This window comes from Typopeltis vanoorti, chromosome 26 (genome assembly GCF_054136105.1).
Source record: "Typopeltis vanoorti isolate ZY-2024b chromosome 26, IOZ_Tvanoo_1.0, whole genome shotgun sequence".
Taxonomy (NCBI): Eukaryota; Metazoa; Arthropoda; class Arachnida; order Uropygi; family Thelyphonidae; genus Typopeltis; species Typopeltis vanoorti.
This window is the reverse complement of record NC_143574.1, coordinates 33,667,292-33,739,380: the sequence shown is the minus strand read 5'-3', so window position 1 is coordinate 33,739,380 and position 72,089 is coordinate 33,667,292. Positions and strand designations below refer to the sequence as shown.

Below are 72,089 nucleotides of genomic sequence, written 5' to 3'. Positions count from 1 at the left end.
ATGATGAGCTATGTGAAGTGAGAGTGAGTATGTGATGAAGGATCTCTTGCCACAAGTCGTTGACTCCGGGTGCACATTGCAAAAATGGCTAAATCAGCTCATCAAAACACTTAGAATACTTTGAAGAGCAGAGACAAGCACGTTATTGACCCTCTATTCCGAGCATTGTCAAGACCTCATCTCTCCTACTGTGCCAAGATTTGGTCACTTAGGTTTCTTCTTGATGGGAAGGAGGTGGAAATGATCCAGAGGCAAGAGACCAAGATGATAACAGGTCTGTGGAATGAACCTTATGATAACATGTTGAAGATTTGTGGGTTGCAGAAATTAGTTGATAGGCAGAAAAGGGGAGTTATGATTGAGACATTCAAATTGCTAAATGTCCTCTATAGGATTAATTCAGAGGATATTTTTGAGATCAGGACTGGTGGTCGGAGAATTAGAGGACACCTATGGAAGCTGGGCAAGGGAGTTAGAGCTGGAGGTTCTTTACTTTTAGAGTGGTAAATGTGTGGAATAAGCTGCCAGAGCCTATTGTGGGTGTGGGGGTTATGAGGGTGAATGAGTTCAAGGCAAGGTATGATAGATACTATGAGAATGTCGTATAGTTCAATGGACATGAAGTTTAGGGCCTCCCTCGATGAGCAAGAGAACTCCCTGGAGTTCTTAGGCTCATCGAGGATTAGGCTCATCATAATAAAAACAGGAATTCAAAGAAGCACTCCTACAACTAAAACCAAAGACCACTCCAGGAATAGACAAAATAAGAATGACAGACCGTTTAGCACACTTTGGACAAATAAAACCTATACGTTTGAGACCCGTGAACATAATACTCGACACTGGCAATTTTCACAACAAGTAAAAACTGCAATAATTACGCCAATTTATAAACATGATAAAAAAAACGATACTCAGTGAAACCTGGAGGACTACTTGTTATATTGACGGTCTCTACAAAAGATTTCTTTATTTGTTTATTTATTTTATCATATAAAAATGAATTAAAAGATAAATTTCGATCAAGTCTGTAATCCGTGATGCTACAAAGTGGAGAGAAGTCGGGATTGCACCCAGTTATTGTTATTTTAAATTTAGAAAGATTATTTTTGGTAACGAGTCTGTAAAGAAAGGCAAGAAAAAAGGTACAAAGAAACATTGCAAAGAGCTCCGCTTGCGCATGAGTAATACTGCTTTTCCTTAATTTTCTGGGTGCATGCAACAGGTAGCACAATTTAGTCACCTATTGCACCACTCTCTCTCTCTCTCTCTCTCTCTCTCTCTCCCCTGCATTCATCAGATGAGGGTGTTGTTGATAATACCGTTTACGTTCATCTGATGATCACTTGATTGCTATTTAGTATGCAAAACTGCACGCGTCTAGAAAATATTTGACAAAATATTTATGCAGCCAGAATATTCAAATACATCAGATGTCGCTTTATAATAATAATATACCTACTTCGATTCATGCACAACCGATGTTGGTGTCTTCTCAAGAACAAAGGTTACGTTCACAATGAAATTTGATTGCACTAGTGTTAAGTAAAGGTCAACAAAACAATAGTTTAAGCTCAACACTTTCATTGCCAAGCTGAAAATTGGAATTTCGTGTAGTGGGCATATTTTTTTTATTTTTTTATTTAGTTAGCGACGTCCACGCGGTAACGCGTGATCGGCCGTTTGGTGAGAACTCGCATCGCGTGATCGCGCGATATCATTCATTGCCAAGCTGAAAATTGTAATCTCGTGTGGTGGCCAAATTTTTTATATTTTTTTATTTAGCGACGTCAACGCGATAACGCGTGATCGGCCGTTTGGTGAGAACTCACATTGCGCGATATCGCTTGATTGGCAATGAACGTGTTAAACAGTAATGATTTATTTAACCAAAAAAGAGAGAAAGAAAGAAAGCATAGCCTTTAAAATCAAGCAAATTTTTAACTTCCTTCAAATTTAATTCTTTATCCTTTAAAATTGTAGGCACATTTGAAGTGCCTAGCAGTATACCGCACAATGATCTTTAACCTTCAAAGTCATTCCTGACGCATGTTTGTTTTTGATACTGTCTTTTGTTTCCATTGTTATTTTTCTTCTTCGCCCTACCTCTTCATTTGATCGCAGTAGTGTCGCTCTGTGTTGTTACTTAGTTGAGGTTTACTGCGCGGAGTTAAAAAGATAATAAATTTAAAATAAGTCAGGACAGCGCAAAATAAGCAAGTGAAGGTGGTTAAAGCTATTTTGTGTTAAGTGAGTCAGTGAGATGCATTCGTTTGGCTGATTGGTGGATTATCGTAATTAATGTTGCGATTAGATTTTAGTTCATAATTGAAAAAAAAATCGTAAACCAGCAATCTGTAAAGCGAGAACTACGTGTATATGCATTTTTACGACCTTTCCATAAATATTCGCTGACTGTTTCCTCTTGTGTACATTCGTTGTTTCTTCTCATTAATATCCCTTTATGAGTGACCGTCGATAAATTAATTTATGGACAGGCAGTTGCGATTATCAGATTTTCTTTTCCAGTGACTTGCCATTCTTAACAAGTGATATTAATCTCACTATCAAGGAGTTGGATCCTTTTATCTGATGTTGAATAATATCATTCGATGCCTCGCCAGTTAAGGGTTCTCGTCTAAGAACAGCCTGCAGTTAACACCCAGCGCAGCTTTAGTCGGTAGTCACATTGAAAGCCGCTTTGAATTTCTAGGGAGTATGAAACAAAGTAAAAGCATTACTTCTTTTGCCAAAACAGTTTCTTCGAAGTAATATATTGCCTAAAACTTGCAGATAAATTTCTCCAAATATATAAATAGTAGGTGCCTTCGTAGTCTAGTTGTTTTCGACGAAACCCTTGTTTGAAAACCCTTTCCAGTTACAGGTGAATTATCGGATCTCAGACCGGGATATAAGGTTTACATCCCTCAAACAAGCAAGCCGTCCTCCGTTAACAGCTATCTGCTGCCATAAAATATTTTACGTATTAGAGAATCCAGAAGCATTAATTGCCTAAATTGTCTAATTATGGGACTGAAACCCTCTCGGGAGGAAAAGATATGGCATTAATCGTGACAAGTAGAATCATCACAATATTGCTTTGCACTGTCGTATTTTGAATCTGCTTATCGAGCCATTTTACAGGTAGAATCGTCTGCCTCTTCTTCTAGCGATAATCCAAGCAACGAAATGTGGCGTCTCTTTTTAGAGATGTTTAAACAAGCAGGTTGATACAAGAGGTGACAAGAACTACTAAAGGATTAAATTAAGAAGTGAATCACCTTCTCAGTCACTTGGTTAGAAATTTCTCATGCAGACTGCCATGGACAGTAACGGTATTTTATATAAAAATGGTGTCTCTCACTAGGAACGGTGTTATATAACAAAAAGGCATTTGTTATACAAAGCTTAATAAAAAGATTTCACGGTATATCCTAGGATTTTCTGTGCCAATGCCAGATGATATAATCCCCATGAAGAAATATTTACTCTCTCCCTCCCTTTTGATTAATCCAGTTCTAAAGAAATGAAAAGGAAGAAAATGAAATTTTCTTATCCTCTTAAAATAAAGTATTGTAGCCAGGATGTAATTCTAAAGAAGATAGCAATCAGAATTTTATAAATTCAACTATGCGGGAATATTTAGGTGGTTGTTTCATGTGCTGTGTAGGTGCACATACCCAATGCAAGTCTTCGCATTGTGCTTAACTAAACTGAGCACTTGCGACATTCTCGATCTGTCCATCACGTGTGAGATGTAGTTGTTGATGTTTTAGGCTTCTTATTGTTGGAGAAGGATTGCAGCCGCGTGCTTCAGTTTACTGAAGCATGAAGGGAAAACGTGGCATAATATTTCCTGCAATCGAATCTTCATCAGTTTGCAATCCACGGCAACGCATGACAGCTAATTAACCTTGAGAATGGAACAGTTTAGGATCTGTTTATCGAAATATATTATAATGAAGTCGGCATTGGAAAGGACACTTAGAGCTCGATATAAAACAATAAGTTTTGCAAAATTCTCAAATAACATAACTTGAATATCGCCTGTACATAAAAGGTACAACGAAGCCGTACATATTTCTGAAGGCTCTACAGCAATAAATGTATTAAATACATTTTGGTTTATAATATACTTTAAAGATACCAAGCTATTTTAAATATAAACCTGGGTTTAATCCATTTCCCAAATAAGCAAAGAGACAAGAAAATCAAGTTTGCGCCTGCAAGTAGTGCAAGTCTGGGTGACCCGCACGTTGTTGCAAGTCTTAAGCAACTCGTGGTAAAGGTGGAATAAGCCTGACTCCCACTGATGAGACTTAAATAAGTCGAAACCGGTCTGGGTAGTGGCCCCTTCCTTTTAACACCTAGCATCATACATCTCCTCAAGGAGATGTGTTTAGCATTAAGGTTAAAACTAAGAATAGTGATCAGAGTTTAGTCCACATATACCACGAGTTGCCTGAGATTGCACTATGTGGCGGACACCCAGACTTGCACTACTTGCAGGCGAAACTTGGTTTTCTTGTCTGTTTGAATACTTGGGAAATGGAATAAAACCAGGTTTATATTTAAAATTGCTTGGTATCTTTAACGTATATCGTGTTGTATGGCCGAGTGGTCAGCGTGTCCGCTCTCCAGCCATAATGCTTCGGGTTCGAATCCTGCCGTGGGAATGGATGTTTGTGATTTTCTGTGAAAGTACTAGTGGTGGTATTCGGCAGTAGATGGCTTTGGTGTTAGATGATGAAGGTTGATGGAGTAATGAGACGAAGAGTTGTAGAGTAGATGCCCTCCCACGATGTGTCTTTGGACTCCCTGGAGGTGTGATGTAATATTATTATAATTATTACACCCAAGGTAAAAAACTTTCTACATTTTAATTTATTGGAAATAGATTAGGGATCCACAGAATCCTTTCCTTCGAGGATTTTTTTTAATAACTGAAAACTTTCTGATATTGATAAACGATTATGTTCTTATATAATTAACTCTCAAAACATATTCGCCTTGCTCATAAGTGAAAACAAGGCAAAAAGCGGTGCGTTAACTTCTGGAAAATCTTCGAACTCAAGTAAATTGAATATGGAAGCCATCGATTTAACGAGAATCAGCGAAAGGTGCAAGAAGCAGGGGAATTACAGATACTATTTCGATATAATTTGTGTTAATGAGAGGAATAAGAAAAAAAAGTGAGATAGTTCTAAGTAATAATTGCTAGACGTTATATTCAGGTGACCATCAGAAAGGAAAGTGAAGGAGTATTTGTAATATTCTTCAGTGTACATTAAGTGTTTTCATATTCCAATAATTTCTGCAGCTGTTGCACTGATTCATTCCGAACTTTTCTAGAAAACAAATACATGGAATGAAATGAAATGAAACGGAATGAAATGAAACTCACATGGATTTTTAAAGTTATGCTGTAAATTATAGATAAGATTAGAAGTATAAAGAAGTATTCTTCTAGATATTTAATATATTTAATTTATTCTTAATGAATCTTTTTCCACACGTGGCATCAGATATGGTAGTAAGACGTATCGAGGACATGAAGCAGACGGCATTATTCATTTCATTCGATTGACGCCAATGAATAATAATGGCCATTTGCAATTCAAATAATTTTGACATTTCCTATTGAGTTGAATATTATTAATGAGACACAGGTGTTACAAAATGAAGATTTATTGTTACATAGACCATATATTTACAACGTACTTAAGCTCTTAGATTAAACTCTTAGAATTACATAGACCATATAAATATATGGTCTATGTAAAAATAAATCTTCATTTTGTAATACTTTATGACCAAAACTTTTAATTTAAAGAGACACAGGTGTTTCATTTCAAGCACAAGTAACAAATGAACCAAAGCACAACAGATATTTCTTCTTTTCTTTTCCTTATTTATGCAATGCTTTTCCGTTAAATAATATTTCAATAATATTCCTTTAAATTTTAGGAAAGAAAAAATAAAATAATAAAGCGTTTAAATAATTAAGTTAATAAATCAACTATAAACACATTTAAAGGTAATTTAAATGCCAAGTTTCCTTCCATAAACCTTTCGTTTTTTACTGGTAGAAGCTAACGAATTGCATCGCTCTATTATAACTGCTAACACAGCTGGCAGTTATTACATTTATGACAGAAGGATGCACTGTGGCCTTATAGCAGCCTTTTGCACAGTAATTCAACCAACAACAAACTGCTTCCATTTTTCTATGCTTAGTCTACTGCTGTCATGTATAGTGACCTGACACAGCAGTAGACTAAATATGGAGAAATCGAAGCTGGAGAAATATATCTGTTAAGGCTATAATTCATCCCCATGTTATAAGAGCGCGATGTATTATTTTTTTGCTTTATTTTTACCGAATGAAAATCAATATTGAAATTAGGCTTCTAACGTGAATTTCGATGCATTAAAACGTTTTACATTTTGAGGAAACCGGAAGCACTTTGGAATGCTTTGGTATAAATGGGGAGAAATAAGCTAGCCAGTGGCAGGATAGTTTACCAATGTCGAATAAGGTTTTACGGAGCCATGTTTCCTTTTTTCTTACATAGGGATTAAAATGTATTTGGTATTTTAAGTTTTGCTGTTAATTATAGATAAGCATAGAAGTATAATGAAGTATTCTTCAAGATTTTTAATATATTTAATTTATTCTTAATGAATCTTTTTCCACACGTGGCATCAGACATGATAGGAGAATTATCGAGATTATGAAGCAGATAGCATTATTCGTTTCAGATTCTGATTACTTTTTAAATTGTATTTAAAAAGTAATCAGAATTCTTTTCGCAAATAAGTGCTACTCTATTCAATAATTAATGTTCCAATTACTAAAAATTCTGAAGGAAGTTTTAAAAAACCGATCGGTCTTCTTTATGGATGAGACTGGTTGAGGGCACGAACCCGTTCCAAATGTTTCCATCTTTGTTTCTGTTATAAGTATATCGGATTTTTATAACTACAAATAAATGCATTTAATTATTAAAAATAATTTCATACGTTTTATATTTATTGTAACGCGAATATTAAAACATAAATACCATCAGAATTATTCTTGTTAGAATGAAATGTTATTATGACCGATTCCGAACTGCCTTGGACCAAAATTAGTAACTCCGGCTGCCACTCAGGCAGCCGCAGTTACTAAAATTTATAAAGGGCAGCCCTGCTCCACATTTCAGGAGTTAGCAGTACAGAAGGAGTTACTGATTCACAGAATCCTTCAGAGCTCTTTGAAATGTCTTCGCTCTGTTCTAATTCCGGTAAAGTAGAAGTATTCGAATTTTAATCGCTATTTTCGATGCAAAAACTGCCAAGGCATACGAAGAATGAATCATACCATTTAGGTAGCAAGCATTTCTAATGTGAATCTCACTTTAGAAATTCTGTAAACCTATTTCTTAAACCTAAGAAATAGGTTTACAGCATTAAACTCATTCGCTCATTCTGCGGGTGGACTAATGACAGAAAATCCACAATCTTGTTAAAATGGACAAATATTGAATACTGATAGAATCCATTTCGGGTCTCTAGTAAGTCAAGTGTTGACCTCTCACCGGGCTACGTGAAACGTGTAGGTTTTAATTAACATCGAAAGTCAAGGCATGCGTATTTGAAAACAACACAGTCCGATAAAATCAGAAAATAAATTTGGATTGGATTGTTTGAAATAAATGGCAAATCAGCTGTGGCCATGAGGAAAGTGCATTAATTTTTCTCTTCAGAGCATGCAGCATGTAAGATTAAGTAAAAGGGCAGTATGCTTCATCTCCCCCCCCCCCCATCATATGATTTTCCCATGTGATGGGAACTTGAATCTTCGTGTTCGTTGATATCCCCCGCTGTGCAGCTCAAAGGAAGTCGCGTGTGTTCTTACAGCTCGTTGTTTTATCGTAAAATTTCTCAGAGAATTGAATACGTGTCAGCGATCTCGATGGTAGTGCAGTTGTGAGTCTGGTAGTTATTTCAAGCTTTGAAGTTTAATTGCCAGTAATTCCGTGTACTTGTCTTGCAGTCATACGCGACGTGTTGCTGTCGTGCGTCGAGTAAACAGTTAAGTATGCACTGAAGCTCTCATCTTCTGCCCCTGCAGTCCTTGAGACATTCAGTACATACTTAACAGTTCTTTTCAGTTCATCATAAAAGAGTTATTAGCCTATTCGGAAAATAACGAATTTTTCACTTAATTTTCCTTTACATAAATCACATTCTTTGAAGTCAGTTTTTAAGGAAGTTTTTTATTGTCTCCCATTAATAACGCACTCTTTTACAGTCAAGATGTTGTTGTCTTAATTGCAAGCGCCAACATGTTCACCTTAATTGTCAAGACTTCTGCTCACATCGTGCATCGTTTTGTACACTGTTGAACAAAATGAAACTGTTACTGTGCACATTCTGTTTCAGAATGACAGAAATCTGTAAATGATTGCTTATTTTACAAATTATTATTATATTATATCGTCTGTTAATGAAATTTTTCGTCAAATGGAATGCCGGGGGAGAACACGTGGGCATCCAAGGAAGTTAAGTTTATTCACATTCAAGAACGGAGTAAGAGCTAGCTTTTTTTCTCAGCGAGCAGCGAGTGAGTGGAATAGTATGCTTTTAGGTGGTGAGTGCATGTAGTGGGGATGAATTTAAGGGAAGGTATGAGAGCTTGTTTGGGTGATTTATAGCATCCATCATTGAGTCCTTGACCCCCTGGAGGTCTCAGATAATAATGGTGATTATTTTGTTTATTTATTTTTTACCGAGTTCTGCGATTAGCAGTTAAACTTTCCAATTTCTCGGGAGAGTTGAACTGCCTTGAACAGAATCACAGCTTCCCGTGATATTCATCTCCGATGCATTCTGAGATTTCATGAACATTACTAATATTAATATATTTGAATACAGTAGCGAAATCAATTTGGTAAATTTTTATTATTGTATTATTAACCAAATCTAAGAGCTAAAGGAATTTCAATATTAAAATGAATACATTTTACTCTCGTTTTCAGTGCAGTCTCATTAATAAATTTCTGTAAAGGTGGTTTCCAACTTTGCGAGTTAATACATTCCTAGCGAGCCCTCTGAATGCGAGAATGTCAAGAACAAAGGTTACGTTCACAATGAAATTTGATTGCACTGGTGTTAACTAAAGGTCAACAAAACAATAGTTTATGCTCCAACGGTAATGATTTATTTAACCAAAAAAGATAGAAAGAAAGAAAGAATAGCCTTTAAAATCAAGCAAAATTTTAACTTTCTTAAAATTTAAAAATTAAATGGTGTGCTTAAGGGTCAAAGCTGTATAACTGAGAGGAGACCTCCACATCGCCTTTAAAGGAAAGCGGAGAACCGACCAGGGCTTCTGACCTAATGTCCAATCCTCACCTTCTCGTGGTGCACCCTGTTGGGTATCTACTTTGATACTAAACGAACGAGGATGGGCTGGCAATTTGGGATTTAGCCGACCAAATTGTATTCTTATTGGTTAAACCAAAATAAAAAATGATGGTACAACATGACAAAATTTCATGCCGGCTGGGGCGTCGCCCGGTTAAACAAGGCCCCCGTTATTTTCGCCAGGGAACCAGGGCGAACAGCGAAAAGTCAGCTACTGGAACAAATCTGAAAACAAACCCCAACTCAACATCACCAGAGTTAAAGATCGGTACTATCAACGTAAGAAGCCTGAATGGCAAAGAAATGGAGCTAGCTGAGGAATTAGATAAGTACCAGATCGACATAATAGGGGTGACTGAAACAAAAAAGACCAAAACTGGTGAGATCTTTCTGAGCAATAAATACAAAATGTTATATTCAGGCAATGACAATCAAGGAAAAGAAGGAGTAGCCATAGTATTCAACACAAAATACGAGGCTAATCTTCTTGAATGACAGTCAGTCTCAAGTAGAGTAATGTGGGCAAATATGAGAATGGGGAACTGGACAATGAGACTTATTTGTTCCTATGGTCCCACAGAAGGTTCTACTAATGTAGAAGTGGAGGAATTTTTTGAGGCTTTAGAAAAAGCAACTGACACAATGAAAAAGGAAAAGTTGGTCCTTGTTGGGGATCTAAATAGTAGAGTAGGAAATGATTGTGAGACATACAAAAATATTTTGGGAAAATTTGGAGAAAAGAGCAAAGCTAATAATAATGGCAAATATCTGTTGGATTTCTGCTCAGGACATGGACTGGTTATTACTAACACCATGTTCCAACATAAAAATGTGCACAAATTCACATGGAGAGAAGAGGCTAGGAATAAGAAAAGTCTCATTGACTATGTTATTGTTGATAGCGATGCTTTCTCCCTGGTGCAGGACACCAGAATGTACAGAGGATTTGAAATTGGAAGTGATCACTATTTAGTCTTGAGCAGGATAAAATTGAATTTCATATTGAAAAGAATGACATGTAAGAAAGTTTTAAAGCGAATAAAAGTTGAGCAGCTCTCAGATGTGAACTGTAGACTAAAATACAGAAATATTATTGAAAAGAAAATGAAAGAGCTTGAGAACAGGAATCAAACCTTGGATATTCAGTGGCAAACTCTGAAGGAAACATTGATTGATTCTGCCAGAGAGGCATGTGGTGAGGTTGTGTGCAAGGATAAAAAAATCAGAACTCCCTGGTGGACACAGGAAGTTAAAGAGGCAGTGAAGGAAAAGAAGAAAGCATATCAAAAGTTCCTGTCAAATAAGTCAGCTTTTATTCTTACAGAATACAGAAACAAATGTAAGAAAGCTAAACAGTGTGTAAAACTAGCTAAACAAAAGTCATGGGAGGACTTTGGCAAGAATATAGAAAATAAATATCAAGAAGGTGGCAAAATATTCTGGAGGTTGTTGAAGAAGCTTAGGAATGGAGGAAAGAGTGCTGTAAAAGGTATTAGAGATGAGAAAGATGAAATGAAAACAGGAGAAAAAGATATCCTTGAAGTATGGAGTAATTACTTTGAAAAACTGCTAAATGAAACAAGCAGTGATGACAGCACAGTGATAAAAAACACTGACCAGGCATGCAGTCAGGAATACATATCCATACTTGAAGTAGAAAAAGCCATCAAAGGCTTGAAATGTGGAAAGGCAGCAGGAGTAGATGATATTCGACCAGAAATGCTGAAGTATGGTGGTATAAGAGTCTTACAGTGGCTGCACTGCATAGTTCAGAAAGCCTGGACAGAGGGACGAATTCCCAATGATTGGAGTAGAGCTCTCATAGTACCCATATATAAAAAAGGGAAATAAAACTGAATGTGAGAATTACAAAGGTATTTCCCTACTCAGTGTTCCTGGCAAGATCTATGCAAGTATACTTGAGAAACGGTTGAGAAGAATTGTGGAAGAAAAGCTTGGTGAAGAACAAGCTGGATTCAGGCCAAATAGAGGCTGTCAGGATCAGATCTTCACTTTACGACAAATAATCGAGAAAGCATGGGAATATAACAAAGATCTGTATTTAAGTTTTGTCGATTTGGAAAAGGCAAATGACAAGGTTCCAAGAGAGAAGCTATTCAATACGCTGCAGTTATATGGTGTCAATGGGGCATTATATCAAGCAATACTTAGTCTTTATTTGAGTTGTGAGTCAGCAGTTAGAATTGAAGGAAGTACAGGAAGATGGTTTAATGTTAAATCTGGTGTGAGACAAGGATGTACATTATCCCCTCTGTTATTCATTATCTATATGGATCACATTATGAAGGAAAATGGTATTAAACCTGATATCAAAATTGGAGATGTTAATGTCAGCTCTTTGCTTTATGCGGATGATGTTATACTTCTAAATAAATCCGCTACAAGTCTGCAAGATTCTCTGACTAAATTGAATAGCTGTTGTAATAGATATGGTATGAAGGTCAGCAATAAAAAGACAAAGACAATGAAAATAGGCAGAATCATTGAAAATGTCAACTGTGTTGTGAATGGAGAACCTGTGGAACAAGTAAAACATTTCAGCTACTTAGGCACAATTTTTACTGAAGATGGTAAACTAAATATAGAAATAGACAACAGAATCAGCAAAGCTGGTATCGTGGGAAGTCAATTGAATAAATTCATATGGAATAAGAAAGAAATTAGTCGGAACACTAAATTAGCTGTATACAAGACTGTGTTCAAACCAATTTTAACTTATGGATCTGAGAGCTGGGTCAGAAGTAAAACACTTGACCAAAGACTAGAGAACGCAGATATGAGAGTCCTGAGAAAGATTAGAGGCGTGAACAGATGGCATCAATGGCAATATCATATTAAAAATGAGGATATTAGGAAAGAACTTGACATTGTCAGCATCCAGGAATGCGTTAGCAGAGCTAATCTCAGGTGGCATGGTCACTTAAATAGAATGCGAGAGGAAAGATTAGCAAAACAAGTGTTCTCTGCCAGGTTGGCAGGAAAACGACCCAGAGGAAGACCAAGATATAGGTGGATTGATACGGTACAAAGTGCCTTAGACGATAGAAATATAAGATCTGATAATGTTGGAGTCTTGACAAGTAACAGACTGATTTGGAGGAAAATTGTAGATAGGAAGTTAGTAATGATGTAATTTTTTCATGTAGTACTGTCATATCCTGTACACCCCTTGAGGGTACATGGCAGGAATTTGATGATGATGATGATGATGATGATGATAAAATTTAATTCTTTAATCCTTTAAAATTGTACGCACAGTTGAAGTGCCTAGTAGTATAGCGCACAATGATCTTTAACCTTCAAAGTTATTCCTGACGCATGTTTGCTTTTGATATTGTCTTTTGTTTCCAATGTTATTTTTCTTCTTCTCCCTTTCTCTTCATTTGATCGGTAGTGTCTCTCTGTATTATTACTTTGTTGTGGTTTACTGCGCGGTGTTAATAAGGTAATAAATTTAAAATAAGTCAGGACAGCGCAAATAACCAAGTCAAGGTCGTTGAAGCTATTTTGTGTTATGTGAGTCAGTGAGACGCATTCGTTTGGCTGATTTGTGGATTATCATAATTAATGTTGCGATTAGTTATTTTGTTGAGAATTGAAAATAAATAAAAAATCGTAAACCAGCAATCTGTAAAGCGAGATATATGCATTTTTAAATGACCTTTCCATAAATGTTCGCTAACTGTTTCCTCTTGTGTACATTCGTTCATAACACTTATCTTCATCATTTGTCCGAATATACGGAATAAGGACTCGCGGACCAACAGGTGCATAAGGAGCAATTATCTTGATTGTAAGGGAAGTGTCACTCCCATGTACCCTTAGCTGGATCTATCCTCTTCTTCTTCTACTTTGAGGAAGATCCACTTACTTTTATCTTTCTTATAAAGCCCTTATCAGCCAGCTCTTCTTATTTTATGACCCTTATGCTATTACAGCAGTCGAGGGCAATGGAGATTTTCATTTCTGGCTTTACAACTATGATCTCTCTATAAACTTCACTATAATTCTTCTATAATCTACTCTTTCCCACTTCAATATACCCTATTCCTCCTATTGGTTTAAATTCGAAGAAGGCTAGTTTAGAAGCCTTAAGTTAGCAGCCCTATCACTGAATTATTCCGTCGGTATAGCAGGAATAAGTAGCTTTTTGAGCTAATTTTCGCACAGATAATCTGACCTAGGCGAGGCGCTAGGAGTTCGTCCCCTAGGTTAGACAATTTGATTTTATCAACACCAATTTTAGAAGGATTAGTAAGTCTTCACCTGACCTTGCGGATACGATATTACATTCCACTGTTTGATGGCTGACTCTCACTCAATCTTTGTGACTAATTTTACCAAGGAGGGGAAATGATAGTTTACTCTTGTTGAATTTATCGGCATATTTCTCTGTTTCTTGATAAACTGATATTTTTTATGCATTTAAAAAATCGAATTCTAGTTGTATTTTATTTCCATCTTTTAAGTATATATATATATATATATATATATATATATATATATATATATATATATATATATATATTTTTTTAAGTATATATATATATATATATATATATATATATATATATATATATATATATATATATATATATATATGTGTGTGTGTGTGTGTGTGTGTGTGTGTGTGTGTGTATGTGTGTAAATTTCGCAGGTTATATTTACATAAAATTTACAAGAAAATTGTGTGTGTGCAGAATGTACGTGTAGTACAATTAATACTGTGGATTGTACGAAACTCAGGAGAAAGAAGACACGTAGTTATTCTTTATTGTCTTTTTCTATCTTTTTTTTTTTGAAATCTTAGAAATTAACTCTGTTTCAAATCGCTGTAATAATCAAAGGAATCGGCATCTTTACCTGCTTGTCTGTGCAGGTGGAAAAGGAAAGCCAAACTTGTAGTTGTGGTTGTGACGACGTCTCTATTAGAAATGGTAGACTTCAGAAGAACTTTTAAAGAAAGGAAGTGAAAAAAAAAAAAGAATTGTTCGTTTCATTTTGAATGCGACAGAAAAATGAATCTGACAGAATAACACTTAAAATTTTTTAACTTAAGAATTCAAAAATCCCAGTTGGTTATACGCAGCTTGTTGTTGCGACGCACTTGGCCATCTTATCCTCGGTATTCCTCTATTCCTACTCTCTTTTGTATCCAGTTGTTTAATTTCTTAGGCCACCTGTTATCTTGCACTCATCTCGATTGTTAGTTCTTAAAGAAGGATTAGATTTACGTGATTTCTAGCTCTGAACTTGATATGATTTTCCAAATCATGGATATCAGATAAAATAATTCTCCTTATCTCTGTTGAACCCAGATCTATTGTTTAGTTTCTATAGCAAGTAAATATAGGTCTTGTAGCTGTGATTCATCCTCTTATACGGTTCTCAAACCTGTACAAGAAGCACCAAAAAACTACAGATCTTAACTCCTGTGGAACTACATGTCTCAGACTGATTCTTGGATACACCTGGATGGACCCAGTCACTAACTCTGCTGTGCTAAATCTGGCTAAGCCAGAATCACTTGTCAGTATATTTAAAAAACTAAAAATTAGATCGCTTGTTCATCAACTTAGGCATCGTGAAGTATCGCCCTTTTGGGATCCCTCATCCTGTACAAACCAGAAGATGTCAAACGCAGTAGAGGAAGACCATGTAAACAATTTTGGCGATACCTGTGTGAAACCATCAGTGGGCTGAACTGCAAAATTCCATCTAACATATACAAGTAAGCTCATGATAGAGAGACTTGGAAGTCCATAATTTGCAATATTTAATTTTTAATATAAATCTCTTTTCCCTTTTCATATTGTATCACATTATGAATAAACTGTGTATGTATGTAGCTGTGATATGAATATGAGGTCTATGCAGTGAATTTCACGGCTATTTATAATTTACGAAAGAAACTTCGTATTTCCTACAGAAAAGATTAAAAGAAAAGATGTGTTTGGTGATAAGGTGTTAAGTCAAATTGATAGTCAATGTTCATTTTGGTTAAAAGTGTCAGTCCCGTCTTTTTATTTGTCTTTCATTTGTATTGGCTTTGAATTTTGTGACTTCCTTATGTGAATCTTGGCGTCTCTGATCCATAAAAATCGGTATTTTTTTTACTGATTTTTCTTCTCCAGCTTGGTGCAATAGAGTTTGGTAGAATGGCGTAGATGCTTGGGAAATAAGATTGAGTGTTATCTTGGGATGTATTCAGATATTTTGCCACTTGGCCTCTTTAGTCTGCAAGCTCTTATTAGACAGTCTCAAGTGGACGTACTTGTTAGATGAGCTATGAGAGAGAATCGAAGCAAGCCGTGTTTTTTGCTCTTTTGGATTTACGGACTGAATGCCATTTAGCCGCAGAAGTTTCATCAATAATGTGAACTAATTTTGGAATTATATCGCTTTGTTTTTCTCTTGGTATAATAGTAAGAAGAAGAAGAAAAAAAAGAAGGACTTTTAACACTTTAATATGTTATATCAGATAGATTACATACATGTAATATAAAATTTCAGCAATAATACTACATTTTCTTTCATGTGATTAAATTGCAGATTCTAATTAATATCATTATAATATGCATAATGTGCATTTGATGTAACACTATTGTTCATTCATGTATTATTTATGATAATAATACCACAATAATAATCTACTATTGTAGTTCACAGTTACACAATGAAATGTGGTTACGTGTTCAAGTTTATATTTATATTACATATGCATGTGCATTACATATAATTTTTAACACTTTATTATGTCTCAAATAAATTACACACATTTAATAATAATAATATATATATTTAAAAAAACGAGATTGGTTACACTTTTTAACACCACGATACAAAGATTTCTTTGCTAAGTACTTCCTTTTTTTACAGTAAAATTACATGCAATTATTATTAATAGTATCAATAACAGCTTTTTAAATAGTTATCCAATATTGCTACGTATTATTACAATTCATACGTTGCACATGTGTGCAAGTCAATTCTTGTTATACTCAAATTGCTATTCAAAAGCCATCATCTTTATCATCATCTTGCATACTTTGTCTATTTTATATACAACTAAGAAATAGTTGCATTATTAATAATAATTTAATTGTACTTCTGCTGCACTACTGGGGTTGAAATCAACCACAGTAGTTATATTAACAGAGCAAAACCAAGACGACCTGCTTAACAGAACATCAATTAGAGATGAGCCTTCTGCTCTGAATTGTTTGATTTCATTATTATTCCTGCTTGCTCGAATAGTTCTCTTTTAGATATTATCAACTATTTTTAGGATTTTTATTCCAAACAATAGAGAGAACAATATTCTAAGATTGTACAGATTTGGAATTTGGGATTTATGTGTCTTGAACGGAAGAGACAACAAGTATCTGGAGCCTGAATTTTGCCAGTAAATGCTACATGTACTCGTATAAATCTGCACATGAAGATAAATTTGAAGATACTCGAACATTTGAGTATCTTCAAATGTATGTGCCAGTAAATTAAGATTTTTCTTACTTGAAATGCAAGCGTTTTTTTTTATTACTTTTTTCTGACGTATTGCATTTCATTCCCTCTCTTATGATTCAGAACTTTGTTAGAAAATATACCTGGCTGTTTAATAAATGAGATGTTAATATTCCTTTTAATATCTGTTTAGGATTTTTGTGATTGCTTTTAGATGGCAGATGAGTGATATCACCCACTGTGAGGCCGCAGCCAAGTGACTTGAAAAAATCCATATTTCTTTACTAAAGCAATTTTTCTAATTATATATCTATCTATCTCTCCTTTCCATCTGCTTCATAAGAATTGGGGTTTCCTCTTAATGAGGAGTCACGGCGAAATAATGCAGCCGACACGCTACTCCTCTGCTGCATCCCTATTGAAGATACTTATGACTGTATTCCGTGTGTATTCACGGGGCCGGTTTGCTTGCTTGCGGGATGAAACCGCAAGCAGCCAAACGGCAGTTAGAGAACCATACTGCCCTCGCACACGACCCGCTAACTTGGTTATGGCTGAGAAAGATCCTTCAGCTCCTCACGTCTCCGACGAGAATCGAACCCGAGACACTCCTTCCCCAGGCATATGGTTGCGAAGCGCACAGCCACTAGGCTAACGGCGCGGACGAATTGTTTATAATACAACAATAAATAAATAAAATTAATTTAATTATAAAATAATATGATTAATAAAAATAGAAAAAATTCTTAGCACGCCTACTGTAAAATCATTTATATTAAATTATCAAATATTACTGTATCAATAATAGAATATTATATGCTAACTTGTTTCATTAAACGAACCGACTTCATCATCAAAAAGGGAGTGCTTAAGGCTCAAAGCTGTATAGCTGAGAGGAGACCTCCACATAGCCTTTAAAGAAATGCGGAGAACCCATCAGAGCTTCTGACCTAATATCCAATTCTCACCTTCTCGTGGTGCACCCTGTAGGGTATCTACCTGGATACTGAACGAACGAGGATGGACTGGCAATTTGGGATTTAGAAGACCAAACTTATTCTTATAGGTTAAATCAAAATTAAACTAAAAATTTATTCGTGTCAATTTACCAAAATTGCAGTCTGGAAATTCAAAGCATTTTCTCATGTGTATGGTTTTACTACTTTGGTACAGTTAAGCCTATTATTTATTATTAAGTATCCAACGTGTGAAACAGTACTTGTACATTACGAAATATTTTTCATTCGTCACATTGAGCAAACAGCTGCAGGCGTCATCAGAGCAGGAGGAGGGCACATCTGATTGTACTGTTCTGTTTGGTAATCGTTTATTTGATGCATACATTTACTCCTATCAAATTTAAGCATTTTATTGGATTCATTCTAAAACACGTGATTGTTGGTCTGGTAATACACGTCATTCCAGTGTCTCATTTTCTCTATATATACTAAATCAGATGGGATGCACCTAAACTCAACAACGTATTCTCACCAAGTGTTTATCTCTCAGTCATATTATCAGTCGTTGTCAATTTTGTCTGACGAGATGAAAGCTTTCTTTGTTGCAGTTGTAGGGATGATGATGCTGGTGGCTCTGGTCGAGGTAAGATGTTCTCGAAATAAAAGAATACTCAAATATTCAAAGATTATTTTTTCTACAAATCATTAAGCCATTATGTTTGCTTGCTTCGATAAACTAAGAACGTATTTTTTGTGTTTTTAATGATTTGAGGTAGATAACGTAAACTAATATTCATATCTTAGTTTACGTTATCCGAAATTAGTTTTATGATGGACATTATATCTTCAGTTTCCACTTTGTAGTAATTTAACAATTAATAATTTCAATCGTCTTTCAATTTGCATTAAATTCATCTCCTACCTACGGCAATCACAAAAATAAATATTAATGACCAAGAAGGGGAGGGTGGGGAATTCGAATCCGTGTCTGGTTGGCAAGCGGATACATTATTACTCAGCAACGGTGTAGGTTATTAGATGTGTAGGTCGAGTTGGGAGTTGAAATTTTTAACTATTTTCAAAGGAGAATTCATTTTCAAGAAGTTGTTGAGCATTAAAAGAAAGAACTAAAATATTATAGTAAACTAAAATGAAGCGGTAACCATAACAACTAGTTCTTCTTCTTTTCTTCCTTTTTTATGTATTAGGACCTGTTACAGTATTATGCTTCGTAGTCTATTACGATTCGAAACCAGAAATCCTACGAAATAGGTCGGTTAATCCTATTCCAGGAATGTCCAATGTCTGTAGATGCGTCTGTTCACGAGCAGGTCTGCCTCTTCTGAGGGGAAATAAACCCGAGTTTCATGGTGAGACCGGCTAACTCAGCTTTAATCGTAAAAGTAAAAGTTCTTGAGGTCATTCACGGGAAGCGAACCTAGGTTTTTTCGACCAAAGGTCTTTATCTATACCGACTGAGATACAGAGGCTCCCTGGTTATGGTGATCAATGCTAACTGTAATTATAACTTACTCGCATAATACAGTGTGTGTGTGTGTGAGAGAGAGAGAGAGAGAGGGAGAGAGAGAGTAACATTGTAGTTCATATTATTGCTGAATTTTAATTTCATGAATTTGTGTTCCTGAACAGGTATTCTTTTTATATTAATTAACGGACTGAAATAATTAGATTATACAGACGCTTTCGTTGTACAAAAGGTTGTCGGTGATGCCGTGGAAAGGATCGGTATTATACGAATAGCAGAATAAGGATAAACAGAATAATAAGAGGAAATGAAACCCACAAATTTTTATTTTCAACATATGAGGAATTACATATTAAAATGACATATAAAATCTCTAAGGTTAAATAGATTTCTAGCATTTATTATCGTCACAAAGGTTTCAGCAAATTTATATATATAGTCATAATCGTTTTTAGTCAACTCTGATTTTATTCTTGTTCATTCATTTTGACTGGATGGTGGTGTGCTATGTCAACGGATGTCTAATTGAACTCTAATAATTTTTGTAGTCTTAAATATCAGAAAATGTCAGTTTTCAAGGTTGTCTCTTCTGCAATATATTTAGTACTTTTACGAATACCTGCACATCTTTTATTCGGTGTATATAATTGATATCATGAAATACAAAAGACTTGTGTTCGAACCTAGTCGCCGACTACAAAAACATTTTCTAGGCCTTTTTTTCACCGATTCCCGAGTTAGTCGATCTCTGGCACAGGCAAGCGTTTTTCTCCAGGAAACTCGAGTTTTCAATCCGTAAACTCAAGAAAATCAGTCGACGAACCCACACTACTTTCAGATATTACAAATACTGTGATAGAGCTAGGGACCACGAGGTGGCGGCACTTACTAGCGGCCTTCTTCACAGCGTACCGATTGATTAGTGATAGCCTTGGGCCAGCTATCTGTGACTGGCTACCAGTGCAGATTGAACTACCCACTCATTCTCCAAAAGTTAGATAGGGCTAAAAAACGTCCTCACCTGCTCCCTATAAGGGAATAAAAGCGTTAGCTGATTTTTTTTTTTTTTAAATACAAAATGTAAAATAGCCATTGCGATTATGCACCTTTAAATATCTGAATCTAACGCTAGATGAAAAGGAACTAACAAAGACTAGAGAGGAGGAATACCAAATATGACATAGAAATTATCGTTCGTCATCATTTGTCTAAAGTGAGCACAAGTAACAGGTAAAATAATTTTCCAGCCATCTTCGATCTGCAGCCAGGTTATCTGGATTACTAGGATCATTTCAAGGAGTTAAATCCAGCTATACACTTGATGTGTTTTTATCCGTTTCCTTCATAGTTTTACTGCAGGTCTCTTTCCTTCTAATGCGCCGTTTTTTGGGAGCTTGCAGAAACCTTTTAGTAAACATCATTGCACATGTCCTTTTTTTAAAAAAAAGATCATATAATATAAATATTAGTCCAACTTCTCTTTGCTTTCCATTTCTATCCATATATATATTTTTTAATTTTTCTGAAACACTTATTTTCGAAATCTGTTAATTTTTGTTTTTAATTTTTTGTTAACAAGTCTTAACTTCATTGAGAATTTTGAGGAGGAAATTTGAACTTGATTTCTTAGAAGGGATAGCATTTTTTTCAAATATTTCTATGTTTGGTGGTACAAGAGCAACGTATGTTTATGCTTTGTATAATAGTTTCGATATAATTTCATTTGTCTATGAATAAGGTGCCTAAGTGATTACGTGTTTCAACTTCTATTTTATTTCCTTCCACTTCGAAGTTAACCGCTTCTCTGTCTCTGCTTATTTTCATCGCGCTGTTTTTACTAAAATGTATCCGCAATGCATATTCCTTGATGTTTTTCTGAGTGACTTTGTTTTTCCATATTATGCGATGGAAACATATCGACATAATATGTAAACAGATTATTCGCATAATATGTTTCCATATTATGCGAATGACGATGGATGTACGGGGAAAAATTGCAGGTTTGTTTCTTGTACCTGATCAATGGCATTTTTAAGAGCCTTTCAGTCACTTAGTCAATTCTTGTGCAGAGTTTTTTCCATCTAAACAATTAATGAAAATTAACTCACTAACTCTGTAAAATAGACCTCAACAAACACACACACACACACACACACACACACACACACACACACACACACACACACACACACACACACACACACACACACACACACACACACACACACACACACACACACACACACACACACACACACACACACACACACACACACACACACTAGTTAGGATCAGTAACATCGCTTTCATTCAATCCCTTCAGATGTAATAAATATGGGCTGAAGTCTTTCTTCTCGACATCCTCAAGATAGATTGCATGATTATAGCAACTAGGATTAATCCTCAGAAATCTGAAACACAGATGGAAGTCTGCGTTCCACCACGCTGAACGTAGCAATTTCCGGTCGATCTGCAGCATCCAAGTCTTGAGTTAACGCCTTATAGCTGGCTGTTAGACAGAAATGGAGTGAAGTTTGGCCTTTTTACCATGAAGGAAGGTCAAATCCCTGTCGTACTAGGCAGTAGAGTATTTCCATAAATTAATCGCTTCCGAAAATATCCATAAAGACTTATACATAGAACTCAGTTGACTTGGCTGTTCGTTTAGTCAAACGATCAAATGGAAGGACTGTAGAGAATCCTTCTAATGATGAATTTTTTCTAACTCTGTGTTAAAAATGTGTTTCCTTCTTGTCTCCACTGTATGTGGCAGTTTTTGTCTCCAATCCGCTGTCTTAAAATATACATCCATCATATGAATAGCACTATTAGGAGGGGAGTATAATTTGTCCCCTTAGAACAGTTATAACGTTTTCTCTGCTATTAAATTATCCAGTTGTTGTCCTACAAAACTGTAACGCAGTATATTCCATATTGAAAGACCTTCTTTTAGAATTATATCTTCTATTGGGCGTTTCGAATAAATCTGTTGGTTTTTCTGTCTTATATTCACTTTGGCCTCTCTAAAAATATTTTGTTTGCATCGCTCAACATTTCTCTCCTTCACAAGGAATGATATATACCTGTGATCATTCCTGGATGTCTGCGTATGTGCTCATTTGGTTTAAAATGCCAGTAACTTAAATAAGACAAACGAACAACGTGTGAAGTTAAAGTACATTTTTAGGTAAGAAAAAAACAATTTTGTTCTACAATTTTCTGCCGTCTCAAATAAAAAGTGACATTTTATTGATATTAGTTGAGCAGAAATAGACAGAGTTTTTGGAATTTAAGCTATCAACTCGGTGTTCGTGCTCTCTTCTGCCCTCAGGAAGCATTGCTAACTTGCGGAATGCTGTGTAACAAAAGTTACAAATGTGTTTAAATAACTCTTACATCATTCTCTTAGCGGAGCGAAATTTAGTTATCAGGGAAATTAAAAATTTCAGTATTTGAAGTATTTGCACTACACAGGGGAGGGAGCAGGAACTTCACCTAATAGTATTTCGAAATCTATTTTAGAAATCAATGTTATATAAGATAGCCGAATTTTTTTCAAGTAAGTTAATTATTAAAACGTGGATTATTTTAATGACAATGAACAGATACTTCACAATTCCTTCTTTAAAGAGATTAATTTTGTGATTTAATTCGTTATTCCTTGAAGATGTTGCTTGATAAATATCTCCCCTTTCTAAAATTAACTTTTTAGTTAAAATTACTCTCACTCTTTACTCTTGTCTCCTTCATTCCAAAATTTGTCATTTTGTTGCTGGTGCAACACAAGTGGAATGTTTGTTTTTATTTTTGTTTTGCAACCACTTTCGTTTTCACCAGATACATTTTCTTTAATTTGAGTATTAGAAGACATTTTTTTTCTCTGATATAACAAGATTTGATTTTAAATTCTCATATTTCCAAAGTCATTCTAATTATTGTTTTTTTTTGTTTTTTTTTCACTTATATTTTGTATGAGCATAATGGCTTATAGTCAGAGGACTTCAATAATGCCTTGTCTGTATAAAAGGCACTTTAGTTTTCGATTGGAAAAAAGATTTTCATAGCCTCCTTTTCATTCATTGAATAGTGAATTTTTCGGCCATTAACTTCCTGCTAAGAAGGGCTATGGGTCTTAATTCTTCATCTCCCTTCTGCTGACCTACTGCAAAAATGGAGTCAAATGATGCATCGTCTCAGATGTTAAATCTGTAATCGAAACTTTGGTAAGCTGAAGTTGGAGGACTGATAAAATTTTGTCTTATATGTTCAAAAGCCTCATCCTTTATTCTTCTTCTTATCCTCCACATAAATATCACTCCCTTCTTCTGAGAGAGCTGTCAAAGGATTAAGATATGTTAAACGATTTGGGATAAACGCACAATGAAAATTCATTGGGCTGAATTCTTCACCTGTCTGACTTATATTATACTAAGAGAAAGAAAGAGGAAACAAGTTTTCTCCATCAAATGTAATGTTACTTGGATCTATATTTCCTAGATTAGTACTCCTAGACTAGGAGTACAAATCGCAGAGTCTTAGAATAGGACGAGGGGGAGGGAACTTAATCGAGACATATACTGTAAGTTGGTAAAGGGTAATTACTACGTTAATGTGAATCAGATTTTTCTTAGAATGAGTAGGGACAGAGAGAAAACAAGAAACCATCCCTGGACACTGAATTAAAAGGGCGAGGGCAAATGAGCCGGGAATATGATTTTTTACGTGGAGAGTTCTGGCTGCTTGGAATGCGTTCCCTGGAAGTGTGGTGGGTGGGAAACAGTAACTATATATAAGTCACGGTATGATGAGCTATGTGAAATGACAGTGAGTGTGTGATGGAGGATCTCCTGCCACGAGTCCGGGGAGGTTTGAAAACAATAATAATAATAATACAGGAATACACTGGTCATGCGACACGTTAGGTTCCAGACCACCGTTGTATAGTGAATTTCATCGTTAACGAACCACTGCCTTTTTTGATCACTTGTAGAATGCAAGGAATGGTTAAATAACGTTGTTGTCATAAGTGTGCATAAATGGCTTAAATAAACCACTAGTTTGCATCAGTTACACAAAAAAAATTTAGAATGATTTTCGTAAACGTAAACTTTATTTTGAATAACCTAGCCTAAGGGAACGCGCCAATCTGTGTGGTCATCAATCTAAAATATTAAACGTTTTTACATCAATAAAATTTTCACCTTTACGGATAACAAGTATTAACTAGTGTAGCACTCTTCACTTGACCAAGAACTTTATATCTGAAATAAGTTTAGCTTGCGGCCTCTCACAGCGTGCGATTCCCAATCTTCACGAAATTTAATAATTTTAATTTTAGAATAGTAATTTTAATCTTAATTGGTTTATGCGTCTTCTTTTTCACTGAAAGCAACAGTATTTTTACTTTGAATATTATCTGCCATTATTACCAACAATAAAATAAAATGATAGTTATGAACAGTTTACAATTCACAGCGAAACACGAAAACATGAGACGTAGCGAGCAACGAGCACTGTAAACAAACAATCACGCAACATCAGTTGATTCACGGACACGTCTTATTGCTGAAACCGTCGTAGAAAGAATGCAGGATCATGTTGCAAATGGGGACTGGTCTAATCGGAAATCGTCGTATAAGCGGATAGTGGAAAGCGAAACATCATAAAGCTGGTATTGCTCTAATAATAATAATAATAATAATAATAATAATAATAATAATAATAATAATAATAATAATAATAACTGGAAGCAGCGCTTCGGTGAAGCACAGGTTTTGGGGCTCACGAATGCTTTGCTCGTTGCTGTTAAATTAAAATCTAATCATTGAAGCTTTTTGGTTACATCAGTTTGAAAAAAAATTAGATTTCTTTTAAAACAAAAGAAATCTTCCATTAGAAGATTCCCAAAGCAGAAAAATATTATTTCTCACAGCAAAGTGTAAACAAAATGGTTAGTTTGACTTCCTGTACTTGAGCCTGTTACTAACGAAAAGACGTTGTTTTCCTGAACTGTTTATAACTTACATCCTTTCAATCAGATGGAGAATTCTAACTACCCTGAAATCCAAATAAATAAAAGAAACAAAATTTTCAATTTCCTGAAAAACTGCCTATTTTAGCGCGATGTTTTTTCATGTAGTTGCGATATGTCGCTCTATGAATGCAAAGAATACGATTGCAATGCTTAAGGTGTTAAGCGATATTTAAATAATGGAGATAGGACGGTTTGTCCAAATGGTAAAACAAAGGGAAGGAGACCGAATTAGAAGCATTCCTAGAACTTGCGCAAGATTATGCTAAATAAGAACGAGAATTTTTTTTTATTCTATTACTTACTGTGAGTGATTCCTCAATGGAATAAGAGTGTGTCTAGATTTAAGACAGATGTGTTGCAAGCAGAGCTAACCTTTGGGATGAATTTATGGACACTAAAGACTAGGGCAACCGCCTTTAAATATTTTCTTACTAATATAACTCTAGGCAATCCCGTTTTATTTATTTTTTTTATAATTTTAATTTTCTGTTGAATTATGAATAGCACCCGTTTTCTTCCCACTTGCTAAATAACGAATCAGATACAATTACAATTCAGCAATCCCTCGATTGATGCGCCTAATGCGTTCTTTAAAACAGGAGCGCATTAATCGAAAACGCACTAATCGAATATAATAACCTATGGGAAAAAGTATAATTCATTCCTCAAATTTATTTTTTGACCCTTAATTTTTTTATATACATTGTCTCAAGACCTAATTGAAGGAAAATCATGAAACTGAAGTTGAAAGACAATAAAACATATTCAGAAAATAAATCTATTATTCTGCTTCCTAACAAAGAATTCAGCTAACGTAGTTTGGCGGGCATTCTGTTTATTTTTTTCGTACAACTGACGGTATGGCCCTATTACCTCTTCTGCAAATTTTATTGATTCTCTCTTCATCAGAATCAGCCTGTAAGCATTGCTGCTTAAAAACTTCGATTCTACGAAATTTATTTTCAAATTGTTTCTGTGAAACTTCTTTGGGCTTGTTAGTGATTACATTTTTTTCATATTCTTCAGGATCTTCCCGCTGTGCATCTAAATTTAGCAGGTCGGAATCACCAACTTCTCAGAATGAGATTTAATTAACTTAGATTCATTTGAAAAGCCTCTAAAATCATTTGCACAATGTGGACGAATGTACTACCAAACGGCTCGCAGATGTAATTTCATTCGACTTTGCGACTTTATAACCAGGCTGAGATTTTTCTGATTTTGCCAGAAAAGTCTTGGAAGGCATTCACATCTAAAAAAAAAGGCCAGTTTCATCGACATCAAATATTTGTTGGTCACAATAACCCCCTTCTTTCAAAATTTTCTTAAAAATCTCTGGATAATTTGTGGCCGCCTCCTTATCTCCACTTGCAGCTTCGCCTGTGATTAGAACATAACTTAGGCTATTTCTCTTTTTTGAGATGCTCAAACCACCCAGCGCTTGCGTGGAATTCTTCTTTTCCATCATTGATAGCCCTTTCAAGGTTGCAAACAGACTTAATGCTTTTGATTTAATGAGGTCAATGCTTACCGGGAACCGTTTTTGGTTACAATATTCGATTCATGTAGAAAAAAGTTTCTCTAATTCAATCTTTATGATACTTTGATTTCGAGTGGTCTGCATGCATGATGAACATTTGAAGCAACCTTAACTTTCTCTTTGTATTCAGCAGCTTTGCTTAAAATTGCTCTTATAGTTGATTCACTCATTTTATGTTCTTGTCCTCTTTGCTAAGGACTCGCCTTGTTCATTTTTCTTCATTATTTCAAGTTTTTCTTCCAATGAGATTACTTTTCGAATCGTATTCACACTTTCACTTTTTTGCTCGCTAATTCTTTTGCTCATGATGAAAGGTTGGGAAAATTCTTTAAAATAAAAAAAAAAGGAAAACAATTGCAAAGGAGGCACGAGACATGATCATTAAAATTTTGGGGGGGGTAAATTTGGAACATAGTGTACATGGAAATAGTGTAGCATGCCATTAAAAATAACTTCGTAAAATGTTTTAAATCGGTAAGCGATTTATTTCATTCTGGCGAGTGATTTTTTTAACATACTTAGCCATAAAAATGTAGAAAAAAATTTTTAAATCTGTAACATTTATTTTTAAGATGTATATAGGCTCATTAATCAAATTTCAGTATGACGCACTAATCGGTGGCGAATTAATCGAGGGATTGCTGTATAACTTTCAGAAAAACCGAAAATGAAAATGAGAACAGTTCTATGTTGCAGAGAAAATTCGATGTCTTATATTCACTGTTTTATAACCACTGCCTTGAGACATGTGAATGTTCCCTATGAATATATAATACAGAACTGTAGGTGCTGTGTCTTGGAACATGCAATGGATCCAATGAAGCGTCCAATGAGCCCGTTGCACGTCTGACCATTCATCTTCTAGGTGAAACCAGTTCGAAAGGGTAATACTCTCTAACCGGCGTCTTTAGATACAAAATGTTTCAGATGAATATTTACTACTTTCCATCAGGTTTGTTACAACATACAATGGTTCTGAAACAAGTCCAGTGAGCCTATCATACGTCTGATCAATAAGCTCCGAAGAAAATTATCCCATACACTAACTACCAGTAATTGTCCTGATTCTTTAGCAATTTACAATTAATACCAACAGGCGAACTCTAACATCGGGTATGTCCACCTTTGGCTTTGATCACCTCCTGCATCCTTTCAGAGATTCTTCCCACCAATGTGCGGAAGACATCAGGTGGAATTTGTCTTGCGTCTTGGTATATGACTTGCGCACTGTACAAAGTATGAGATAATCCATTAAACCTTTAATCAATATCATTCATAAAAATGAGAACAACAACAACTCTTCAGACTCTGTTGAACTTCCAGTAATCACACTCATCTAATCAAAGGCTTTCCATTCTCTGCCTTCTGTCTGTAAGCTATCGTTTCAATCACTGCGTTGCAGATCCATAATGCCAGATCTCATCAGCTATAACTTGAAAGATATTTTCTACTCTTGACGAAGTTATAAAAGTAGATAGCTCTATTTTACAGCAAACTATCTAGAATGCTGTGCGATACTTCGGGAAACTTATACAAGTTTTCACAAGTAAGGAACCTATTTTAATTAATGCGAAATATAAAACGTAGTTTCTCTGTAGAGGTTAAGAAACCCCCCCCCCCAAAAAAAAAGACGAAAAAGGACTAAGTAATAGTAGAGTAATCTAATGACATTTTTAAAAATAATGCTTTAAGAAAAACGGAACATCTTGAATAATTTAAGTTCTTCGAAGCGAGTTGAAAATAGAAAGCTTGAAGAATGGTGAAGACAACGAATGGCACTGAGTTATCAATTAAATGGTTGAGAATGAAAATATTAGCTTGAACACATAAAATGAACATAAAATTGGACTATGTTTGGACATGGAAAAGCAGGTAAGTATGTAAGTATGAAAGATGTTACCCTCTGTAGATTTCTAAAACGATTCGTCTTCTCATAATTCTATATGAGAAGAGAATGCAAAACAGCGTTTGGCGAAGATTTTTGCTGCTCAGTTTTTTTTTGATCGCATAATGTAATCCGATTCCTCAAATTAAACAGCTGTCAAAAAGAAAGTCGCTTTCAGATGCTTTGAGAGTCAAAACAAATGGAATATGACAGAGAGTGTAAAGAATTTGAGAAAATGTCAAAAACTGCTTTCTTTCATAAGAAAACTGAAAAAGAGAATATGTTGATGAATTTATTCACATTTCTGCGAAGTGTATGTGTACCTCTTTCAAGAAGAATGCTTTGAAATAATATAAAGATATATTATTTTATAATTGTGCTTTTTTAAATTTCACTTCAGTAAATTTTTTAACAATTATAGTTTTGAAAAAGACTTGAAAAATAAAACTTTGGAACTGTTTTCTTATTTTGTTTCTTAATCTAATTTCAGAAAACTTGTGGACAAGATGGGGTAAGCATTAAATATTTTTTTAAAGTAAATTATTGTTTTTAAATAAAGTTTTGACATAGAAGGATAATTTAAAACATAAATGAACAAATTTGCAGCAGTAGGTCTCTCTCTCTCTCTCTCCTTTTCTACGATGCATTGACTTACTGCTATTCTATGTATTTTTGAAACACGGGTACGATTTCCTCAAGAATATTCAGGTACTTGCTCTATTAACAGCACTAATGTCTTCCAAGACAATATGTGGTCGAGTGTGTGTGAAGAATTCGCATCGAGTACTAAGCACAGCTTCGATCATCATTAACCGAATCGATGAACATTCATAATCTGAAATATTTTGGTAGTTTGGATAAATGGAGGAAGTGAACGGATGGCTAGTGAGTAGTAGCTTCATTTGAAGTTTCAGTCAAAAATCTAAATTTCGTATTTCATGCGTTTCAAAGTCGATTTCGAATTCAGATGTGGAATCACTAAAAGACAGTGTAAGATTAGTAAAGGCAGTGTAAACCTTATCTTTGAAAGTTATCGGACCGCATCAGTGGTATTATCCTCTGTCTGTCGGTATCTGTCATTAAAGAGGTGCACATCTAAAGATGGATAACGGTTGAATCGGATGATGATGAAAGCATGATCATCCGATTACTGAATATGTCCACTGTGGGAGGAGTCTATCATTATGACAAGAAATGTTTATATTATTACTAACTTTTTATCGACAGTTGTCTGTTAAATTATTCTGTTATTTTCCATTATTGTAAATTTTCATATTTCGGTCTTCTGAGGCACTTAACGTAATCAATCCATCTAGATCTTGATCTTCCTCTGGATCTTTTTACTACCATCCTGGCAGCATCAAACATGCATCTGTTTTCGCTACTCTTTCCCTTCCCGTTCTATTTCAATGAAGGCCACTCACCTGAGACAATGCCATTTACCTTCCTAATAATTTTAATATGATTCTGTCAGTGATGCCATCTGTTCATTTCCCCAATTTCGTTTTCTCAGAAGTCTCATATCTTTGGTCTTCACTCTTTAATCAAAGTTCAATTTCTAACCCAGCTCTCAGATCCATAAGCAAAACTTAGTTGGAACAGTGTCTTGTATACTGTTACTACATTCGTGGCTTTGATAATTTCTCTCTCATTCCACATAAACTTGACTCCCTAACATACCAGCTTTGCTAATTCTGTTTTACCTCCATAATTAGGTTGCCATTTGAGTTAAAAATTGGGCATTAATAACTAGAACGTTGTATTTCTTTTATAGGCTTTTATTCAGGATGCATTTGATATTTTCATAGTTTTTTCTTTTATTTCTGATCTTTATACGAAATTTATTACAGCAGTTATTCAATTTAAGTAAGGAATCTTGTTGACTACTACTTTTTTATTATTTAAAGAATATAACTTTAAATAATAAAAAAGTTTTATTATTTAAAGTTATTATTAAAGAATTATTAAAGAATATAACTCTATCTGCATAAAGTAAATTGTTGGGATTAACATATCTAATTATCATATCAGGTCTAATGCCTTATCATTATGTGGATCGCACTTTTCTTCATAATGTGATCCACATAGATGATGAATAACAGTGCAGATGATGTGCATCGTCGTGCACATTATCTCCACTGTTGGCAATTGATTTGCAAGTCGATTCTTGTTGTATTTTTCTTTCTAAGGACACTGCATCATTTTCTCCTACATTAATAGATGACTTAACACCTCAGTAGGAAGATGCACACAAAAATCTTAAGAAGCTACATAGAACAGTGTCAGATGCCAAAGTCACAACAATTTCAAATGCATAAATTATCCATTCTGAATGGATATATCATTCAATTAGCTATACTTGGATCTAACAGAAACAGAATAGGATAAAGATCTTCTGAAACTAGGTGACACATCGCTCCTGATATCACACAGTTTCAAAAAGATAGCAAAGCTTATTAATAAGAAAGCTACCCCATTTGCATTTTGGAATTTCTGCTTTGTCTTCGTGAATTGTCCTGAAAGGTTATCTGCCTTAATTTTCGAATGCCCCCATTTCTACTATATGTTCTCACGTTCAATAGTCTAACACATTTATTTCTTTTTCGACTGCGCCAGTTGGGCTATATATTGAGTGCGAGATTATAAGCTTATAAGAGTTCTGCTGCTATTCACCCGTTCTGAATCCTTGTTCTCACTAGCTTCTCCAACACCGTGACCATAACTCTAGACAAACAGATTGGCCTACAATTCAAAGCCTTAATTTTATCACCCCATTTATGAAGCGGAATAATTCCGATCACTTTCCACTCCTCCTCTGGGATCTGCACTATTTAAAGACTCATGTTCAAAATGTACGTTAAAGCTGTTGTTAACTCCCTGGAACATTTCCTGAAGCCACGCAGTGATATGCAATCAAGTCCCATGGTTTTCTTGTTATTAAGTTTACTCAATCCCTCACATACCTCCTGCTCACCATCACCGGTTCTGTCCCCTTTCCCACTGCTGGAAAAATGTTCTTCGTCTAATTAGCGACTAGAATTGGATTTAAGATGCTCTTTTGACATGCGCCACTTCTACTGAGCTACACAGGAGATTGCCATGTCTCACATGAAACATAGTAACTTCTTAGATACAAGTTTGTCTCAAATAATTATTGAGCATTTGAAACCTATGCTCAGTGTAAAACTTCAAACAATTGTCATTTGAAATTACAATTGTTCGATAAAGATATTGGATAAAAATCTATCACATTCTGCTGTGTAAAGGAATATATAATGCTCCCAGTATTCAGTCAAAATTACTGAGTTTACGCTTTTGTAAAGGAAAAGTAAATTTTCAACTATTACAGAAATTTAAACGATAATGTAAAAACCCTCTTCATATTGAATCACAACCAACTACAGTCAGTTATGGTATATAGAAAATTCTCACCTGAAAGTTAATTCTTTCCTATAAACTGCTGTTCTCTATATGAATATGCATGTAGTTTATACAACACATAAACTATGTGTTGTATAAACACATTACTACACATAAACTACAGACAACTATGTAGTTTATGTGTTGTATGTTTATATATAAATAGTTTATACAACATACCATGATATAAGTTTGTTGAACTTATAACGTACTTGCAGAACAGTTTCTAAATACCGCACTTATTAAGCTGAGGAGGTCTGAGGAGACTTGATAATTTTCGGTTTGCCTTCTAGAGGAAGATTTCCATATATAATATACACATCCGCTAGTATCTAATCCCCATCCCACTCACGGTTCTAAGAAACAAGAGTTTTACCTTATTTCGGAGTGAAAATCGCAAAAAGTATATATAAAGTAAAATAAATAGAATTAACGAATATTAATTTGTTTAATGAATCAATTAAGGGAAAAACCAGCTAACAGTTAACAGACATAAAAAAAACCTCTTTCTTCTTTAAAAGCCGTTTTTAAAGGTATTATTAAGGCCGCCCTTTCTGATGGCGGAAAACATTAACTATCTTGCTGTGATTTTCTCTTTTTATCAAGGTAGTTGGATGTTTTTTGTTCATTGCTATAAACTTATACATAGAATTTAAACTTGCATCTGAACGTCTGTCGGTTAGGGTATCCGGTCACTGACTCTTACCAGTCTGCGTAAGTTCGTGCAAACCCAGGTCTCATAAATTGGAGAATGTGCATTTAAAAAAGCGTAAATGTTGATGGAATGGTATGCAATTGTTTGACTTTTAGCAAATTCATTTCGAATGAAGCTAATATAGAGTAACAAATATGCAATATTATTTTAGCGTTTTTCTGATGTATTTCTTATTACTTTCAGGCAACTCCTCCCTTGGATATACTGGTAAGTGTAAAAAGAAATAAACTCTCTGTGGTAGATTTTATTTCAATAATACTAATACTGCCACTACTACTAATAATAATATGGTGACTAGATATTCGTCGTTTGTAAATTACTTCAACCATAAAATAAAAATTGCTATATAATTGCTATATATATATATATAATTGCTATAAAATTGCTATATATATATATATATATATATATATATATATATATATATATATATATATATATATATATATATATATATATATATATATATATATATATATATTATATATATATATATTAAATTAAATAAAGTATATATATATATATACTTCCCGTGTTTTAACGAAAAGATATAATTATAAATATTATGTTAAGCAATCATAATTTTCAATATTCTCTTCGAATAATTCAACTTAAATTGATTTGCAAGCCATAAAAATTGACAATTGGAGGAAATTAATTGTGTTTACAGTTTAAGGCAGCGGCATGGCAGCGATAGACTGTTTCATCTTTCGCTATTTATTTAGTATAAGCGTTTTATCTATAATTCTGTGCAGATATATTACATTGGTTTATTTTCAAACAGTTCTTATTTGGACATTGTGCGGTATCGGTACAGTAAGGGGGATGTTATTTCCATAATTATTAAAAAATAATGTCTGACCTTTTTCGAATGTGCGATATTTGGTTAATACATAAAATATATGATTAAAGGTAAATTAATTTTCTTTATTAATACAAAGATAAATTAAATTTTGTTTCTTTCTATAAGCCCTTAACAATGCCAAAACGAAAGTGTATGTTTAACGATGATTATTCCAAAGAATGGAATTTTATCGTAAAAGGAAAACATAACGACGAAGTTTAATGCAAAATCTGTAGACGAACGTTTAGTATTGCACACGGAGGACGATCGGATATTACACATCACATTAACACTCAGAAACACAAATTCAGAATTTCCAGTTGCAAAAGCATTGAAACTTAATCTGTTAAACCAAATACCAGCAAAAAACCAAATATCTGAAGGAAAAGTTATTGCTGCTGAAATAACTCTGGCATTTCATGGCATCAAGCATCATCATTCTTTTAATTCTAATGATTGCAGCAGAAAAGTTTTCCTACAATATTTTTGCACTTCCAAATTGCCACAACATTTTCGAGTGCTCGAACAAAAACAACTTCAGTTATAAAAACTTGTATTAGCTCTGTAAAGTGTAGAAGAAATTAAAAGTGTTTTAGAAGAAGAGCGATATCATGGTATCTCGACTGATACAAGTAATCACAAAGCTGAAAAATAATTTCCCATAATAATTCAATATTTTACTAGGGATAATGATTTACAAATAAAATTATTACGTCTTACGTCTTTACAACACGAAACTTCAGATACAGTATCGAATTTCCGTCTCGAAACTTTAAAACATCATTCAATAGATGTCGTAAAATGAATTGCATTTTGTAGAACAATGCAAATACTACTTTGTCGAGGAACAAATAATGTCTTCGCAAAACTTGAATACTCCTGGAATGAAAATTTGGAAGAAATTGAATGTCCAGCATATACAGTATATATTGCATAATTGCATGCAAACTGCAGCTGATGTATTATCAGTTGACATTGAGGCAATTGTAAAACTCTTTAGGTATTTTAATGATTTCAAGGAGAGGTATGATAGATGGTGTAGATAGATTGGGTCTCCCGCAATGAGTCTTCTGACTCCATGGAGGTGCTCGTGTGTGTATATATTTAATATCAAATAATACTTTAGTTTCTGTCAATTAAATTTCACACATATACATACAATTTATATAATACGTAAATACACATATTTATATAATGCTTATTATACAGACATTTATATAATACATACAATTTAATATAATTGCATAAAATTAAGAGATAATCCTACAATTTTTCACACGTGGTTCAAATCAGATTCCGAATTTTCTCATACTCTGTACAGTGCGCAGGTCATATAGTATAACAATTCGTGTGTTATTAGTGGTAATACCGATTTTAGTAATAGTTTACAATCAATTATGGTTCAGTTACACAGGATAGATTACACGATTCTATCTATATAATTTTTTTGAGTATAGAATGCTAGGAAAGTATCTTATTTAATTGCATAAATAATGATATTAACAATGTGTTTTTACATTTTTTCACATTCATATTTACAATGAATGATTTGAATTTACTATGATTCACTTTTTATTAAATCGATATAATATTTACCTGTTTCTTTGGATGGCATTTCTGATTTCTTCCTCGAAGCTTTGCAGAGCTTATCTGAAGAAGATAATAGATGGCGGCGGATTCGTGGTTTGGTTTCTATACCGGCCGCAAGCCAGGTGTTGATTTTACTGTTTGTAGGTAGCAGTAGTGCACTCAGGGTTTAATTTTTTTTTTTGGGGGGGGGGAGGTTGAGAGGGTTTTTGAGAATACACACTAAGTTTCCTGATGGATAATACAGTGGTAGGATATAAAGTTTGGAAATGAATGATCTTTCTTGCTGAGTGCAATAAATCCATTGATATTGCTAACCATTGCTGGTGCCCCATCAATAGTTATCGCAGACAGCTTGTTCAAAGGAATATCTATCGACTTGGCGTATATTCTGAATGTATTATAAATATATTCACCCGTTGTTCGTCCTTTCATGGGTAATATTTTCAATAGATCTTCTTTTACAGTGAATTTACTAAATACTATTCTCACCATAACTGCTAACTGTGATGTGTCTGATACATCTGTTGACTCGTCAAATTGTAAAGAGAACCAGTCACATATTCCCAAGTCACTTTTTAACCGAGTTTGTATGTCCATTGAAATTATATGTATTCTTCTTGTGACGGTGTTATATGACAATTGTAAATCTTGTATTGCTGACATAATCTCAGATTTGTTAGAAAATCCCTCAAATAAACAATCGGCACCAGTCAAAAATGCTTCTTTTAAGAACTCGCCATCTTGGAACGGTTTTTCCTTCTCTGTGAGCATGTTAGAAATTTTTAAAGAAGCAATGGTGGCATTTTTAGAAGTTACCACATGTCTAGTGAAAACCGACTGGTGGGCAGACAGGTTGGATTTTAGTTGATTTCTTTTTTTTTCGTTCTTATTTCAGATTTAAGTGGATATTTCGTATTAAAGGTGGCATGCATTGTCTGGAAGTGACGTTCAACATAATGTTTCTTTCGAATTGCAACGCTACTGTTGCACAACAAACAAACACAGTTATCTTTAAAATTAATGAAGCAATATGTTTCCACCCCACTTAGTGTTAAAATTATAGGTTCGTTGTCTTTTACTTGATTCACTCATTTTAGGATTAAAATTCAAAATATTGATAAAATTTAAGTACAAGACACCGTTAAAATTATGGGCATATTACTAGCAACACATAATGAACAACTTCGAATGCGCGTCTACTTTACATCGTATATCGTCGTGTGTCATTAACGCATGCGTCATATAACATGCCATGAATTGTTGCACGATGTGCACGTGCAACAATTCATGGCATGGCATGTGTGCCGTATAGATTATTTCAAACTATACGGCACACAGTTGAACAGCGGCGGGTACACACAAATTGGTCGACGGGTGCCCGCGGGTATAGAGTTGGGAACGCCTGCTTTTAAACATTATTCAATTAATGTCGTAAAACGAATTGCATTTTGGAACAATGCAAATACGAATTTTGGAGGACTACTTTTTCGAGGGACGAATAATGGCTTCGTAAAACTTAAATCCTCCTATAATGAAAATTTGGAAGAAATTGGATGCCCAGCACTTATATTGCATAATTACGTGCAAACTGCCGCTGATGTATTATCAGTTGACGTTGAGGCAATTGCATTAGGTATTTTAATATCTATACAGTTCCGACAGGATGACTTTTGTTAGGAACAGCACAAGGAATTCTCGGAATGATGTGGAGAACGCTGATTTATAGACGTAAGGAGATTCGGTTTTCCATTATGTTATAGAAGGCTTTGATTATGCAACATACGAAACCTGCACAGATTTGGTTTCCTGATTTTGAAAAGGATGAAGAGGTATCGGTAAGAGTTCAGAGGCGATTGACCACGTTCCTATAGTCATCCACATCTGGAATGTGGTCAATCAGGAGGAGGGATGATATGATAAGGGATTGTTATGAGGTTCTTTTCAGATTAACATTGAAGAGCGGAGGGTTTCAGAGAATGGTAGATAATGGTGAGAACACATACCTGTAAGCTGAATAAAGACGGTGTGAGCAATGAGTGAAAAGAATTTTGCATGGATAGTGGTGAATAATTATTAAATGCATTGCCCGAGAATTGGTGTCTGCGAGAATTTGAATGTTTTAAGGCATGGTATTATGAGCTCTGTGTGTGTGTGTGTGTGTGTGTGTGTGTGTGTGTGTGTGTGTGTGTGTGTGTGTGTGTGTGTGTGTGTGTGTGTGTGTGTGTGTGTGTGTGTGTGTGTGTGTGTGTGTGTGTGTGTGTGTGTGTGTGTGTGTGTGTGTGTGTGTGTGTGTGTGTGTGTGTGTGTGTGTGTGTGTGTGTGTGTGTGTGTGTGTGTGTGATTGGACTTTATGGAGATCTGAGGATGATCATAAAAACATCGGGGAACTAGATTACAAACAGTTCGTTTGTATCTATTATAATTATTCAATTGTACATGTCTAAAGGGTAAATGTTAAACCCCGTGAGCTAGTACAACAGAATCATTCATTGCAAACAGCAAAAGCAAGATCAAAGTGTCAATCTCAACCACTAGCCAAATTTTTGAAAACAATCGGGCTCAATTGTTTCTGTACGGAGATCTTCCATGTATGTATGTTTGGATACATCATTAATTCATTCAGTTACATTTTACATTTAGTTCTTAACATTAAATTAATGATACGTTTATATGTATTTATAATATAAATGCATTATTTATATTTATTTGTTATTACAGTGTGTCCTGAATCCATGCAGTGTAAACCAGTGTTGCGTACTTAACAAATGCAAGTCACTGGGAAAGGAAGGTTTGTATACTGTTAGTTGTTGTTGCATTTCTGTAAAGAGTTTTGTAATTTTGTTATGTAAAAATTATGATTATTCGAATTTTCATAATAAACGTTTAAAATCCATCCAAAAATTCAATAAATTACAAATATTGCTGCAGAGCAAAAGGAATTGACAAAATATCTCCACGCATCCAGATTGCAAAAGGTCCAGAGTTTTAGACTTTCACAAGCGTTGCTTAGGTTTTTCTTTTTTTCGTTGATGGTACGATAGTGTCGTCGATGAACTTATTAAACTTTGGCATGAAAATCTGTGGGTTGTATTCATTGGAAAACACATGTGATGGAAGACTGTTCCACAGTGCAGCAGTAGAAAGGATAAACGAAGAAGAGGAGAAATTTGTTCTGTGGGTTAAGAGTTGAACTATGAAAGCGAGAGAGAGAGAGAGAGAGTTGATCAGCAGCTGCACGCTTTGGACGGATTTGTAAGAAGCTGGGGGAATTGTTAATGTAAATTCTAAAACAGCTGTTATAGAAGTATTTATAAAAGATGCAGGTTGCGGTGACTGAACATCTTTGCGAAAATGAGTGGAGTGTATGAGTGAGAGAGGGCTCTTCTATCAATCTAACTGCTCTTTTTTGCTTAGGGTCAGAAGCTGTTTGGAGTTAAAGTAACGCCTCGAGCGAAAGAGAAAGCCTAATTGTTTGGATGCAGAGGAAGCAATATTTGTAATATGTTTATGCTAAGAGAGATTTGAGGTTAGAGGTATTCTTAGAAGGTGAATCACACCTTGAATAAAGATTTGAGTGTCAGGGGTAAGATTGGAAGAACAGGGTTCTTTTTGTTGGAAATAATGCAGACTGTGGTTTGATACCTTTTTACATTGACAATGTTATTCAAACCCCAATGATAAATGTTTTGAAGATCAGAATTTAAGGTAGTAGAAGTTGAGCACTTGTGGGTGTGGTGATTTGCAGGGTTTAGCATTCTGCTGGAGTAGATTGTTTATGTATAGAAGGAAGTGGGGTAGACGAAAGAACAGAACTTTATGGAACTCTAGACTTAATCGTATAGATTAGAAGCCATCCCTCAAGTGTTTCTCCAATAAATCTTCATCGTTCATCAAAAACACCACAGACTTCGTTTCTCATATCAAAAATATTTCCATCAGCGAAAATGATATCATAACAAGTTTTGACATTATCTCATTATTTACTAACGTCCATATGGAGGAGGTATTAACATTACTCAAGGACGAATTGTCTAAGAAGTATTTGCTTTATTAAAGCATTGTATTCAATCTGACTACTTCAGATACAGGGACTCCATTTACAAACAAAACCAAGGCCTAGCAATGGGTAACCCTTTATCCCCGGTTCTAGCAAACATTTTCCTGAAAGGTTTAGAAACGAAAGCCATATCGTCCTTCTCACTTAAGCCGTAACTTTGGAGACGTTATGTTGACGACATTTTCATCAACTGGAGTCGACGCACATCTCTCATGAATTTTCTTCATCATCTTAACAACCAGCATTTTAATATAAAATTCACTTCCGAACTAGAACGATAAAACTACCTTCCATTCCTGGATATAATTCTTACACGATGCTGATGCTGTGATAAATTTAAAATCTCTATATACAGAAAACCATCTCATATTATCAGATATCTGCACTGTCAATCTCATCACTTTCCACCACAAAAGCTCGGAACTATTTCTACCTTAGGACACAGAGCACGCTCTCTCTTTTAAATGAACCAGATGAGCTCAAAAAAGAAATTAATCACCTTCTCTTATCTTTAAAAAAAAGGATATTCTGAAAAAACGAATAAGAAATTTCTTCTGGATCCTCCTTGGCAGTGTACTACCGAAACTACTGATTTTAAAGGTAGCATCTCAATACCTTAGATTAGTTCAGTCTCCAATAAATTGGCTAAAGACCTTAAAAAATACAACATCAGGACGTTTTTCACTACACTCCCTAATGTCCGTTCTCTTATAAGCCGCCTGAAGCCTATTCATCACAACCTGAAATATCCAGGTGTTTACAAGTTGTGGTGCGATTGTAATATTCCTTATTTTGGACAGACTAACAAATCTGTTGAACTACGTATAGAGGAGAATAAGAGAGAGACATCTCCTATAAAAGATCACGTACATCTGCCCTATCCAGTCATGTTCGTTTCTCAAACAATCCTCATGATGATCTACAGAGTCACCCCGTTTGCTGGGATAAATCCGAAAACATTTTCCGTTGCGGTGATGAGTTTGAAAGGAAAATCGTGGAGTCCACGGAAATCCCCCTAAATCCTGAACATTTGAACAGCAATTTGAGTTACAACATCCCTGATAGCCATACTGCAGTTGTTCAATACTGGCGTTCACGAGAATTTGCAAGCTCGCATGCAACAAACAATAGCGCGTTAAATGGAACAAGTTGAAAAATACAACGTTTTTGTGTCAATTATGTATTGGATTTTTGCCTGTAATTCTCAGTTCTTTGAAACCAAGTTTTATTAATGTATTCTACCTTTAGTGAATACCTGAAGAAGGCTGTAAAAGATTGATTCTAGTTGTATCATTTTCATTAAAACTTCATTTTGTATCTCGGTTTAAGTCACTAGATATTTATTTTTTAAAATGTACCATTACAACCGAGTAGAAGCTCAGGAATATATATATATATATAAAATCCTCAAGGGCTCACTGTAGTGAGTACGGGCATGGCGAACCCGAGGCACCTGAAGCTGGACCACGCCTTACTTCATGTAATATACACCTGTTATATTATCTGTAGACTGGTCCCTACTATTCTTTCCCTCTGTATTTCTTTTCACCTTGCTCCCTCTCCCCAATGCTATTAGAGTATTCGAGGGCTAGGGGTGATTTTTTTTATCTCATGCACCTGCCCACTCCCAGATAAAAATGGTGAAGACAAATCAGAACTCTATACCGCATCGGATGCCGTGCGGGTTACCAAGGACTGCACTGGATTTTAGACTTCCTGGACAGCCAGTGACAAATGGGCTACAGGAGCAAGATCCACAGAACGCAAAAGTATTTACTAGGAAAAAGTGGAGCATGGCAGAAAATAGACAAGTCATACAGTTCTTCTACTGTTCAAATCCATCAGTTAGGGGATTTCAGAAACCAATGTTCCAAATTTGGCTTGAACGACACCCAAATTCTGAAATTTCATTCGAAAGGCTGATGCAGCAACGCAGCTTCATTATCAAACGCAAGGTATTTAGTGAACTTGAGCTGGAAGCACTGAAACCTCAAGCTGCAAAAGGAGTACTGACCATGAATATGAATGGAGCAGAACCAGATTCCACAGTACAGAATGCTGAAAATTTTGAAAATATACATAGTTGAAAGGAAGCTATCAGATAAGGAACAAGAACTCGCAAGAAAAATTATCGAGCAAATGAACAGTAACCAGGAACGAGTTAGGCTTCCAGTATCCAGACAAGTACCTCAACAAAAACTGAAGGAACTCCTACAAGAGGCCAATAAATCTGCAATGTATTCCTCATGGAACGACTGGACAAACGAATCAACTTATGTACTCAATAGCCTACGTCGTAACATCTGAATTAGATATAACATTAGTGAACCAAAAAGCATTAAGGCTCAGGAATCAAAATGGAAGCATCGACTGGAGAATAAAATTCTTAAACTCAGAGCAGACGTGAGCAATTTGTAAAACCTTAAGGAAAAGAAGCTGAAAAACACAAAAATCCGAAATAACCTCATAAAGAGGTATAATACTGGAACACGACCTACTGATGAAATCTTAGAGGAAGTGAAGCAAAAAATAGTTGCAGTTGCTGCTAAAATAAGAAGATACAGTGCCCGCATTGAGCAGTACAAGCAAAATTCGATGTTTCGCGCAAATCAGCACCAGTGTTACAAGAAAATGGATTGCTGCAGGAATAATAACCTTAAAGAAAATATAAATATAAATACCAGAGACAAAGAAAATACACTAAAGTTTTGGAAAAAACTATGAGAAAACCCTAAGAGGCACAATAACAAGGCAGAGTTGATTCAACATATTACGAACGAATCTCAAGAACGAAAAATGGACCAACTGAAAAGAACAAGTGAAATGGTTCAAAAGCAAGCTAAAAAATAAAAAATTGGCCAACACCCTGGAAGGATGAATTACATGGCTACTGGTTGAAATATCTAACAGGCTTACACGAAAGATTTGCTAACCAATTTTATGATGTTTTAGAAGGAAAAAGCAAAGAAGAGTGGCTCACAGCAGGGAAAACGTTTTTGCTCATAAAGGATAAAGAAAAAGGTCCAAATCCAGAAAACTTCCTACCAATAACCTGCCTACCAACAACTTTTAAGCTACTCACAGGCATACTAGCTGATACAGTATACAGCTATCTTAAACAAAATTCTCTTCTCCCAATTGAACAAAAAGGTAACAGCAAAAATTCAAGAGGCACAAAAGACCAATTGCTGATTGATAAAATGATTCTTAAAAATTGCAAATGTACAAAAACCAACCTTCATAGGCTTGGATAGATTATAAAAAAGCGTTTGATTCGGTGCCTCATAGTTGGATTTTAAAATGCACAGAACTATTCGGTATTAGCGAAAACGTGCAAAGATTTTTGCAATCCAGCATGAAAAACTGAAAAAATTTTGGTTCTAAATAGACAAGAAATTGGAGAGGTAAACATAAAAAGGGGCATATTTCAAGGAGACTCATTATCTCCTCTATTGTTTATATTGTCATTGATCCCCTTAACTAGAATTTTAAATAAAACTGCTCATGGTTATCAAACTGCATTAAAGAGTGCAAAGATATCTCACCTTTTATTCATGGACGATCAAAGGTTTTATGCAAAATCAGAGAATGAATTCAGATCGTTGCTTGACACTGTGCACATATTCAGTCAAGATATATCAATGAATTTTGGCTTAGACAAATGTGCAATTGCTGGAATAACAAGAGGAAAGATTGAAGATATGAACGAAATCGAGTTGCTCAATGGCGAAATAATCAAGGCAATAAAATACGAAGACAGCTACAAATATTTGGGAATTTTAGAAGCATCAGAAATTCTGCACAATAAGATCAAAGAAAGAACTAGAGCAGAATACATAAGACGATTAAGAAAACTCCTTAAGTCAATGCATAATGCTGGAAATTTCATAAAAGCAATTAATACCTACGCCATACCTGTTCTGGGATATTCACCAGGCATTGTTGAATGGACCCAGCTAGAGATGGAAGATCTAGATCGAAAAACTCGAAAATTAATGACAATGCACCATGCCCTCAATCCTAGCGGTGACATTGATAGGCTATATCTATCACGCAAAAAGGAGGTAGAGGATTATTACAAGTGAAGCAAGTTATTGAAGAAGAAAAACGAAATTTAAATGATTATCTGCAGCAAACAACGGAAAATTTTCTAATTGAGGTAAGGAAAGAAGGTTTATTTAAACCCATGGAGACAAAATTGGAATACAAAACCAACCAAATAAAAGTGAGAACTGAAAGATGGAAAAATAAGGCATTGCATGGAAAATAAAGAACAGCGCTGACAGCAACTTGACCTGGCTATGGTTGAGAAATGGAGCACTAAAGAAAGAAACAGAATCTGTAATTTTTACAGCACAAGAACAGGCCATTAAAACCAACGTTATGAAGGCAGAAATACAAAACAATTCAAGAAGACAGTAAATGTAGATTGTGCAAAGAAAAGGAAGAAACGGTAGACCCCATTATAAGTGGATGCAGCAAAATCGCACAAATTGAGTACCGTAAAAGGCATGATAACGTAGCTAAGATAATCCACTGGCATTTATGTAAAATGTATGGGTTTGAAGTATCTAAAGACTACTGGAAGCATAAAGTTCACCAGAAAGTGGTTGAGAATGAAAAAGCTAAAATACTCTGGGATTTCAAAATCCAAACTGACAAAAGCTTGGAATGTTATACACCCGACATCACATTCGTTGAAAAAAAGTGAAAACAAGGGTGTTATGTTTATCAAAATATCAGTACCAGGAGATAGTCGGATTGACGACAAAGAAAATGAAAAAATTACAAAATATCGCGATTTGCAAATCGAAGTTGAACGAATCTGGCAAATCTGGCTACTTCAAGCAAAGTACATCTCTAAAGAAGGAGTACAAAACATCACCTCAATTGACAACATGATAACAACGTTCCGCACTAGCCTACTCCTTAACATCTCACAACAGGAAATGGCACACAAACACACCACCGAATATATTTTCAGTTCTGCGACTAGATGCCTCTTTCTCCATAACCATAAAAATGACAAGAGCGCAAGTTCAGTGAATCTAACAAATTTCTACAAAGATGCCCTTCGAAGATGGAAGAAGCTAACCCTCCAACACACAGTGATGACAGCATTCCCATCCTGAAGTCCTCATGGAACCCATCTTCCCCAACACGATGGTAAGGAATCCAAATCCATCACTCCGAAAGAGATTTTCATTCCATCATGTAGCTTGCGAAGTGTGAAGGTGGGGGTGGGGGGGGGGGGGGGTGGGGGGGGGGGGGGGTGGGGGGGGGGGGGGGTGGGGGGGGGGGGGGGTGGGGGGGGGGGGGGGTGGGGGGGGGGGGGGGTGGGGGGGGGGGGGGGTGGGGGGGGGGGGGGGTGGGGGGGGGGGGGGGTGGGGGGGGGGGGGGGTGGGGGGGGGGGGGGGTGGGGGGGGGGGGGGGTGGGGGGGGGGGGGGGTGGGGGGGGGGGGGGGTGGGGGGGGGGGGGGGTGGGGGGGGGGGGGGGTGGGGGGGGGGGGGGGTGGGGGGGGGGGGGGGTGGGGGGGGGGGGGGGTGGGGGGGGGGGGGGGTGGGGGGGGGGGGGGGTGGGGGGGGGGGGGGGTGGGGGGGGGGGGGGGTGGGGGGGGGGGGGGGTGGGGGGGGGGGGGGGTGGGGGGGGGGGGGGGTGGGGGGGGGGGGGGGTGGGGGGGGGGGGGGGTGGGGGGGGGGGGGGGTGGGGGGGGGGGGGGGTGGGGGGGGGGGGGGTTAATCCACCAACTACAGCAAACCACTACTACCATCACTACATCAACGCCATCTAATTCCTACCACCACTAGTATTTTAAATTGCATGGGTTCTCAAGACCGATTTGTCTGAATGCGGGAGGAGAAACCCGAGTTTCAGGAGAAAAACCCTGCTACCTCCGTAAAAATTCCTCTCGTCTCTACAAGAATCGAACTTAGGCCTTTCTCAATCGAATGGTGTGACGTACCACTCGTTCTTCCGATTGCACCACGAATGCGCTTATTATATATATGTCATTTGCGTTAATATTTAATCACAGAAATAACCAGTGTTTCTATACTAGGGGTGTCACTTAAGAATATAGGTAAATTTGCTATATTGTATTGGCTTGCATTTTACAGGAGCAACATGAAAAATTTTTATAAAGATAGCGTCTAGAAATTAATGTGTTTAGAACAGCCTTGTTATTATATCAAGTAAATAAACTTCTGTATTAGTAATATATATATATATATATGGACATTCATATTTTTATTTTCATACATAATCAAGCGACTTTATTTTAATTTCAGGTAATACAACTCATACTCGAGATTTTGCTAATGCAGAACAACCACTGAATAACCCTTCCCGAGAGGCATGGGTGAAAAGAAAAGTCAAGGGTAAACATCAAGGAAAGTTTCGTGGAATGTGTAATTTTCTTCATAAATATTGGCCAAAATGCATAATGTGTTTATTTTGCTTAATTGGATTTACCTATCAAGCAACGCAGTTCCTTCTTATGTATCTGAAATATCCAACCATACTAGACATTTCTGTTTCATCCTCTGAGAAAGTGGCTCTGCCTGCAATTACGATTTGTAACAAAAATACGTAAGTAATCACCATTTTCATCCTTCTCTTACCTCATTCTTATGTATCTTTAAACATTAGACGAACGTTCTTATGATTGCAATGCACAATCATTATAAACGGCCGTTTCTATATACAGAACATACTGCTAAATTAATAAATGTTATTTATAAGGGAAAATATTTACACAACTAACCACTCTCCTGACCATGGCGTTTTATATCCTAAAATAGGGATATGAAGCAATCAATATATTTGAAATAGCATGGTAAAAGAAACGGCAAGTCATCAGTTAACTCGATTATAAGGTGTGATAATCCTTCACACTTAGAACACCGAGCTGCACTTACATTCATCCAGAGCTGTGTCTCAGAGCAAGTGCTAGCAAAAGAAGAGGATCAAAAATTTTCAAATTTTTGTTATTATACAGACATCTCTGTGGTCAGTAGACTCATCATGGGAGATCCATTATTAGCACAATAGCCATTATTTACACAATACCAATCATACTACTCTTTAAACTGATTCACTGATGAAGCACACTCACAACCATCTCTGGTAATCCATTCACAACCCCTCCAAATGAAAGAATCAAATCCTAATACTTTTGCTAACCACGCTCTTCCACAATTTTCACTGGTGACCTTTTCTTCCTTCCCTTCCAGCCATGTACTGAAAAATATCTTCATCATCAATCCTACAAAGAACTTATATGCATATCTATTATGTCTCCTTTTTTTCTGTTTTTTTTCCTATCAGCTAGTTTTTTAGGATTGCAGACTGTCAAATGTATTCTCCTAAGGAGCATTCCACAGATCTACTACAATATTTGTTACTAGCCTCTGGTTTCTCTCCACCATTGCTTCCTTCCCACAGGATGTGGGAGTCCATATCTGTGCACAGTAGCACAGATGTGGCAATATTAAAGCCTTACATAGGGTAATAACAATAAAATCTCCATCCCTGCTTGTTAGTGTACATGTACTTCAACAACCACGTACTCCTATGTTCTGTTTTAGTTACCTTCACTATATGCCCTCTAAACTTCAACTTCCTATAAACAGTAAACAATCACCCCCGAGTTCTTGGCTTCATTAGTTTCCTACAATCCAGTTCCATCGTTATAGTACAGAGCTTTTGATCTCTTCCCAAAATGCATCACCTTACATTTGGCCAGGTTAAAGTGGCAGCCATTCTCCTCGGTTTTTAATGCTAGTCTATTTAAGTCTTCATGCAGGATCTCTACATCGTCTTCATTTACCATTGCTCTTCCCAGTTTAGCATCATCATCAAATAGCTGAATATTTCCAGTGAAATAATTTCCTATATCGCTAATTTAAAAACTAAACAACAGAGGACCAATTACTGGGCCCTATAATAGAGTACACCACCGGTCACTTGCCTTCTCCTGGACTTAACTCTCCCATTAACCACTGTTTCTTTATCCATCAGCTGGCTGAAATGACCATCAACAAATTCATAACAATCTCCATTTGCTTCAATTTATGCAACAGAGTCAAATGTAGAATTCTGTGAAACGCTTTGCAAAGTTAACCATATGACTGAATAGCATTTCCCTTTATCCATTTTCCATTGTAATTTTGTTATAAAAAGTATGCAAATTACTAAGACAAGACCAATCCTTCACAAAACCATGTTGTCCCTTAGAGTATCATATTCCTATTTAGCCAGTCCTGAATTCCCTCTTTCACCAGTTTCTGCAATACCTTGATCACGACTCCTGAGATGCTGATTGGTCTATAATTTGCTACTTTTGTCTTAGGGTCTAACTTGTACAGTGGGACTATTTTGCCCTCTTTCCACTCCATTGGCACCTACCTTGTACAGAGGCTTGAATTAAACACCTTGATCAAAGGAACTGATAATTTCTTTGAACATTCTCATAATACATGTGCCAATATGCCATCTGATGCAATGTCTGTGTTTGCATTAAGGTTTGCAATATTTTAAGCACCTCCATTTCTTTACCCTCTATTCTCCTATCTGTCAATATCTGGCAGTACTGTCACCACTTAGATGGTACACTCCTGCAAAATGCTCACTCAGCGATTCAATTATTTGGTGTCGTTCAATTACTTCACCATCATCACTCCCCATTTACTTTCCACATAGCGCAAGAACTCTTTAGGACTGATCAGCTAGCTTGCTTATAATTAAATTCTCTGATAATTAAATTTGGCCAGTCACTTCTGCTTTGTATTTCCACACATATATCTTCTTAACAGAAACTTTTGCGTGTCTGGAAATATCACAATTCAAGATTACACGATCACTTTCTCCAAGCAGAGGCATCACAGCTTGATTGGTTAGGGTTACCTTCTCTGATGCTCTGATCAGATTCAGCACTCTTATTCTCTGTATCCCCTCTATTAGATGCTGTCTTAAATAATTATCTATCAGCAGTTGCATAAATTTCCATTTCCTTCTTGCCTGTGGCCATTCCTCCTCCAAATCTATGCCGATATCTTTGAAATCTACCATAATAATTACTCGATCTGCACCCATCATACTGATTTGCCAATGCAAATCTTTAACAATGATATTAGATATACACAATATACTTTTATATTTCTAGTTCTTTTACCGGAGCCTCCGGAGCTCTGTCGGTATGGACAAATTCCTATGGTCGAGAAGACCTGCGTTTGTTTCCCATCTATAGGGGACGGGAACTTTATATGGTCTCTTTCGACTAAAGGTGAATTAGCCGATTAAAGGTGAGTCCTATGGAGGTAGAGGGTTTTTCCACCAGGAAACTTGGATTTTTCTTCCCTCAAAACAGGCAAACTGATTTGCCTGTTTTGAGGAAAAACACGTACGGGTTTTTTTTCCCTTTGGTTTATAGTTTATTTGGCACAAATACAACACAGGTCATATTGTGTCATACTAAAGGTTACAACTACTATACATAATGAGTTACCGAAAATTGTAAACAACATGTCTGTACAAAAATCTACAGATAAACAGAACTGCTGCAGAGGGCACAGCAACACACAAGGTCAGAGGTTATTACGATAGTAATAAGCCAAGGAATGCAGTATCTACATATGTGTAAAATTATAACAGAGCTTTTATAGCAGTAGAAAAATAGGCAAAAAGGGATTATTATACAATATGCATGGATGAAAATTAAATTTAGCAACGCAGTATAAACAGAATTTAGCAATAGATATAAACAGAATTACTAGAAGGTACACAAATAGACATGGTGCGCTACAGCAATACATGATTATTCGAAAAATAAAGTAGTAAATAAAATGCATATAAAAAATTTAAGTTAAACAATGCAGTATCCTCGTACATATAAACAAAATTACTTCAGAGGTTTCAGTAGTACGTAAATAGATAACAGTACAGGTTAACATATACAAAACAAGTCAAGGAAAGCAGTATCTACACATAGTAAGGTTACACCAAATGTTATTATACTAATACATAAAGAGTCAGAACGGAATTATTATACAGCATATATGCATAAAAATTAAGTTTAGTATTATGGTATTTACATATTAAGAAAATTGCAGCAGGGTGATACAAATATACAAGATCAAGGCCTACACTAATACATAATTGGTCAAAATTTAAACTAATGAATAAAATATATAAAAGTTAAGTTAAGCAATACAGTATTTACATGTAAACAAATTTACAGTCAAATGTACATTCATAAATACTTGTCCTTAGGGGATGAAGCAAAGAAGTGACGCGCCGGCTGCATTAATTCGTCGGAAACCTCTCATTAGGGGATTCCATCGTCCTAAGGAACCAATGAGAAAGGCAGGAAAGAAGTTCTTTTTATCATCTAATTTTATCATTGTTAATGTCAGACAAAATACGAAAATCGTCAAAAATGTAATACATGATTTCTTTTTGTATCGTTAGAAAAATAAGCGTCATCAATGAGTAGGACTATGCTGAAATCATTAATCATAATTATCATCATATTCCTGATATATATATACCCACCGGGAGTGTACAGCCTAATTATGATAATACCACATGAAAAAGTAACACCATTACTTCCGACCCGCAATTTTCTTCGAAATTAATCTGTTGTCTCTCATGACTCAAATATTCTCAGATCTTATATGTCTGTCTTTTACGATCTAGCTCTGCTAGCACATTCCTAAATGCTAATAATGGCAAGTTCTTTCCTAGTATCCTCATTTTTAATGCGATGCTGCCATTGATACCATTTATTCACTCCACTGATCTTTCTCAGAACTCTCATATCAGAGGGCTCCAGTCTTTGATGACGTGTTTTATTTTGAACCTACTCCCAGATCTCAGATCAAACTGCTTGTGGCAGTTTGTATAATTGGTGATTTGGAGTAGAAAGTGGGTGTACATTTACATTTTCGATTCGCGTTCAAAGGGATCACTTGGTAGCACTCAACAGGTTAAAAGGCAAAATTCTGCGTTACTCAAATTGCGTTTGAAGGAAGCTATTTTCCTTAAGGAAGAAAGTTGCAAACCTGGATGTCCAGTAATGTCCCAAAGACGACGCCTAGAAGATTTCACGTGGGGAAGAATTATTGTAAACCTTGGAAAGGTTGCGGAATTACAGAGACTGCCAGATAGTCTGGAATCTCGCATAGCATTGTATCCAGGCTCTGGATACAATGCTATCTTTTGAGCCAAAGGAATGTGTTCCAGACGTTTGCTAAGTGATCATCCTCGCTCTACCATGGAGCACGAAGACAGGTTTTTGGCTATAAAGCAAAAAGTAATCAATGTACTATGGCAGTCCAGCTTGCATGTCGCCTCCAGTCAAGCACCAGTCTCCAGATATCTCAACAAACTATGCAAGACGTCTGCAACAAGTAGACCAATGTGCCTAAAAGACTGCTATCTACTGTCCTTTATTCATAGAGAATCGTATGCCCATTTTCAGTGGTGCAGTTTACACTATTGGACTAATGTACTCCTCACAGATGAGAATCATTTTATTCTTCCCTCCGATTTTAGATGATCCGGCATGAAACTGATACTTCTTACCATCGTGGGAATGTTTTTGAAAGGAATATATACGGTGTTCTGATGTCATGGTGTGGGGAGGGATTATGCTTAATTGACGCCCCGAGCTACAAGTGCTGGAAAAAGGGATTATTGGTGGTGAATGATATTGTATCGAAGTTCTTCAGTGTCTTGTTCGATTGTTCTGTAGTGCTGTAGGCGAGGTATTCATTTCTATGTATTACAATGCCACACCACATCGTACATGAGCAGTGGAAATACTTCTGGAGACCAAGGATATTAATCGAGTTGTGTGGCCAGCACGCTCCCCAGATTTTAACCCCTTAGAATTCGGAGCTATGCTTCTTGAAATTCCCCTAAAGAAAACACACAAGGCCTAATAATTGTACTGAAGGAGGAGTAGGCCACTTTTCCTCCTTTGGGCAATAACAATTTCGACTTCTTCAAGAGATTGAGATGTGAGCAAAACTAACTTGTGGTCCGAGATGGTATTACTGATGTTTATGTTTCTTACTTTCTCAACTCTAGGAACAAGGGATGATATTAATATAAATTAGTACACCTTGTGCTAATGCCTTGGCAAGCCATCAAGTAGCAAGAAAACATTATGTATGATGTATCTTCATATATGTCTTCCCATGATGAGAAAAAAAAAGAACAAATTATCTCCACGGCGCTTGACCGCACAAAGGAAGACTTCTTGGTTTCGAATCTAGTCAGAGACTAGAAGAAATTTTTCTAAGCCTTTTTTCGACCGGTTCCCAACTTAGTCTTAGTCTTAAAGTTAGTTGATCTCTGGCACGGGCAAGCGGGATTTTTCTTCAGGAAATTCTGGTTTTTCGTCCCGTAAAATCAAGAAAATCGACCGTAGAACCCACATTATTTTTCAGACATCAAATACGAGTGTTAGGGTTAGGGACCACGAGATGGCGGCACTTGATGAGCCGTCTCTCTTCACTGCGTGCCGCTTAATTAGTGATAGGTTTGGGCCAGCTATCTCTGATTGGATACCAGTGGAGATTGAACTACCCACTCAGTCTCCAAAAGTTAGATAGGGCTCAACGGCCTCACCTACTCCCTATATACGGGAATAAAAAAGGCGTTAGCTTTGTTTAGCTGTTTTTTATTATTATATATTCGATATATTGAAGTGAATAAATTTTCTGCAAATAACCTCTGATCTAGAATATTTTGATAAGGTGAGGTGTTTTTTAACCACTTGTATGGTATGACTTTTGTATTGATTCAACTTTGTTCTTCCTGGGTCTGACTTCTGCTATGTGGAGGTCTTTTTTTTTTGTCAGATAGCGGGTAATACCTTCTAATAAGTATAATGGCTTGCATTTTTTGAAGTGCTAACATTGGACGTACATGTTTTAACTTCGTATCTTTGTTGTTTCTTACTGACTTTGCTGATACTACTGACAGAAGGAATATTGCACCACTATCATGTGATTGATTCGACATATGGCTACATCTTGCCTTTATTTTATTTTTGCAGATATTATTTCTGACCTATGGGATATTCTGATACTTGCTAGTGGTGCACACCACAGGATTATTTTACTTTCAATTGCCTGGCTGCATATTTATTCCTTTCAAAATATAGAATTTAGTTGTTGAGCATAACTATGGTTTTGATTCCTCCCAGAACAGGAACTCCAGAAATAGAGGTGTGAAGAGCTGAGAATAATCACTAAAGTATTAAAAGAAATTAGGAAGGGATAAAATCTACTCCTTCACAATGTAACACGGGGAGAAATAAATAGTAACTAGATATAGTTAAAGGCATCATATCAACAGACAAACTACTCGAAGGTTTATCTGTACAAAGGAACTTCACAAAAACAGTTATGGTAGAAAGTTTACTGCAGACAGTCAGAATTGAGAGGTTTTCTATCAAATATATTGAGGGCAGTGATAACATCTTAATTCAAGAATTTGCCAAGTGGGGAACTGCTAGTAACATTAGAGCATATGGAAGTTTTTTTTCACTTGACTATGCTACTAATTATATATTTGGTTTTATCCTTTATCCAAGTGTAAGTAAACATAGTTTGCGCCTGGAGTACTTTCAGGACTTGGACAACTCGTGGCAAAGGTGGTATAAGCACATCTCCTTGCGGACATGTATAATGCTATGCATTAAGGGAAGGGTGACTACCCAGACCGGTTTCGACCTTTATTGAGGGCACATCAGTGGGAGCCATACCCAGAGGTGGTGATACTAAGGCAGAAGCGATGGAGAAGTCATATTTCCTTATCATCATCATCATCACGAACCATGGGCTCACTGCCCGTTGATGTCTGATGCCGGTTTCACTATCTTCTTCCACCTTTCTTTGTCCAGTGCACAGTGTCGCAGTTTTTGTACATCCATTGCACACCAGTGTTTTATATCGCCTATCCATTCTCTGTATGGTCTACCTCTTCTGTTTAAACGATCCAAAATACCAAACATAAATGTCTTTATCATCCGGTCCTCACTCATTCTACAGATGTGTCCAAATAATTGCAGCTTCCGTTTTATAATCTTGCATTAGATTCTGTTTTGGTTGTATCTTCTGATAGAGCTCTTCATTGGTGATTTTCTGTACCCATCCTATTCTTAGACTCTTCCTGTAACAAGTTCTTTCAAATGCCAAAATTCTTTTTCTTGATTCCTTATTTATTACCCACTTTTCATATCCGTACAGTACACCGCTGAATATGTATTTTTCCAATACACTTAGTTTTGTTTGCAGGCTGATCACTTTACTTTTTCAGATGTTATCCATGGCCTTCAGATTTCTTCTTCCCTTTGCAATCCTGATCTTTATTTCTGTTTTACAGTCCAATTCATATGTCAGTGTACTTCCCAAATATGTGAATTGTTCTGCATTTTCTACATCAGTTCCATCCACTTGTGTCGTTTGTTTCATGTTCTTCTCACCAAATACCATTGTCATATTTCCATATACGAGTTGCCAAAAGGTGGACACCTTTTCGCAACTCGTATGTGGAAAGTGTGTTAAAAGAAGTAGGCCCACTCACATATAACCCATACACTGAATTAATTTACTACTGGTTCTGAATCGTCTCATGCATAGGAAGGAAGCATACGTAAAATGTCCATTGCTACCAGTGTTTACCTGATTCAAATTTAATTACTTTCCCCTTCCCATCTTTTCATAATACTTTATCACCTTTGGTCTCTGAGCTACAAGTAATAGCAGGATTTCCTTCTAATATGTTCTTCAATAAATCTTACATTATTGAAGTACATATAAATAACTACTGTATTAGCCTAAGAATGAGTCGGATAGCATGTTACTTATTTCCAAATTAAAACTTCTCTTATCCTAATGAAAAAATAATAATAAAAGTAAAACTATTACTGAAAATTGTTATAATATGGTGATCTCATATGTACATTTTAATCCTAGCGTAAATCGCAAAGAGCTTTGTGATCGTAGGCGGGATCTATGTTATAAGGGAAATATACAGACTTGCCATAATTTTCCAATGCTCTGCGTGAATGGAAAATTCCCTACTGGATATGAAATGGTAAAAAAGATTTGTTGTTGTTATTATTATTATTATTTTATTTTATATATTATATATTTATTATATTATATAATATTATATATTATATATATTTATTATATATTTATATATTATATATTTTATTATTATTATTATTATTATTATTATTATTATTATTATTATTATTATTATTATTATTATTATTATTATTATTACGAGAAGGCGCTGTGTAGGCATGCGAACTGTTGAATGGTGGAATCATAGCTCTCGTTTTTTATAGTTTATAAGTCGTTATAACTCCTGTTTTTAATTTAAAAGTGTCATAAAGTAATTCTGCGTGTAACGCTGAAGACAGTGATAATTCATCGAAATCGGCCAATTGGAATCCAAATTTTGAGTGTGCTAAAAATTTAACAGAGTTCACTGCGGTCACTAGCGACCATAAAATAAAGGGCGTCGCCATCTTTATAGTTGCTCAAGGGAAGAAAAGTGAGTCATGAAGTGCAACAAGTGCCTGAAGGATTTATCGTCCGACGGAAGTCATAAATGCCTTAGGAATCTTCACTTTACATGTTCTGTATTTTCAGAAACAACATGGCAATGCAAATCCAATGCCAAACAAGAGGAATGGAAATGCTTATACTGCAGAGAAAACAAAGAAACGCTCCAACCCACGGCGCAACCGATTACACCGGAGGCAGAATCGGACGACGAACTGAACAGATAAAATATATTAAAATATATTAATACCAGTGAGTCTTTGAATTCGAATTTGAGAATTTGAATTCCGTAAATTTATTACTAGAAAAAGGTTTAGAGAATATAAAAGCCAGCTTAGTAGATCTTGTCCAAGAACTCTTTGATATACAAATAAAAAACAAAATTAGCGAATATGAAGAGTTAGTTGAATATAATAATTCAACAGTCGAAGTGTTACAAATTATAAAAGACATTAAAATCAGCATCAACGTACTAACTGATAGGCAACATAAATTGATGAAAGACACATCCGAACTTCGTCAAGAACTTAATTCCCTAAAACTACAATACAAACTTTTAAATAAACAACAGCATAAAGAAGATCTTGTCATAAGCAGCCTTCCAGAAACTGCATCCACAGAAAATCTCAGACACATAGTCTTAAATTTAGGACGTGCATTTGACATCCCCCTACAGCATAATGATATTCAAACCATAAATCAGATTCCCAGGAAGAACAAGGCTTGCCGCAACCCGCACCAGTCATAGTTCATCTGACAAGCAAGTGCACAAGAGACAATCTGATAAAAGTCAGCAGACTGAAAAAATCAGTTGTCAAGGACTTAAACACATCGCAAGACACCAATCTTTCTATCTGAGTATTTAAAGCCATTCAATCAGAATCTGTTATACCAAGCAAGAAAAGCAAAAACGGAAAATTATCAATTTTTGTGGATCAAAGACGACAAGATATTCTTGAGAAAGTCACAAACTTCAACGTCTATACAAATAAAAAGCTCGGAAGACATAGATAGGCTGCCAGAGTGAAACAAAAGACTCCGAATTAGTTCAAAATGAAGACCTCAACACAACAGAAATGAATGTGAACCATCAGACAGAAGTAATTATACCAGAATACATCAGCAGTTGTACTTTCGAATCGCTTGATGCATGGAAACAACACACAATACAAGCCAGAGGATTCTCAATCTTGCATATTAACATCAGAAGCATTAGAAAACATTGGTTATCATTACAGGCTTATCTGAGGAATTACATCGGTGTTATTGAGGTATTGGTCCTAACAGAAGTATCCATAACTAATGACGAAGCGACTGCTTTCCAAATTCCAGGCTTCCAACAATATAGATCATGCCGCCAAAGAAAACGTGGGGGTGGAATATTAATATTTATCGAACATAAATTAATGGCAAAAGAAACTGTCTATCAGTTTGAAACCCTTCACATGGGAATGACTAATACCACCAATAGACAGCATCCCATAATACTAAATGCTATTTACAGGCCACCAAACCTAAACATGATAAAATTCTTGCACGAACTCAATTGCTGGCTTTCAAGCCAAGAAATATGCTCGACTGAATACCTAATGATAATCGGCGACATAAACATAAATATTGCAAACGAAAACCAGAACAATACTGTACAATACCTAGAGACACGCTATCCATGTATAATCTAATACCAACAATAACATCACGTACTAGAGAAGAAATATTCGGAAATTCTATCACTGCCTCCTGTCTAGACCATATAAACGTCCCAGCACCACCAAACAGTTACACTGCATCAGTCATAAAGTGCAAAGTAGCAGACCATTACTTCACCGCTCTAAACCTGCACACCAAGACAATATCCATGCAATGTCCCACATAAGAAAAGCGACAGAAAACAATAATAGACGAAGAAATAGTCAAACACGAAATAAGAAAAACAGACTGGGAACTCATCGCATCAGATATCTTATACAACAACATTAAACTAGAGGAAATATATAAGAAAGCTGCAAAGTCAAAATTCGTTCAAGAACATCCCAAAATCCACACACCAGAAATACACAAAAAGGACGGAAAGAATTAAAGCGATATCTAAATAGCACATCTTTAAAAACTAAATATAAAATAACAAGGAATTGCCTTACAACACAAATAAGAAATGCAAAAAGAAACTACCACAGAGACAAATGAACCTCTGCACAAAACAACATGAAACAAACCTGGCACCTGATCAAGGAGATGTTAGTTTGCGCTTCCAGCGCCACCGCCTCTGAAACCATAAAACACAGCTTCATGAAAGGTGCAAAACCTGTCCATCAACTAGCAAATAACTTTAACCAATACTGCCAACTAGGAGACAGTCAGAAATACATACCATATAACAAGACCTCAGACAACTGATTATATCACATATAAATACAGTGATTACTACGGAAAAGCCACGCGAAACCGCTACATCCCAGACATGATAAACAAATTACCTTTTGAATACAGAAACCTTACAAACTACAATAGCCTGAAAAGAGCTCTAAGGACATACTACGAACAAGAAACACGCATCCAAAATACCATACAAACTTAATGAAACACAATATATTCGCTCAGGCTTCCAGTTCAGTGACGCATCAATACATTCAAAGTTATCGTGTGTGTGTGTGTGTGTGTGTGTGCGCGCGTGTGATTTTCCCACAACACGGCTGCAGTGGAAATCAAACCTATTAAACATAGGTTTGGTTTCGTAATTTTCCAACAAGATAATAAAAAAAAAATCCAATCCTATGTATCATATTTCAGTGCTGTAGTCACAGCACTTAAATATACTAAAAAAATTCAAAATGGTAAATATGTATATAACTCATTGTTAAATGAACAAATGCTGTATTATTATTATTATTAATACATTATACAGGAAAAGAAAGAAAAGACAGGAAAAAAAATTAAGAATTTCATTGTTACAAAAAAAAAGAGAATTAAACCTGTTGTAAATAGGTAATCTTATATTGTAAATATGTGATTACAATATTAATCATAAATTTAATTTTAAAAAAGGATTTAATTTTATTTTAAAAGAAAAATATGTAATCAAATGCATGTAATGGAATGGCTTTTAATGGGACTATATTGATCAAGTGCATATAATAAACAACTATGTTATACCAACAAGTTTCACCAACTAAGGCTGTTGGCATCTTCAGGATGTACGGCACTGAAAAGTAAAAAACTGTTACAAACTCTAATCAACCGATTCCAATTATATTAGACAAAGAACAGAGCGCGTACAATACATGCATATATCGTGCATGATATTACCTGTTGTTATTTAGGAACGTTCTATAGCTGGCATTATAATTCAGTTCTGGCGAGTTGAGGGATCTAATAAGGATCTTCCAGATCACGGGAAAGATTAGTCCTTGGTTCCTGTTAAGGTTTTTGTATACAGCGGGCAACTGTTGTGACATCCTTAAAAATTCGGGAGCGGAAGTCCTCCTCCATGTAAGGAATTGTGCTTCTATCCCACTCGATAGTCTGGTTCGTTCTTGAGAAATGAAAAGCTAACCCCGATTTTTCTACTCTGTTATTATTGACGTCACCTATGTGTTCTTTTTGTCTAATTTCAAGGCTCCTTGAAGTTTGGCCGATGTAATTCAAGCCGCACGATCAGGGTATGTTATAAATTCCAGCATATTTGGAGAAAGAATGGCTATCTTTTGGAGATCTTAAGAATTGCCTAATCGTTTCTGTGGGTTTAAAGGCCACTCTTATTTTATGTTGTCAAAGGAGTATAGCACGCTTATTGGAAACTGTCCCTAAGTATGGAATGACGATGGTAGAAATATAACGTATATCATCTTGTTGTCTTTGTCGGGATTCAGAGAAAAGTATCTTGTGGACGAATCTTCGAGGAAATCCATTCACGGTAAGGTTGGTGGATATCAGGGATAGTTCTTCCTGGAGGTCTTGTTGATCTGTTGTAAGGAGAGAGGCACGGTTCTTCAACATGTGTACAATACTAAGTTTCTGAGAAATGTGGTGTGAGGAAGTGAAATGTAAATAACGTCTTGTATTGGTAGGTTTGTGGTAAACTGAGAGGTTGATACCACCATTCGGAAGCTTCTTAATTTGTCTTCTTAAGTGTCCAGAAATGATAACTGGTTATCTTTATCAAGTTGTAGAGTGAATTTGATTGTGTGGTGTAGAGAGTTGATTTTGTTAAGAAAGTCGAACAGGTCCTTTTTCGTGTGGTTCCAAACGATAAATATATCATCCACGTATCTTCACCATGCATTTCTACCATCATCATTCCATACTTAGGGACAGTTTCCAATAAAATTGCTAGACTCCTTAGACCACATAAAATAAGAGTGGTCTTAAAGATCCACAGAAACTATTAGACAATTCTTTTGACTATTTAGCTATTTTTCCTTTTCTCTGATGTGTTTTCGTTTACTAGCTCTGTAGGTTAAAGTGAGTCTGATGATTGTTTTATAAATGTGTAACTTGTTTTCAGTGCTAACTTCCCTTCTCCGGTTGAGGAGATAATAGAGCTGGTAAATGGTGAATTGGTTTTGTTGCAAGCATATAGAATGTGGGGGTTAAAACTGAGGCGGCTGTCTAGTTGTATTCCTAATACTTATTTGGTATGCCACGGGATAGCAACATTGAACATTTTAATTTCTCCGTGATGCGATGTTTTTCTTCTTGTAAAAAGTATAGCAGAGCTTTTGTCAGCATCGATATAACTATTCTCCATTTCTTGAACCACTTTTCGACGTTTGTTGCTGTGTTCTGCAATCACTACCTTGCTAAGTGTGGTCTGAGTGAGTTGGTCATAATTTCCATCTCGCCCGTGTAGAAAGCCATTTGTGGTTTAAGCTGTGCTTGGGACATCTGCAATGTAGATGTTGAAAAGTAGCAGGGACAGCAAGGGGCCTTGCGGGATTCTTGCTGTAATTTTTCTTGCAGAGAATCTGAGCCCACGCAATTTAATTTGGAATTTCCAGTTTTTCAGGTAGGAGTCAATGAGTTTTTTGAGGTATAACAGAAAGTTAGCAGTTAATAATTTGTAAATTAAGCCTTTGTGCCAGATCTTGTCGAAGGCTTATTCAATGTCAAGAAGATTGCTCCTGTCTGTTGCTTCCAGATAAACCCAAATGTAATGCATTCAGTAAATCTGTAGACCTACTGAGTTGTGCTCTGACCTGTGCAAAATCAGAATTGCTCTTTAGGGATAAGGTTGGTTTTGTTAGTCTCATCTTGCAGATGGTTAAGGATTATTTTTTCGGCAATTTTTCCTGTGCATGATAAGAGGCTGAAGGGCCTATAGTTCTGAGCGAACTGAGGCCCTTTCCCCGATTTGTCAACTAGGATAATATCTGCCAGTTTCCACCGAGTGGAAAAATAATTGCACCTTAGCACTGCATTAATAAGCTATTATATACGTGACAGGGTTATGAGGGAGCGCCTTTATAACTTTGTTGGAAATCTCGTCAGGTCCAGGGGACTTTTGTTGCTAAGTTTGCTGGTGACAGTATATACCTCCATAGGTGAAGTATGACTTATATTTTCATAGCTGCTGGACTAACGAAGTGCGCAACGAACGTGCCAATTAATTTTTTCAAAGAATGGCATGTCTGCATGTGAACAGTTAGGACTGCATTGTAGCTCCAAGGCGTTAGTGAAAGCTTCTGCTTTTTCATCGTCTCTGTAAACTATGCCTCTACTTTTGGTCGCATGTTGGAGCGGTCCATGCGGAGGGCTTTAACCAGTTTCCACAGTGATTCATCCTCGACTTTTAAGGAGCGCAGCTTTCTTTCCCACTATTGATTCCTGTAATCCTTAAGTGCATAACGTACTAGATTTGTTGCTTTGTTTAGCTCTTGGCGATCCTAGGGAGATATTGTTTTGTGATATCGGCGTCTAATTTTGTTTTTGTCGTGGATTAAGTTTAAATTTCATCCAAGAGCAGGTGGCTTATGTTGGGGTTGTAACGGTGGAGGCTGCTGCCAAGTCAGCATGTATTGTGTTTTCTACATTAATGACCACTGAGTCTATTTCCTCGGTGGGGAGGTGATAGTTGGTACGAAGCCTATAAGATGCCGATAGTTACATTGAATCTTGAGAAACTTGTGCAGGTCTTTCTGGGGATGAGTTCTATGTCCCCACCTAGGCTTAACAGTACCGGATTATGGTCAGAACTGAGATCCTTTATCACCTGTAAGAGGAATTGATGTGAGGTGTTTCTGAATATATCTATATCCATTATATCAGGTCTGCCTTGCGGTCCATAGTGAGTTGGTACAACTGGACCTGCAATGAAAATTTCTTAACATAGCAAAGTTGTAGAGAGTAATGCCATTATTATTAAAGCTTTTACTATTCCATAAGGAATGCTTTGAATTCAGGTCTCCCGCCACGATTATCACTTCATTAGAATCGAGGAGCTGAGAGAGACCTAAGGTTAGGAGAGGTTTGCCAGGAGGATTGTATACTGAGTATAATTTCAGGCTGCTTGCGTTGTTGGTATGGATTTCAATTCTGGTTTCTTCTACATTTGTGGTTGAGGACTTTTTTGATTTCATTATATCGGATGATTTTTTTTAACAAATCTAACTGTGCCACCTCCTCTTGGCATTGAGCCTGTCATTTCTCAGCAGTAAATAATTTCTTAGCTTGGGGTTGTTACAGGGCCGAAGGTGAGGTTCATTAATTAAGATGATGTCATTTTTGAAGCGGTCTGTAAATTCTTGAGCTCATGTACTTTGTTACTGAATTCATTAACATTCCAATATGCTATCTGTATGGAGTCATTTGAGATTGTCGGGTTATCATCATTAAGCATTAAAAATATGACGGTATTTTTTAGAAACTTGTTTGTATCACTCTGGTTAAGGTTGGCTTTGCTGTGGTTAGCATCTCTCGTAAGGTAGCTAGAAACGCAGCAGAGGTTTGACTGGTTGGAATGGGTTCTGCCGACTTAGTATGCGAGGCGACCGCTGCGGCATAAGAGCTGCGCGTTGTTGAACGTAAAGGGTTTTCTGCTGCAGGATGTGTTGCACCCTTCTGTGTTTTTGTGGGTTTCCTGCTTTTCTGTTTTTAGGCAGATTGGCTGAATGCAGTGTGCAGCCTTTGTAGTTTGCCGGGTGCGGACCACCACAATTTGCACATTTGACAGGAGTAGTTCGTTGTTTGGAACCCGAGTAACAAGGGTGTTTGTCCCCGCATTTGACTCATCTGCATTCTGCCCTACAGAGTTTCTGTGCGTGCCCGTATTTCTGGCAGTGGCAAAATTGCCCTGCTGATGCTTTTCTTTTAAGTGGTTCACTTTTTATTACGAGATTACATACAGTTCTCAGATCGTAAATCTCTCGTTGTTCTTGTTCCTTGTTGATTTCCAGCAGAATCAGCAGCACGGGACGTTTGTCAGCACCATACATAAGGGAAACCTTCATGAGATCTAGGCCTTGTGATTTTAGGTCACTAGCTATCTCCTCTGATATTATTGTTTTGACTATTCTTCTAATAACTACGTTTAGTTTTTTTTTCACTCTTTAAAAGTATGATATGATATTATTTTTTTAAACATATTAAGCGACAAACTCATACGGTAACCTAACAAAAATTAGTCTATTCGGCAGTGTATAGATTATTTGGAATTATTATTTCAACTCCTCTATAACGAATGCGCCCAAGTTTGAATGTTTGAAAATAAAATAAGCGCATGCGCTTTCTTTACCCTTTTCCCTTCTGGTAGCCAATCAAATGTTTTATAAATGTTATAAAAGATTTCATTCTTATTATATTCTGATAGTTAAAAAATGTTTTTCTTATGTAAGATAAATTAACACAGTTGATTGTGTGCAAATATTTCACGTTTAGATGATGAAATATTTGTTTAAAAATGATACAATATCCTTTTTATATGATAGCCTTTACAGGTTGATTGTCCTCTCATACATTTTGATTGGAATTTGTAAACAAGCTATATTAATAAAAGTTTTTGTGTGAAATACGTCTTTTTTTTTGCTTAATGATGCGAGCCCTATGTTAAAATTTCCATTGCTCACCCCACTGGCCCATCCCAATGATGACTCATGCCAATTTTATGCAATACAGCAGTTCCTCTTAGTTTTATATTCTAAGGAAAGAACAACGTATTTCAAATGGAAGTGAGAAGCCTCACAAATTTTTAGCGGCCTCTAGTTTTTATATTATGAATTTAATATTTAAAAATAAGTATTTTATTTTGGAAGTATAACTAGGCTGTTTTTTATATTGTTGTTTGTGAGGAGTAAGATTTTTAAATGTAGCCTCATAGAGAGTGAGGCCGAAGCTTGCGCCTTATGGTAAATGTGGCTCTGATTTTAAGCCTTCATATGGAAGAATAATAATATTATATGCAATCAAGATTTCTTCCACGTAAAGTCTTAAAAACTGAATGTATGTTTTATTCTGATCTATTCAACTGTTTGTTTGTTTGTTTGTTTGTTTGTTTCTTTATTTGTTTGTTTGTTTGTTTGTTTGTTTCTTTGTTTGTTTTGCTTAATAAAATGCTTATTTATTATTAATAAGAACATATTTACTATTTTTTACTTTTTTCAGGAAAATAACCGTCATTTACGAGCTTTCTTAAACAGAGATGAATTGATGGAATTTGGAGATAAATTTTCAGATATCGTTAGGTCTTGCAAGCTATTCAAATTCAGTGGAAATCGTGCTGATTGCAGGTAATTTTCTCTGATCTTACTAGATACATTCACAAAAAAAAACAACTAATGAAAATTACGTTAATTTTATTTTTATTTTTTTCCTTTCTTTCAAATTATGTTTTTTACATACTCTGCTTAGAAAGAAATCAACAGACACCCCCGTGGGCAAGGTTCATCATGTCATGTAACGAGTCGTGTTTGTAGTTTGTAGTATAAGTTGGAGGAATATGATGCTTCCAAGTCAGTGCAACTGAGTCCGGGTAAAATGGCTGGAGAAGGGAACTGACGGAGTTTGAAAGAGACATTGTGATAGGATGCCATGTTACACGATTATCTGTTTGGCAAATTGTTGACAAATTGGACCATCGCAGGTCAACAATCATTGATAGTATACTGAAATAGAAGCAGAGGGAGTCACGTGCAAGTGCTCTCCACAGTAGATGACCAATTACACACACCAAATGTAAACGTAGGGTGCTGTCAAGAATTATATGTAAAACCCACCATTCCTCAGCCGACACATTGAAGGTGCAGTTCCGGGCATCAACGTGAACATAAATCTGCATAAAAACTCTCAGAACTGAGGCTTTCAACATGAGTTTCTATAGTAGGACCGCAATATCCAAGTCTCACATTACCCGAAGCAACATTCAGCGCTGTGTTCAGAGAGCATGTACAGTGACACTTGGAAGTTTGGAAATCTGCATTATGGAGCAACAAATCATGCTACATCCCCCCCCCCCCCCCATCAAGCAGATGAGTGGGATGATGGAAGTCTGGTTAACGTCCTCACCTGGAGTGTATAACGCCAACTATGAAATTTGGAGGTGACCGTGTGGTGGTAGTGTTCTCTTTTTCCTGGTTTGGCCTCAGACCTCTGTGGTGCTATGAACACTGAATTTCGAGAGGTACCTAAACATTCTGGACAGTGCAATGCTTCCTACTTTAAGACATTTCTACGGAATCAGCACAGAATTATTATTCATGGAGAGAATTATCATTATTGTTGTTGCACCCTCCAAAGAGTCAGAAAATTCATTGCGGGAAGTTCTCTCAACCTTAAAATCTTTTTAATACTCCTTGTATTAACAACACATTCTTGGAATGTGTTCTATTCACCCATAATTTTCCATGTAAAAAATCTACTCCTTGCACCTTTCTTCAGCACACTTTTACATAACTTCCAGGGATGCATCGGGCTTTTCTCCTCTAACCTTATACTCTTTTAATCCTCCACTGTATTAGTCCCTTACTAACTTAAATGTTTCCATCGTATCACCTATTTTTCTTCTATTAACTAAACTCTGTAATTTGCATTCCTTTAATCTCTGTGCATAGCCAACATTCCTGATATTGCCATAGTCACTTATCTCTGGACCTTCTCCAATGTTCACTCATCACAACAAAAACTAGGTGAGCAAATTTGAGCACAAATATGCTCACCTCATCATACTTCTGAAAAGCAGTAGTATGATGAGAAGTCTTCGCAACACTAGGGATGGCCCACTGTCGACCATCCAAGACCTTGAATCTTAACTGTTTGCTAAAGCACAGTTCAATCAGAATATTACAACCTTATTCTTCCTTTTAAGGTTACGCCGTGGTCAGCATTCATAGTGAAGAATTTATGGAGACAGAACACATGTGTTAGAATAATCACTTTAATTAACATTAAGCAAGTAACAATCGACATTTCGACCTTTGTATGAGGTCATCATCAGGAAACGTTTGCATAGTTCCGTTGCACTATACAAAAATAAGACGAATCTAAAAGTTTGTTAATCATTTATCCTATCCTGACCTCTGCGGAGGGATTTTAAAAAAAAAGAACTACATTAAACAATTCTACAGGTCTTTCGTATTACATTTTCTTCTGTCTGGGATTGTTTTGGATTGCTATGTGGGTCGAAGATTGATCCTCCACATTCTTGGAGAAATTAATTCATCATTTTTGTTCAGATTTGGATGATGTTTCAGCATTTCACAAGCTTCTTTGAATTTTCTTTCAAACCAGGTTTTGCTGCATTGTGGGGACAAAGTGCCTTTCCAGTCAATTTTTTTTTTCTCACCAGAGGTCAGGCTAGGATAAATGATTAAAAATATTATATTCATTTTACTTTTGTATAGTGCAGCGGAATATAGCTTGTATATTGCCACATATATGTATTTTTCTGATGATGACCCCAATAGAGAGATTGAAACGTCGATTGTTTCTTCCTTAATGTTGTAATTAATTGTTAATTAATTCACTTGTGAGAATTAATTAACAATGTGGTTACAGAGTGGGTATGTTAACCACTAGACCAACAATTCCAACTGCAGATATTTCAGATTACACTTTTTTTAACTATTCACAAGATAATTAATTATTATAATTATAGAGGCATCTCCGACGAGTCCGAAAACACCGAAGACCCAAACTATTCACAATCTATCATACCTCTCCTTGAACTCATTAACTACGCACTCACACCTGACCTTTCCAACTCATTTCATTCATTCAAAACTCTCCAAGTGAAAAATCTAGTCCTCACACATATTAACCACGCCTTTACTCGATTTACAGGATCATGTTCTGCTCCTTCCAGCTGAAACATTTCCCGTACATCAGTTCTTTTAAGTAACTTAAACGTTATTATATTCCCTCATTTTTGCCTATCAACTAACTTCTGAAATCTACATTCCGTCAGTTTATCCTAATAGAGCACATTCCACAGATCACGCTCCATCTTGTTCACTTGTGTATGAATCCTCTCCACCACTTTCCCATCCCCAATAAAAACCAGGACAACTGCTCACGGTAATGTGGAGATAAATGTTGTCAAGTCTTTATAAAGAGGAATAACAACTTCCTTATCTCTACCTGTTGTTCTTCAATAGTCAAATAATCTTATGATCTCCCTCAGCAATATCACTCTAAACTTCAATACCCTCTGTCTACCGCCATGAATAAATCCGTAGTCTTGTCTATTTCTTTGAGTGCAATTCCTTTAGTGTGGAACATAGCTTGTAATCTTTGTAACCTAAAATGCATAGCTTGATATTTCTCTACAGTAATCTGGTCCATTATCTTTTGCCAATACTGAAGGCCTATTTAAAGCCGTTGGTATTGGTAATGATGTGGCATCCAAGGTTTCCACATCATCTTGATTATTTATTTCTTTACACAATTTTGTATTATCAACAAACAGCTGAATATCTTATTTCAGATTATTTCCTGTATCATTTATCTACAAATAAAACAGCAGTTGTCCGCGCACAACCTAGTGGCATACCACTAGTCACCTGCTTTCTGCTGAATTCTGTTCTTCCTTATACTACTTATTTATTCCTTTTTTCTATCTGTTCAGTAGCCACTCTCTTATCCACATAACCAGTGTCACTTCTATCCCCATGCCTTCCAATTTGTTCTAATTCAAGTAACAGTTTTATATGGTATTCTGTCAAATGCCTTTGAAAAACCAGCAGAATCATCATGTGACCATTTCCTCTATCCAACTCAGATGTCACTTTATTTAAAAAGTTAGTAAATTATTAAGGCATGACTGACCCTTCAGAAAGTCATGTTGCCCTGCATAGAGTATCATATTCAACTGATTCTTGAATTCTCTTTATAATCAATTTTTTCAGTACACAATTCCTGAGATACTGATTAGTTTATCATTTCCTATGGCAATGTTAGAACCTCCCTTATGCAATGGAATTATTTTGCCTTCTTCCAATCCCTTGGAACTCTACCAGACAGGAGACTTAAATTAAAGAGTTTAGTCAGAGGCATTACCAGTTCCCTTGAATATTTGTATGAAACACGAACTGATATTTGATCTAAACTCACCGCTGTATTTACATTGAAACATTGCAATAGCCCAAGAACCTCCAATATATCCACCTATTCGAACAGAAGTCTCTGTCATATATGTCACAGCATTAACCACCTTACCGGCCATTATGGATCAAATACGCTTCCTCATACGCTTCGTATCCATCATATATTTCAATGTAATATCAATGGTATTACAATTTTAATATGCACTTCGCATCCATCATAACCTTGACGTCCATAGACATCTTGGCCGGTATCATGGTTAACCTCACTTGTGTGATATACTCTTGCAAAGTGGTCACTCAGTAATTGAACTATTTTAGCTTCTTGTTTCACCTCGTGACCATCAGCACTTATTAGAGTTATTCTTCCTCTTACTCGCCATATAATAAAAGAAGGCTTTGGGATTTACTTTGGCCTGCTTGGCTAATTTCTTCTCATAATCTAATTTTGCATTCCTTACCATACTGATCCTCTTTCTGGCCTGATCCTTGTTCTGTTCATGAGCTTGCTGGTCACCTTTCTTCTTATATACTCCCCATAACATTTTTTTTGCAGCTTATGATAAATAATACTACTCATCCATCCTATTTCTACCTGATTAACCCTCTTGACCTTAGATATCGCCACCTCTAGGTGCCCCTTAACTATTCCCAAACACTTCTGTCATCCTTCCCTTGCAGGGTTTTATGACTTTGAACAACTTCTAAGCTTGAAGTTTTCATAATTGCCTACCTTTGTAGTTTCACATATACACCTTCTTGACTTTATATTCCTCGTGTTTTATAAACTCCCAAGTCAAGAAGACCTCATGGTCACTTTCCCAATTGATGGCAATGTGACCATCTTGATAACAGATAGCTCTTCTGATCCTAACACCAGGTCCAATACTCATGCACACCAAATCCCTTCCATCCAATACTGCCCCAGCTACTTATCTCTTAACAGGTATATGTATAAATTCCATTTCCTTCCGATCATGTGATCTTTCTTCATTCCAGTCTTCATCTCCATACTAGAAATCCCCATAATAATCACTCGACGTGCACTCATTGTACTAATTGGCGGAATGCATATCTTTCAGATGATACCTGGAACCCGTAGCAACAACCAGCCATGTATTTTGCATTATTGGCCCTAAACCACGAAGAATATGATGGTGCAACATGTTGAGATTTCATGCTGACTGATGCATCACCCAGTTAAATAAGGCATCTGCTGTTTTCATCTGAACCAGAGGGAGCAGTAAAAAATTAGGCTACTGGAAGAGATTGAAGATTACCTTCTAGAAGAAGATGGCAACCATCAATATAAGTAGCATTAATGGAAAGGAAATCGAGCTTGCAGGAGAACTGGAAAAATACCATGTGGATATAATTGTGCATCAATGAAACAAAGAAGACAAAAACATGAGATTCTACTACACAATAAGTACACAATATTATATTTGGATAGTAATGACCAAGGAAAGCGTTTTCCTTGAGTGAAAGGCAGTTTCAAGTATAGTTATATCGGCAAACTTCAAAATGGGAAAATAAGCAATGAAATTTATTTGTGCCTATGGTCCCACAGAAAGATCTATGGAAGTAGAGGAATTTTTTGAGTCACTAAAGGAGAAGGCAGCTGACAAAGAAAATGGAAAAAGTGGTGTTTGTTGGAGATCTGGACAGCATAGAAGGAAGTAAACCCCCCCTCCCCAGGCATATCAAAATGCTTTCGGAAAATCTGGAGAAAACGGTAAGGCTGATAACAATGGTATCTGCTGGATTTCTGCTCAGCATATGGAATAGTTTACGAACACCATGTTCCAGCATAAAAATGTGCACAAGCTCACGTGGAAAGAAAACACAAGAAATAAGAAAAGCCTCATTGATTATGTTGATTGTTGACAGTGATATCTTCATATTGGTTCAGGCTACAAGATTGTACAGAGGAGTTTAAATTTACAGTGATCATCACTTACTTTCTAGTAGGATAAAAATGAGTATCACATTGAAAAGAACAGTATTTACATCTTTTTTTATTGAAAGAATTAAAGTCGAGCAGCTTTTACAGGTAAACAGTAAAACTCAACTATGCAAACATTATTGAAGAAAAAATGAAATAATCCAAAAACAAAAACCACACTTTGGAATCTCGATAGCAAACTCTAAAGCACTAATAGATCAACAGGGATTGCACGTGCTGAAGTTGTCTGCATGGATAGAAAGATAAGAATACCGTGGTGGACACAAGTAGCTAACAAAGTACTCCTGGAAACGAAAAAAAAAAGCATATACATAAATCATGGGAAGACTTTGGCAAGAATATAGAAGATAAATACCAGAAAGGTGTTGGAAGAGCTTATAAATGAAGGAAAGACTAGGAAAGACTACTGTAAAAGGAATCAATGATGATAAATGTAATTGAAAATTAAAGATAAGGATTATCTAGATGTTTGGAGTAATTATTTTGAAAGACTGTTAAAATTAAACAAGCAGTGGCAGAACTGTAATTGAAAATTTTCAAGAGAAATGAAATTGGATCGGAGTGCATATTAATACTTGAGGTAGAAACAGCCATCAAAGATTTGAATTGTGGAAAGGCAGCTGGAGTAGATGATATTCAACCAGAAATGCTCAAATATGGAAATGTAAAAAAATTTCACTGGCTGTCCTGCATAATTCAGAGGACCAGACGATCGAATTCCTGATAATTGGAAATGAGCTCTCATAGTTCCCATCTATAAAAAGAGAATAAAATGTGACAATTACAGAGAAATTTCACTTCTAGGTCTTCCAGGTAAGATTTATGCAAGTATACTTGAATAGAGGCTGAGAAAAATTGTTGAAAAGAAACTGATAGAAAAACAAGCTTTATTGAGGCTAAACAGAAGTTCTCAGGATCAGATTTACACTTTACTTCAATTAGTTGAAAAATCATGTGAATGTGACGAGGATCTGTAGTTAAGTTTTGTATATCTGGAAAAGGCATACAACAGGTTTCCCAGGAAAAATCTTTTTAAAACACTACAGTTATGAGGTAAATCGAACATTATATAGGGCAATATATAGTCTGCATTAAAGTTGTAAATTAGTAGTTAGAATTAAATGACATATAGGAAGATGTTTTCCTGTAAATCAGGTGTACGAAAAGGATGCACATTATCTTCACTCTTATTCATCATCTATATGGATCATATTATGAAAGAAGAAAGTGGCATTAGGCCTGATATAAGAATTGGAAGTAACAAACTTAGCTCTTTGCTTTTTGCAGATGATACTCCTAAACACATGCAATGGTTAGGAGTACAAATTTGGCATGAAAATCATAATAAAAAGACTAAAACTATGAAAACAGGCAGGAAGATAGAAATAGAACAAGTAAAATGTTTTAGCTACTCAGGCACAGTTTTTAGTGAAGACACAAATTTGAATGCGGAAATAGACAATAATATAATCAAAGCTGGTATTACGGAGAGTCAGCTGAATAACTTTATATTGAATAAGATAGAAATTATTATTATTATTAGACACTTCCAGGGAGTCCAAAGACTCATCGAGGGAGGGCACCTACTCTACAGATCTCTGTCTCCGCCACCCAATCCATGAACTACAACGAACCGCAACTACCTTCATCAAAGTAGAAATATGCAAGATGGTGTTCAAACTACTTTTAAGTTATGGATCTAATAATTGGTTTAGAAATAAAACACTAGATCAAAGATTAAAGACCACGGACATGCGAGTTCTGAGAAACATTATTATTTGCCTGAACTGATGGTATCAATGGCATAATCATATTTAAAATAAAGACATTAGAAAGGAGCTTGTGATTGTTTGCATTCAATTTCGATTAGTACCATACCGCCATTTAAGTGACCATTCCACCATAGATTACTCTTGCTCAGAGGACTAATCTAAGCTGGTATGGTCACTTACGTAGAATGGGAGAGGAAAGATTAGCAAAACATGTGTTTGAAGAAACGATGGCACAAAAAAGATCCAGAGGAAAACAAGGCTCTTGTGGAATACTTTACAGGAACAAAACGATATGACAATGTTGGAGTGATGACAAGTAATAGACAAATTTGGAGGAAAAATTGTTGATAGGAGATTAATAATAATGTAACGTTAATCAAGTAGTGCTGTCATAATAGTCTGAACACCCATAAGGGTACATATTAGTAAAGTGATGATAATACAAAATGACGGTACGTTGCACTCTTTGGTTAGAAAAGGCCTCAGTTCAATTCTGGTTGTGACGGGAGGAATCTTTCTATAGGTTTTTTCCGATTGCAGATGAATGAGACCAATGCTTCCTAAACTTCTGGATGTCAGGGCCCCTTTATAAAATTTAAAATATTTCACGGCCCCCTTCGAAAAAAATCATAATATAGACATATTATTATAATATTTATTGTATTTATGTTCAATATAAAACATACACAGCGAATATTGCAAACCCCAATAATGCAAATATTACATTTTTAGCATCTCACATACACATTTGACATGGCACATTATCTTATATTTTTATATAGATAGATATATTGTTATTGTACATTTGCA

General features: G+C 35.9%; 1 protein-coding gene across 1 annotated transcript; it reads right to left on the bottom strand.

Annotated features, from left to right (window-relative positions):
* Positions 1–35,588: 35,588 nt before the first annotated feature.
* On the bottom strand, positions 35,589–36,140 carry LOC150092467 (zinc finger BED domain-containing protein 5-like). The gene has a single exon (XM_090414870.1). The coding sequence runs from the start codon at positions 36,138–36,140 to the stop codon at positions 35,589–35,591; it is 552 nt and encodes a 183-aa protein (XP_090270996.1).
* Positions 36,141–72,089: the final 35,949 nt, after the last annotated feature.

What these genes read in the sequence shown, in the direction of transcription:
- LOC150092467 (XM_090414870.1), bottom strand. Translation starts at nt 36,140, where the DNA reads ATGCTCACAGAGAAGGAAAAACCGTTCCAAGATGGCGAGTTCTTAAAA.